Source organism: Psittacula echo, assembly GCF_963264785.1.
Source record: "Psittacula echo genome assembly, chromosome: 1".
In the NCBI taxonomy this organism is placed as follows: Eukaryota; Metazoa; Chordata; class Aves; order Psittaciformes; family Psittacidae; genus Psittacula; species Psittacula echo.
The window spans coordinates 73,306,834-73,378,922 of record NC_137735.1 but is presented as its reverse complement, the minus strand read 5'-3'; the positions used below and the strand labels follow the sequence as shown (position 1 = coordinate 73,378,922).

General features: G+C 38.5%; 1 protein-coding gene across 1 annotated transcript; it reads left to right on the top strand.

Annotated features, from left to right (window-relative positions):
• Positions 1-16,484: 16,484 nt before the first annotated feature.
• On the top strand, positions 16,485-68,655 carry LOC308218587 (bifunctional heparan sulfate N-deacetylase/N-sulfotransferase 3; the record flags this gene model as incomplete). Its single annotated transcript, XM_080612838.1, has 13 exons — positions 16,485-17,465; positions 34,738-34,825; positions 36,039-36,193; positions 39,771-39,956; positions 42,568-42,696; positions 53,237-53,419; positions 55,470-55,566; positions 56,340-56,463; positions 59,695-59,869; positions 60,306-60,476; positions 66,549-66,658; positions 67,252-67,354; positions 68,536-68,655. The coding sequence occupies 13 exons, from the start codon at positions 16,485-16,487 to the stop codon at positions 68,653-68,655; spliced, it is 2,622 nt and encodes an 873-aa protein (XP_080468964.1).
• Positions 68,656-72,089: the final 3,434 nt, after the last annotated feature.

The following is a 72,089-nucleotide window of genomic DNA, read 5'->3' as shown; positions in this document are numbered from 1 at the left end:
AGGAAGAATGAGAAAAGTGAAAAAAAAAACAGGAAAAGGAAGAAAAAGGAAAGAAATGGGGAAAAGGGAATCCTCCCCCAGCTTTTTCAGATGGTTACCTATTTGCAGCCCCTTTGATCAGGAAACTTAGCTTCAAACTATGGGGACAGTTTGGAGCTGGTAGCAGAATAAAAGGGAGAAGGAATGATTCCACAAAGAGACAGAGAGATTCTGGGAGATGAGGATGTAGCTGCTTTGCTGATGGCCCCTTCACTGGTAGGAGCACATGGTGGCTGTCTTGCACACGGTTCATATCTGAGCACTGCTCTATTCACACAGTTAGCAAATGGCTCTGCCTAGCACACTGAGCAATGTGGGTGCCCCCTGTACTCACATTGCAGCAGCACTGGCCTGTCTTTGGCAATCTAGCCCTCCTCAGGTGCCCCTTGAATAGAAGAGGCTCTGAGAACTAATCAGGGCTTCCACTGCAGTGGGAGAGTAATACTTTAGAAACTAGAAGATTCTTAAGTAGTTTGCTGGTTTTGTTTGGTTTTTTCTTTATTCAGTAGTGATTGTTTTCTGGAAACGACAGACTATCTCCTGTGCAGTCACAGCCCTTTCTGTTCCCTGTGCTGATGAGTCATGCAGAGCAACCCAGCCACACAGCAGCACTTCATTGCAACACATCATCACAGCCCAGCCTGCACTCAGGCACAGAAGCAGGGGATGCTTCAGCCTGCTGGAGCCGTGGAAAGAGACATTTGCCTTCTGACTCAACCCACGATTAATTCCCTTACTACTGTGCTAGAATTATTTGTATTTTCACTGAGGTATTGCAAACTGTGTTGATTCCTTGCCCAAGATCATAAAGCTGAGATGATGCAGGAGAGGAGGGAAGCAGGTGAACACTGTAACTGAGTCCAGCCCTCTGAATCTGAAGTCACAGAAATTACTAAGCCCCACTGCTAGAGTCTACTCCTATGTGTGTTGTCAATTGTATACTTGATTTGTTTACTTACAGATCATGCTGGAAGATACAACATAGTTATACAGAATCACAGTAGTAGTGTCATGCAACAAAGGTATCAGTTGTGCTCCCCCTGCTGAATTGAAGGATGATAGGCGCATTGTTTTCTGTTAATGTATCTATATAATCACCAATGCACATGACACTTCACAGGTAATAATGGGCAGAGAGCTGTATGCGGATTTGGTGTAAGTCAGCTTAGTTCTCTAGCTCCTTTTGTGCCCTGTCCTGAGGAGTTCATGAGCTAGGAGAAGGATTGATGCACAAAGAATGTAGCACATATGGGGTAAATAAAATGAGATGATAAGTCTGACATTTGGGGCTATGCTGAAGCATCATTTTCTAGGCACAGCTCCTAGTAAATTTCACAGGGAATTACATACAAAATGCCTGGCATTATAAAGCATAGCATTATAATAGGTTTATAAATAACTGCTATTATATGACCACCAGCTAGTAGTTTAAACATAGAGCAATTTCTTCTCTAGAACAACACAAGCTGGAAGGCAGAATTAATCTCCTTGTGATGGAAGCCATCTTTTTTTGCATATTTTCACAATATCTAGTGCAGTGGGACACTAATAACAATCGGAAATTTCACCTTTTAATTTTAATCTTCAGTCTTTCTGGGTTAGCATTTACCTTTCAGGAGACTTAACTTTTTGCATGCAATTACAGTCTCTGGATCTTTGAAAAAAACTGCTTCTCTTGAGTGTCCTGAGTGGAATAAAATACTCTTATTAGCCTTTAACCTTTCCTAAATCCCTCTTCCATGCCATTCATGTGGCATCACATATTACAATATAATACCCTGGATAATATGTGCTATTATGAATATCTTTACTTGATGAACAGGGTAATTAAGATCTCTGTGCATGGCGCATGATTACATATAGCATAATTCATTATGATTAAACTAATAATTCAACTATTGGCGTAATTCATTATTATTAAATAAAAATAATATATGACAGAAATAAGAGTTCTACCAGCATGTCTGATATTTTAATCTGTTTCATGTTTGGAGAGAAATGAAAAATTAATAAGTCGAAAAATAAAATATTCAACTTAATTCTAGCAGGAAAAAAAAAAAAAAAAAAAAACAGAGCAAACAAAACCTCTTTTTTTTTCTTCACCTGTTGACTTCTTGGACAGATCATTACCTGAGACATTTCCCTGGAAGCTCACATCTCATGTCCCAGAATGCAAGCTTTCATTAAAAAATTATTACTTGGAGGGTGATGTTCATATATATGTGAACAGAATGCAGTTGCTCTTCTTTGCTAGTGCCTCCAACCAGCCTGAAACAATCAATGTGACAAACAAAACCCCATAGCTGTATCAGCTGATAGCAACTTTAAGTGTCAATGATGAGGATTTATTGTCAGTGTTCTCATTGTTGTTGATCCCAGAACAACAAAAAAATACAGGGTTACTGATTTATAAGATCTTCTTAAGTCATCAACTCCAATCTCACACTCTGAAGAATAATGTCTTGTGGTTGCTCAGCCTCCATCTTAAAAGTTAGTTATACTTTTTGCCCTCACTGTTCACAGAATGAGTCTGCTTTACTCCAATGATTTAAGTTTCCTCTGATTTCCAGCGTAACTATGTGCACAGTTTTTTTCCCAGGCATTTTTATGACAAAAATCTTTTATCTTAAATACTTGTTAGTTACCATTGTATATTTATCTCTCTCCCTGTCACATGCAGCAGCTACATCACCTTTGAACCTTCACCTTGCTTGTCATATGACATGCTGTGTGTTCCCCTGATCATGTTATCAGCTCTTCTCTTCACCTCTTCCACTTTGAATCACTTTTGCTGAACACTGTTCCAGATGAGGACTTCCCTCAGCCTTATACAACAGCATCAACACTTTAAATATTCCAGCCTCTTCTTTTCCTCTGCATGCACTACTTGTGGTATTTTCTAGACACATCACTTTGGCAGCTGACAGACATTCTCTTTGACTAGTACCCACGTCCTTTCTCACCTCAGTGATTTCCAACTGACGACCTCCCAGTTTATAGCAGACATTCATGTCATTGGTCCTGCAGTACCTTGCCTTGCATTCTGAAAACTTCCCATTCCTGTGCAATCTCCTCTTTTTATTGCTGTTTGTGGCCTCCAAGGGCACAGGGAACCTGCCTCCAAGGGCTGAGCTTCAGGTGTTGCATGGTCAAGGAGCAAAGAAGGCAGGAGGAAATTGTATAGAAAAAAGAGAAGGGCATGAGGAAGCTGAAGGCTGTGCTGAAGGATGCTTGTTTTCTTTAAAAATTAGCTATATTGCCTTGTTCTTCAGAGTTGCTGAGAAAGGGGACAGATGAAATTATGACGATTTTTCCTGGTGACTAAATGACATTCTGCTTTGGAAAGAGTCTGGATTTTTGGTCGACTGAAGAGCTGAGCATAGCAATTTAATTTTTTCCCCTTCACAAATTAAAGTATTTTTGAGACTCTTCATTTTTTATTGATGGGAAAAATGAGTAAAGTTCAGGGTAATAATGCAAGTTCTTCTTAGCCCAGAGTATGCCCTATTTTATTACATATCCTAAAATAAATTTTTAACAGAAATTTTAATCACATATCACTTACTTTAAAAGGGAAAAAATGCATTAGAGTGTTGATTGTGCTTATAGCAACTTAGTTACTTCTTCATTTTCTTCTATCCCCATTATCACAGTCCTGTCACCAATTCAAGATTAGTAAGGAGCTTTCACACAAATTGACATACATTCAAAGCAGTTAACTAAAATTAATATATTCTGAATCTGTGCTGCTATTTTTTTTTAGTATTTATTAACCTGAAACCTATGAACCTGGTATAATGGGAAGGAGGAGTCTTTCATCTCTTTTCATAAGAAAATTTCCTGGTAAATTGTGACAGAAAATACTCAGTCCTCCTCATTAATGAATCTGTGTTACATTTCACATGGCACGTGACTTGAGCAGCAAATGATGGGTTTGCAGCTTAGAATAGAAATACCTAATGAGTTTTTGAGCTTCTTGCATTCCAAAGCTGGCCATTTGATTGCTGTGCAAAGATAACAATTGCCTCAATACCCTGATTAAAATGGAACAAAACATATTTATAATAATAGTTTATTCTAAGTCTGGAGATGAAAATGCCTTTCTGCTGTCAAGTAGTCATCACCCACTGCATGTAATTAGCAACTTGCTTTGCACTGGTTGGAAAGATACTACTACGATGTATGCAGATAGTCGGATTTTTTAGGATAAAAGATTGAAAATTGAATAGAAACTACAGAAAAGAAACAATAAATGTATTTTACATCTGAAAGCTAGCGACTTTTTAGAGAAAATGTATAAGCGTGGCTGATTTCCCATATTGATTGCTACAGAATAATCTTGAAACACTTCACAAATGAAGAGTTTTTCATTGCAGTACAATTATATGTAGTACAATTTAGTACAGTTAATACAAAATAGTACAGCTAATGTAGTACAATTATATACCTGAACGGTGTTAGTTTTTTTCTGCTCTCAAATAGTCTCTTAGTTGATTCTTTTTGACCGCATGTGTTTCTTAAGTCCTAGGCCACATTTTCATTTTTCTCTTCATTATATATATGAAACTTATGAAGAAAGCCTTTTCCAGCTTAACTAAGGGGAGAAATCAGGTTTTTGCATTTTAACATGGAACAGCATTCACTGGCTTCAGACCATTTTTGTTCAAACACATTATGATGTGGTCTCATAGTATGAACTCAGCCCCAAGTCAAGAACCTCTGACTTCTAATCATAACATTCACTGAGTCACTGCCAGGATCTTTGCCAGTTTCATGGACTAATATTCTGTACCAAGTGGACAGCAATACTAATATCAATACCCATGACAAAAATACCCTTTGAAGACTCATTAATAGTCATTAATGAAAACTCATTTGCATAGTATTTGAAAGGTAAATATATTAAGCTTTATTAATATTGTGTATTTATTAGATTTCTGATTAATCCAAAGAGTTTATGAATCTACAGTAACTTTGCCTTTCAGCTAAAAGTACTTCCAATACCTTTAAAACAGTAACGATGAAATTACTAATAACAGGCAATTGCCTAGATGTTCCTTGTTTTCAAATACCTGGGTCTCTGTAATGGCTCCTGCAAGAAAATATCAACAGAAATAATACAAATAATTAGTGTTTGGTTAAAAGATTTATCTGATCTTTGAAATGGCAGGACTACATGAAGTATTTATTTATTAGTTGAAAACCATTATTACATGTAACTCTCCAGCCAGTAAACTTTCCCTGGCCTATGGAATGATGCTCATGGTAATCAGTCTGTCTAACAGATGCAAATTGTGGTGTGAGTTGTAGTAATAAGTACTGTAACACAAATGCCTAAAATTTACACATACTTCAGCGTGACTTGGAAGGACCAAGAGTTTATTTGTAGACTTAGAATCATGCAATGATTAGAACTATTTCTTGCAATGGTAGCCTGAAAGACATAAGACCACAAGAGGAGATAAGATTCAGGAAATTTAAAAAAAATAGAAAGATTACTAATTATTCAGAAGGAGGAAGCATTGTGTGAAGAATTGAATTTGAAGGAAAATGAGAGAGCATTCATGTGTAGAGGCCAGCGGCAAGAAAGGCAAAGGCTGAGGTATCACCAGAGAAGCTAGGCTACCTATTTTTTAAGTCTATTTTTTTTGCAAGAAAGCATGTTTAAAGATGCTCCAGATAGGAGATGATTAATAAGCCAAGCTGAACTGGGATGGAGCTGTTGCTGGAAATTCTTATACACATCTTTTTTCACTGTAGTATTTCAAGAGAAAGAGTGTAATCAGAATTACCAGCTTGTGTGTAACCTACATACACATAACTGTGTATGTAGAAAGGCATAAATTGTCAACAGTGCTGTCAGAACACAGTGTAATTTGAAGAGACAGGAATTCATTAAGGTACAATTTTCAAAGTAATTAGCTAAAAAAAAAAAACAATTTATCAGAAACAGATATTCCAAGTAGGTATTCAGTGCCTAAGTTTCATGTTTCAATAGGACAGTAAAGGCTTGTGCATACAAAGCATGTTATTTTTCCCAAGTTTAGCCTATTCCCACTGAAATGACCTGTGTTCATGCAAACTGAAGGCATCCATTAATGGGAAATGAGGGAATTCAAATTTGAATGCATGTGGTATGTCTGCAAAGGGACTTTGACCGGCTGGAGAAATGGCCCAACAGGAACCTCATGCAGTTTGACAAGGGGAAGGGCAGAGTCCTGCACCTTGGGAGGAACAGCCCCAGGCACCAGCATGTGCTGGGGGTGACTGGCTGGGAAGCAGCTTTGCAGGAAAGGATCTCGAGGTCCTGGTGGTCACCAAGTTGAACACAAGTCAACAATGTGCCCTTGCTGGGAGGTTTAACAGCATCCTGGGCTGCATTAGGAGTGTTGCCAGAAGGTCAAGGAAAGTGATCCTTGTCCTCTGCTCAGCACTGGGGAGGCCACACCTGGAGCACAGGGTCCAGTTCTGGGCCTTCTAGCACAAGAGAGATATGGAGATATGGGGGAAGAGTCCAGTGAAGGACCACTAAGATAATTAAGGGACTGGAACATCTCTCGTATGAGGAATGTCTGGGAGAGCTGGGACTGGTTAGACTGGAGAAAGGAAGGCTCAGGGGAGGTCCCATAAATGTTTACAAATACCTGCAGGGAGGGTGCAGAGGAGATGGAGCCAGGCTCTTTCAGTGATGCCCGGTGCCAGGACCAGAGGCAGGGGACACAAACTGAAACACAGCAGTGTCCTACTGAAAATCAGGAAACACTTTTACATTGTAAGGGTGACCAAATACTGGCAGAGGTTGCCCAGAGGTTGTAGAGTCTCTGTCCTTGGAGATGTTCAAAAGCAGAATGGACATGGTCCTGGGCAGCCTGCTGTGGGTGATCCTGCTTGAGCAGGGAGAATGGACAAGAAGACTTCCAGAGGGACCTTCCAACCTCAGCCATTCTGTGATCTGGTGTGTTGGTATACACCAAAAAGTCTTGAATCCTATGTGTTTAAATCGATGCGTTCATCTGGGAACTAGGGTGCAGTCCCTGCCTTGCATAACAACAGCAGCAGTACAGATGTTGCCTTAGTACAGGGTACAGACTGGCAGTTGTCTGAATATGCCTCTGTTTTGCATACAACTCAGTAGCCCACCAGTTTCCCTCTCACCTCATTTTTTGTCTGGATTAATTACTCATTTATCTATTCAGTTCTGGGGTGGTACACATTCGATGTGACATCAGATGCTGCAAACAGCCACAATTATGCCATATGTACCACTCAATGATAATGTAACACCACATTACTACAGTTTGTTTTGTGAGGTACTGGGTGCCAGGCAGAAATCTTGGGCAGAAGCACACTCAGCAGTATCTTAATATGTATTGCTAAAAGAATGGCTAAGACCTCCTGATCAGTTCATGCTTCAATGACAGCTCAAGTCTGAAAAGTAGCACCAGGAAAGATTAAAGCTGTTAAAATTCCTGCCAGAACCACTCAGTGCTACAGATGCTGACTTGCAGTGCTGAAGCCTTCAGCTGTGCAATGTCTAGCACATCTCTGTGAACATCCAAGTGCTTACAAGGACAAGTGGTATGTAGCACTCTTCTGTCCGTGTTGGACAGTGACAACTTAAAACCAGCACTAGCTACTCAGAAAGCCTGGTAGGAGGGAAACCATGCCCATTGGTGAGTTTGAACTCATGTTCAAGAATTTCCGTCCTTTTTGGCTGGCTTCCAACCCATACCTGATAGCACACTGTAGGAAAAATCCTTCCTAGAAGTGAGGTTCCAAATCAAGACTCTGTCAGGACATAACATGCATTTGAGAAGTTTGATATGGGAGAGAATCCCTTTGTGTCGAACAGGATTGCAGATGGACTCTATTCGGTGGATTTACAGACTCACACAGCATGAGCCCTCATGTCAGTAAGTCCTCTGTCCTACAGGAAGTCTAGCTCATAGGGCCTGAGACCTATAGTTTAGAAGATGTTAAAATTCTGGTGTTCCTTCAGGGTGTGTCATGAGAATAAAAGGGAGAATAAAGAGCAGAAAGCAGTAAATAACAATATTCCTGAATCTAGAGCAGTAAATTCTGCTGATGTTTAGAAAAGGAATATTCAGATTACTTTAGCCTTTTTCTTTCAAGCTTCTGTCTTGAGTGAGTCACAGAAAGGAAGATTTGGACAGCCAACTGCTACAGATGGAGGTAATTGGTATATTGAACTGTCAGCCATTAGGTGGGCTAACAATCACCATGCAATTGTGAAGTAAATTATCTAGATCAAGAGAGCACTTGTAAAATTTATTAATTTTATTTCTCATTTGCGAAGGTTAGAAGTGAGGTAATGTGGTTCAGGCAGGGAACTGTAACTCCTTAACCCGCAGTAGTAAAATAGTCCCGTCTCTAGAGTGAAGGATGCAGAGTACCAGAGAAAAACAATTCAGAGGGACTAACTCTGTTTAACATAGGGTTAGAAAATTCAATAAAGAAAAGCAGTGAGGCTGCAAACACATTACTTGGCATTCTTTCAATATTTTAACCCCGAACTGTCTTAAGAAAATATAGTTGACCTTGCAGAATTTCCACTTTGCGCTGCCACATTTGAAACGACTCAGAGACTGGTCATATCCTAAACCTGTACTGGCGGTTCGGGGCAAACCCACCAAAACATACTTTATTTAAAACAGGCGGTAAAAAAGGCCACAGCAAAGGGAGCCTGCAGTTTGCAGGAGGTTGTGGGAAAGTTACCTCAAGCAGGAACCCCGGTCCTCTAAAAGGATCACCGTTCCTCTTTGAGGCAGGAGGGGCCCGAGAGAGGGGTCAACCCCCGCCCAGTTCCGCCTCCCCACCTCCCGGGCTGGCCGAGTCTCCCGAAAAGGAGGCGAAGGAGGAGGAGGAAAGGAAGGTGGTGACTGACGAGCGGCAGGGCCGCTGCTGGCAAATGGCGGGAGGTGGCGCGGCGGAGCCTCGCCTGCCCCTGCCCCTCGCCGGTGAGTGCGGGCGCGGCGCCCTTCCTGCAGGCTAGTGGTACTCGCGTCCCCCGGTGTGGGGGCGACCGGCCGGCCCCGCTGCGGGCGGGCTGTGGCTGGGGCGGTGCCGCGCCACACCACACCACTCTCCCCGCGCCCGCTGGGTGCAGGCACCTCCCCTTGGAGGACCCTCTACAGCTCCCTGCGCCCGTCGCCGGTGAACGAGAGCGGGAGCTGCGGCGGGCAGGCGGGCCCCGCGGTGGTAGCATGTCGGCGGAGCGCGTATGGAGGTAACGGCTGGGGCGGGTGGCTCCTCCGCGCGATGCCCCCGGGCCCTGCGGGGCACAGTGTCCAGACTCAGCGGGCTGGCTGACGGTGTGCTGTCGGCTTCCCCGGCCGCCTCTCCTCAAAGTTGTGTCCGAGCCGCTCCAAAGGCTCCTGAGCAGCCGCCGGCACAGGTCGGCCGGCCTAGCCCGGGAGCGCGGCTGGACCTGGCAGCTGCCCGGTGCCGGGCGGGTGCGGCAAAGCTGCCTGGGCGCGTCCGCCAGCACACAAGCGCGTCCCGATCCTCTCGCCGCGAGGGGGTCCGTCTCCGGGTTTGTTGTGTGGTGTTTCTTTGGGTTTTGCGTTGTTTTTCTTCTTTACTGGCTCACCTAGCATCTGCCTGCCTCAGATGGTGCGGTGCCTACCTCGACCCTTCAGCTGCTTGGGGTTTTTCCCCATTTCCCCTCCCGGAGTTTTTCGGTGCGACATTGTTGCCCTCTAGTGTTTGCGGACATACTGTAATGGGGAGCAAAATTTGTCATCGCAGTGCAGTAATTATAACTTCAAGTGTTCATAGCTACGTGGATTTCCAAAATCCTGTGCAGAAATTGGTATGTTTTACTTCTAGATTCAGCTGTCATATGTAGCCTTTGGAAGATGCCAGAAAACTTTCGTATTAGTTAATTCATCACTTGATGTTCTAGGCTTCAGGTTTTGGTGTGGTGTTTTTAGTTCTTTTTTAACAAAACGGCAAGTGAGATTAATCTGTCAGTATCACCGCGCACCGTCTGAGAGACCACTCGGGGCTCTGGGAAGGGATGGTGACAAACGCCACCTTATTAACTCTTTACGCTTGGCTTGTGCTTGGGAGCTGTAGGAGGAAGAAGAGGTGAAAGTACTGGTTTGGCCATGGACAACAGAATGTTTTGTATATTTATCTTGAAGGTCTTGAGCAAATCATTTAGTCTTTAGATGATGATGTTTCTGTGAATGATGAAAAATAATTGGAGGGGCAATGAATGAGAAATTGTATAAGATGCAAAATTGTATGATATGCAGTGTATTTTAATATCTTTCAATAGAAAGTATTGTATGAAAGTAAAATAGTAATTTGAAGACCAAACCCAACCTCTGTACTCTGTTAAAGTCTTACAGGTCATCTTTTAAAATATTTTAAAATATCATAAATTTAATCTTTATATATATCTTTTCATGACAAATTCTCATGCATTCATTTCTGTCCCATAAGGTTCTGTAGTAATGTGTGAAGTAATACAATATGGATCTAAGGATATCATAGGTACAATGGAAACAGAAATCCACTTGCACCAAGGACTTGAAAGACCAAATCTATCTAGAGCATATCTATCATATCTCATATCTAGAATTCTTGTTCTGCCTAAACTATTCTTTAAAAAACAAACCCAAACAAAACAAACCCAAATAAACCCAAACATATGCCACAGAATGTAAGCACTTCAGTATTCACGCATTACAAAGTTTGTTATGTGATGTTAAACAGTCTCAACAACTTCCCTGGACAGTTCATGTCTCATATCGCCATCTTTCCAAGTTGAAATTGTCATCTTCATATGCAGTCATAAGTTCTCATTCTCAGCCTGGATTTGCCTCTGAGCTATCCCTGCTTAAATACATCAGTCAGTAAAATAACATTGTAAGAATGTGTACTCAGTATTTAGAGACCAGTTTCATGTTTTCATAACTGATTTCAAAATCTGACCACTACTATCCATCCCAGGTTTGGTTGTTTCCAAATGCACTTTATTGCTTCCTACCAAGTCATCCGTATATCCAAAGATTTTCATTTTAGTAGCGCTAATATAATGACTTCAGAATACTTCCTTTAAGGTCATATTTCATAGTGGCTGCCCAAAGCAGGCTTTTATGTTTAAAGCAATTAAATAGCATTCTAATCAGTGGAGAGTTATTGGTATGCCAACATGTCTGGATTTTGTCTCTTCTTAATTTAAAACTCATCCTTCATTTATTATATCAGGAGAATGTAAATAGCACTGTAGTAGAGGCCAGTTTAGTGAAGAGCAGAACCAGAATATAATGATGGGGATTATTAGAAGAGGAGAAAGATATTAAAAATACGTTCAGGTATATGTAACCAGACAAATATAATATAGCTGAGGAATACTGATGACTAATCGATCCTGAGCTAGCTCTGGGTTTTGGCAGTTCTTCATGTAAAGGATTTTTGTTATGCCACATGTAACAAAAACACATTTTTTTATGTCTGTGTGTTAAGTATGGTACAACTTTGTTTCTAGTCAAGGATCATGGTAAAGTTACCCTGCACAGTTACCCTTGCACAGGCTTGAGGTAAGACTAAACCAGATATTTTTTACTGGGCTTTGAAAATGTGATTTGAGAGCAATTTCTCATTTGTGTGTGGATATTTGAGCTTATCCCATTGTTTTAATCTTGATAATTTTTAACAACTGAATTAAAGAGGAATGTTTCTTGTAGTTTTAAGAATCTTTTTGATACTCATAATACAGCTTTAGTAATTTTTTTAATTGGATGCAGTTTTCTGTGCTTGTTTTTATGTGAGTACCTGGCTTCCTATTTAAGTATTCGTTACTGTATGAAGATGTGAACTTGGAAGTGACTTAATTTGAGGGTGTTTTTTTAGCTGCAGTACCTTGAATCCCGATTATAAAATTGAATGGTCAGAACCACGTTTCTTTTCAACTACTGAGTACAGAAAACAGTATGTTTCTGCTGCATGGAAAAGCCAGTCTCACAAAGCCTGTGCCAAGGAGCTGTGTGCATCGTGGAGGTCTCAGTGCAAGCAAATGTACCAAGGAGGGCACAGTATTTGCTCTGCGAGTGCCATGGCAACCCCGCAGACACTGTATGTGGCTGCCCATGAGTCTGAGTCCAGGAACTGGCTTCCAGGCTGGCTGCTTTGGTGTTTATCATATAAACTTTACTGCCAGAAAATACAAAAATCAAGAATTACAGTTCTACATTCTTTATGTTCACTTTCATAGGCTATATCCCCAGCCAGTGTTACCTCATGTAAGTATTGCCATTAGGGTTATTGGGCTGAAGTGATTTATAGAAGCCAAGAGTTTGGTCATTTATGTGTAGCAATGAAACAAAAAACTAAAGAAAGCTGTAAGTCGTAGGAACTCAGCAAACTCCACTGTCAAGTTTGGTGCATGATGACTTATTGTAGCACAGTGCTGTAAGGTACCAGTGGAATACCTAGCAAGTACTGTTGCTCAGAGTAAAGTGTTGCTTTCCTGGGGGAACAGCAGCTACTTCATCAAGGCTTTGAAACCATTCTGATATTTTTAAATGCATGTTCTCTTTGTGTTTTGGTTTTGGTTTTTTTTTTATGTTCTTTTGAACTCTTGCCATGCAAAACAGTCCTTAAATAAGTGAAAATTACATAAGCATCAAGAGGCATGCATTTAAAATGTGTGCCTTACTCTGTTCCATTCCCCTTCCTTCCTGTCTTCAATGGTGAGGACTCCAAGTCTAGCTGTGTCCTGCTGGGTCTTGGAGAATTCCTCACTTCTCAAACTCTTATTTGTCTTGGCATTTCCAGCTGTTTCTCCTTACAGCTGCCCTCTGTCGACCCAGGAGGTACTGGCAACTAGGAGGTAGGAATAAAATGACAGAGGTTTTCTAGCAGAAAATACAGGTTTCAGGGCTGGCTCCAGATTTTCTGCTCCATGGAACGGCATTAGGAGCTGTGTCCTTGCTGCGAATGTTTTAAGTGTTCCTGATGCTTACTTTAGTAGCCCTGGGGTTGCACCCCTTCAGTCATAACTCATTCAAACAATTCTGTCTAATCAGCCCTTCCTTGTCATGAGCTTAGGTCACTGTAAATTTTTCCTACTGGAGGCAGGATTCTCAAGTTCAAGTGACTGTCAGAAGCGTAGGCTGGTAAAGGAAGAAACATCTAGATCATGCTGCTGAGAACTCCCTCTCAATATGACAGAAACCACCAAAGTCCTAAGAATAGGGGTATTTTAGGGCTGTATTAGAGGAGCTTAAGGCTAAAAGAAGCAGATGAGTGTTGTGCTTGTTGGTCATGTGATGGTTGACTTTGTGTCTTTCAAAGAAGTAATACTTTTGTCAGCAGGAATTCTGCTTTGCAGACTCGCATCTTTTGGGTGAACCAGCCCAGAGCACTGTGAGGTAAGCAAGCCAGGTCTGTTGTTACTGAAGATAAGTAGGCATATGTATGGCTTGTCTACAGAATGCAGTAAGTATTTATTTTAGCCACTAAAATTGGGAGTTTCTTGGCATTCAGACAGCTGAATTGGAAATACAAAATGAAGAGAAGCCTTTGTATGTGTAATGTAAAATCATTTGTCTGGAAACATCTCTTTGGTGTTACTCATTCAGGATGGTGCTCCTTTTTCAGCTGGCTTCTTACCATATTAGGTATCTCTTTTCTGCTATCTAAACTGGTATTCTTGAAGGTAGTGTAACCAAGACCGGACACCTCCATACTTAAAAAGGTTTTTTGAGTTCTTCTAAAGGTGTTTTCAGATTGTTGTTCAGTCTTTGTGTGTTCTTTTCAGATCCATGCCTCTAGGAAACTGAGAAACTGTTATTATATGTTGTGTGTTTGTTTTTTGGAGGATTTTTGTTGTTGTTGTTGGGTTTTGTGGTTTTTTTGTTTTGTTTTTTGCTTGGTTGTCTTTTTTGAGTTGTTTGTTTGGTTTTTTGTTTGTGGATTTTTGGTTTGGGTTTTGGTTTTTGTTTGTTTGTTTTTGTCTAACATTGATTAATGACCCTCTCTGCTTGGGTGCAAGGCAAAACTCCTGAAACTCCTGTCTAAAACCTATGTGCAGCTGCAAGAAAGGTTCAAGGCTGGGTGTAAGTCTACCCAGAACAGAAAGGGTTAATACACTGGTATCTGAGAGTAGAGGTGAAGAGAGTAGAACATTTAGATTGGATATAAGGAAGAAGTTCTTTAAGGGTGGTGAGGCACTGAAATGGGTTTCCCAGAGAAGTTGTGAATGCTCCATCCCCAGGTTGAAAAGAGCCTTGAGTGGCATGGTTTAGTGTGAGGTGTCCATGCCTGTGGGCCCAGGGGGGGTGGAACTACATCTAGTTCCATCTTAAGGTCCTTTCCAACCCTAACTATTCTCTGATTCTATTCTAACATATCCAGAAAGCAGGGTTGTCTGGTGAGATGCAGTTTTGAAGGGAATCTTAATTATGAATGTGACAGCTTATGAATACTTACTCTTGGTGCTTAAATTTGCTGTTTTGATAACTAGGGTGCCATGTAGTTTCTCTTTTTTCCCCTTATCTATTTTTCCTACTCATTTATTTTTACTTTGTGCTCATTATGGTACTGGGAGGATCAGTGTTTGGGATTTAATTAAAGATGTGGAAGTTACATAGTGCTGTTACGTGCATAACATTTTTAACTTTAAAACCTTGATTGAAAGACCACCTTCCTTATATTGTAGGATGAGGAGCTTTTGTCAAGTGGTTAAATGGGCCAGGTACCTGACATGTTTGATTTTGTCCTCTGCCTTTCCCCTCTCCCCCCCTTTTATTACTATGTAATTAATCTTTTTATATACTGTAGTTTCTTTTGGATCAGAAACTGACTTTATTTCTTCTATTATCATCTGCTCCCTGATTCAGTACTGAAGGTTGTCAGCCATTTTATGAATCAACTTTTCTAACATCCCCCAGTAAACCTTAGAAAGTACAAAACATGGGATAGAGCTTGAGTAGATACCATTTGTTAACCATGATCTCTCAAGAAAATTTAATATTGTGTCAATCAATACAGAATATTTGATACTGGTTACTGGATACTGGAGCTTTTTGGTATTGACCTTTTAAGTCCTACTTCATTACTGAAAAAAAAAAAACCAACAAAAACCAAAAAAACACCAAAAAATAACCCTAAACAAACCAAAACAACAACAACAAAAAACAGCCTACCAAACCAGACAGTTGAGCATGTAAGGATTAAGTGCTCAGCTGGGAAATGGCCCTGTTAACATTACATAAAGAGTTTATCTTTGTCCAATTAACAAATAGTTGTGTACTACATTTGAAGTTACTTTAGCATGTTCTAGATCTTTATACACTCAAGTATTTTTCATACTCTTAAGTAATTTTCAAAATGTATTTTTAATCTTCCTTTCTAACTTACAGTACTTAATTATTTTGATATTTGTCACATCGTTTAGTTGTTTTACTAGAAACTTCTGACAGCAGTTGTACTGTTTGCTTGAAAAAAGGCTGCTTTCCTTAAGTACAAGTTAAAGCCTAAGTATATCCTTAGATGATCTGCATCTTAATTTAACTTTTGATTTATTGCTCTCTTTTCTTAAATTGAAGAGCTGGATTATTTTATTGCTTTTTTTTAATACAAAGTAATTCACACTATCTGCAAAACAGTACACAGTCCAGTGAAATGTTATTTGTTTACTTTTAATGTTGAGGGGGAAAACAGTGTAGTTTTTGTTTTAAAAATACTCCTATAATACACATAATATAGAGTCTACCAGTATGTAGCTATACATACTGATAGGTATACAACAGGTGAAACTTACGTGTTTTGAGTACTTCTTGGTTCTTCAAAAATTAATGTAAGAAAATTTGTTTAATCATGTAGACTCATGTTCCCCCAGCTTGTTTGGGGTGGAAGGAGGAAACTTAAATTTTCTTCAATGTTTAGGTTGTCACGACTTGTCTATTAGGAGTTTACTTTTATCTTTGGGAAAAATAAAAAAAAAAAAAATCAAAAAGCAGGGAGTTCTTTGCTGCCATATCTTGTTTTTCAGTTCCTCCTATGCCTAACCTCTTTTACTTGATCTTCTGGGGGAAGGAGCCTGTGAGATTTAGAGACATTCAAGCAAACGTGGCAGCTAATGGGAGCAGGAAGAAATAATGCTACTAATGCAAAATTTAAAAAAGAAACTATCGAAGTCTTGAACTGTTTGTTTCTAAACCTCTGCCTTTCAGTGATTTCTTTGCTCACGATTACTCTTAAGTGTGATGATACATCCAACGGGTGGGATGCCTCAATTAAATCTCTGATTTTCTTTTTTTCTAGACTATCCCTTCTGTAAAGCTTTGTGGAAGATAGAGGTGTGTGCTGCAATGGTTACATAAATACCTCAGAGGACTGGAACAAGTTGTCAAGAATCTGTGTTTGTTTTTAATGCTGCTGTCAAGAACAATCTAAGGCAAGTAAACAACATGAGTTTTATCCTGAAACTTCACAGACATTTTCAAAGGACAGTTATTTTGCTGGCCACTTTTTGTATGGTGAGCATAGTTATTTCTGCGTATTACTTGTATAATGGCTACAAACAGGAAAATGAACTTCCTGAAATCTCTTCAGAAGTGGAATGTGGTGATCCTCAACTGTTGCCGTACAAGCTGATGGAGATGAAGACCATGAAGTCCATTGACCCCCTGAGGACAGATCTTGTAGTGCTGGTGTTTGTGGAAAGTCAGTACTCAGCACTAGGCCAAGATATAATAACCATTTTAGAATCTAGCAGATTTCAGTTTCACATTGAGATTGCACCTGGGAAAGGTGACCTCCCAGTGCTTATAGACAAAAATAAAGGCAAATATGCGCTCATAGTATATGAAAATATACTAAAGTATGTGAACATGGACTCCTGGAACAGAGGCCTTCTAGATAAGTACTGTATAGAGTATGGTGTAGGTGTTATTGGATTTCACAAAGGTAATGAGAACAGCTTGCAGAGCTCTCAGTTGAAAGGCTTTCCTTTCCATGTCCACAGCAATCTGGGTATTAAGGACTGTTGCATTAACCCTCATTCCCCACTGCTTCATGTGACTAAATCTTCTAAGCTTGAGAAAGGTCCCTTGCTTGGAAACGACTGGGCTGTTTTCCACGTTAATCATACGACTTATCAACCAGTGATATTTGCAAAAGTAAAGACAGCAGAAAACCTTTCACCACCTGCTGCTATAAGTGCTCTCTATGCCACAGTAATTCATGACCTGGGGCTCCACGATGGGATTCAGCGAGTCCTTTTTGGCAATAACTTGAATTTTTGGCTGCACAGGCTGATTTTCATAGATGCTGTCTCTTTCCTGTCTGGCAAGAGGCTCAGACTGTCCTTGGATAGGTACATTCTGGTTGACATCGATGACATCTTTGTTGGGAAGGAGGGAACAAGAATGAACACCAATGATGTACAGGTAAAGTATGCACACAAACTAATGGTCACTACAGCAAAGTGCCATTTTTTTTAATCTTAAAGTGAATAGTTATTAGTAATTGGAACTCACACAGGATGCAGATCAGTAAGTACTAATGCAGACTGTTTGGGCCTTGAAAGAGAAGGCTGGCTGGGTGGCTTTGAGTGGTCACCGATTCCAGGTGTAGTAGCTCTGACTGCAGGAGAGTTCACGCAGTGTTGCTTGTACCTGTGTAAGAAAAGAATTGTAAGGTAAAATGACTCACTGGTTACTACCACTTGTTTTCTTTCAAGTGACATATGAAAGTCCCTGCTGATCTAAGTTCTATAAACAGGTTGGTGGGCACCTCTGAATTCCATTCTCCTTACTATGAATGGAAAATGGTTTCCCAAAAAGGAAACTGAAGACGACTAGTTTCTAAGTAACTGATAAAGAAAAAGGGTAAGAGTGGTAGTGTTTTCACACACTATAACCCACCCAACATGCACAATTCTAAACATAATGGCACGTGTTTAATTTTCTGGTCTGATCATAGCTTCTGTCTAATCACAGGCTTCAGTGGCAGTTAAAAACAGCACAGGACTTCAGAGCTGGACCCAAGAGCTATTTGTATGTAATGTACATGTTGCTAGTCTTACAAGCAGGAGGTAAATGTGGTGAGCAAAAGTAAATGTCAATGTAAATTTTGAAGAATAGACTGTATTATTAGCAGTTTGAAATAGGTTTCAGATGTCAGGAGTTGGCTGCAGCATTTCACCTTTCTTATCTGTTTTATGGCTCTTACTTGCAAGCAAGGTTTATGTTAATATTCTAAGAGTTTGTTCTGTTGCTAAATGACATGTCAGTTTCCATTTTAACGTTTTAAGTTGTACATTCCTGAAGGTCATTTTTCTCTTTATTCTGCTGTTCAAGTCTGGGGGTAGTTATGGGTCAGCAAGGGTAACATCTTAAGGATATTTTGCGGTGTATACCTTGCTTTTCTTTTGTGAAGGGCACTGCTACAAAGCAGATAGTTAGAGGTCACCTTGCACAACTGTACTTGGTGTTGAAGCTAAAAATGGGTAAGTTGCTGTTTGTTGCCCTGTTTGTGCTGAAAAAAGGGAGAATGTTTTGTTAGAACTTTCGAACTGGAAAGAGGAAAGGCAACGACAGCACTGCATGCAGTTGATGGTCAGGTTTTTGTTTCATTTTCAGTGTTAATATATTAGTCAAGCTGAAGTAACCCTTCATATATATTGCTTCCTGAAACAAAAGGTTTGGACTTCTAGTTACAGTTTAATTTGCTTTAACATTGCAGCATACGCTTTTCCAAAACATTCTCTGCACATGCAATCATAAATAAGATATACCTTCTAGATAATTAGGTGTTCTCCTTATGCAAACAAATTGCACAGGAGAGAGCCGGAATAAAGGTGAAACTCAATAAATGAAGTTTCAGTGTGGAACGTGATGGCAGCATTTGAGTTAGGAGGGTGAGCATGTTTTGAGAATTTCTTAAATGAAACTCAAATTATAGGAAAGAAATAATGACCCATACCACTGGCAAAACTCCTGTTGTTCTGTGGTTTCTGGTAGCAAAATACGTAAAATACAAATATGAATAAATCTCTCGCTGTGTTATGCAGTAGCAGTTTGAAAGAGTATTTTTAGTATTGTTTCTGTTTGTGAGTGACACCTTAGGATTGTCCTTTTAGGATAAGTTAGGATAATTAATTGCCAGAATTACCTACTGGAAACAGGAGACTATTATTTTGATTAAAGTAGATACAAAAGGATAAGCTCTATTGTTTGGGGCAATAATTTGCAGTATGTCAGAATGTTAGCTTCCCAAAATAAAGCTATCAAATAGTAACAATAGCAAAATGGAAATAACTTTTAAGTAGGATAATTTCATTTATAGAGAACTGTGTGCTGAAACAGTGAAATCTGAAAAAGTGTTCTCTTCTAATTCTGCGTCTATTTAAAGGTAGAATGTTCTATTAAACATGTTGTTAGGGCTGTCAGATGCAATGCATCTTCATTATTATTAATTTCAAAGGAGTTATTCTCTGTGGCACAATGACATCTGGAAAGAAAGAAAATCAATTTGCAGTAGTTGAAAATCCGTTATTGTGAAGTATATTTGCAGGTAAATGACATCCTGTTGAACAGGAGTGGTTTACTGAGTTCTGCTGCATTGACTGTGACTGAGATTTGTGCGCTGCGAGTGTGAAAATAGGTTGCTAAATGTAGGCTTTGTATAATTTCGGTACTCAAGATTAACTCATTTCTACTCTGCTTACATTTTAAATACTAGCAATATAGAATGGGGTAAAATGCTTATTTGTGTTTTAATTTTGTTTGATATGATTCCTGTTTAATATTTCCTGAATATACTCCCATCTGGTAGGACTGTGAGCTTGCTGAAAGTAAGGCAAATGTTCCTACGTGTGCTGTATTAATGCAAAGAAACCTGAAACATTTCAGAAAGCTCCCAGCATCCAGAGAACCTCAAAGATTGCTTCTGCCTATTCATCTAGATAGGAAAGAATTCAGAAACTGAAGGGTTAATGCAGAACTGATAGCAAAAATAAGCATTCATGATTGACTGTCTAACTCAAGAAGGCAGCATTTGTCTTGGGTCTTCTGAGACAAGAGCTATGATGACATGCACTATGTTGAGTGCATAGAGAACCTAGATTTGCTTTAGAAGGACTGATTGATTGAGTCCCTAAAGTTCAGACACAAGTTAGGTGAGCAAGTTGAAAGCTATGCCTTGTTCTTTCTTTGTAAAAGTTAAAAACAGAGGTTCACTGTAACAAAAGATAACCTGTAGAATCCTGCAAGTACAGGGTAGTTGTTACGTTGCAATTCACAGGATCCCAAAATGGCAGAGGTTGGAAACCACCTCTGGAGATTCATCTGGTCCAGCCTCCCTGCTCAAGCAGGGCCATGTCCAATTGCCTTTTGACCATCTCCAAGTAGAGAGATCCTGATTTCATGTAAATCATCAGGTTTTCAAGGGAATTTCTTCTGCAGACACTGAAACGATTTTTGCAGAGTGGCCAGAGTAGTTAATATTTGGACATTAGGCTAAACTGAACTTTCTTTAAAGTTTGTGAATTGGAGTTAAGCACTGAGGAAAATCGCTAGCCTATGGTTAAGTAGTAATTTTTTTATTGGTATTGTATATTAACCTCAGAAGAGGTCAAGCCAAAAGCAAACCCTCTAAAATGAGTGTCTTCTGTACCACTGAAGAGGGTGCGAAGTCATAGTAAGTCAGCTTGAGTAGCTATAGTGTTAGAAACACATTTGTAAAGAGCCCTTCCAAAAACCTTTTGACATAGTTTTATCAACCTCAAGCCTGTAAAACTAGTGTTTTGTTTTATTAAACAGCAGACAAAGATTATTCTAGTTTGACCACAACTTCTTCAATTAAAAGAAACAAACCAACCAACCAAAAAAAAAAAAAAAAAAAAAAATCCAGACTTGAAGCAGTACTTCAGATTTGTAGATTACCTGATTGTTACATATTTCCCTGCTACTGTATAAAATCTGGACTGATGGAACATTGTTCCTCACTGTAAAATACTGAGTTGCTGTCACTGTGCATTAACAATAACCATCCATCTTCATAATTATTTACTTTATCTTCCTCTGGTAAGATAGAAATAATACTAGAGAACATTTTCATAGTCTAATTGCCGCCGACTTTGAAAATAAACTTGTTAAACGAATCTCAGTGTTTATTTTTTCAGTAACTTTTTTTCCCATCTAATGTCTATCAAACAGGAGGGACTATTATGCTGTGCCAATGCTATGCTTTATTTTTCTTGTCTCTTTTAGAAGACTACAAACCTGCAGAGTGCAAATAATTTTTAAATTAATTTTAAAATAGACATACAGAAAAAAATCTATCTAGATATCAACAGCATAAGTTTATATTAATAGACCGTGGTAGTCCTGGCTGATGGTGTATTTAGTATTAATTAATTTTTTTTTTTTACACAGTTGCTCTTTGTTAAATTTTTATGACCATAAAATATTAAGGCCTTTCCAAGGGAAAGGTAGCTGCTAATAGAGGGGAAGTTAAATAAGATTATTTTTTTTTTCCTGATGACAGTTTGTGTACTGCTAGTGGCCTAAGCAGTAAGCTGGTCTACCTTTGCCTTCACTTCCCCCATACGTGTATTTCCCTAGGAGTTGATCAAATTTTCAAAAATAAAAATTAGAATACTGTGAAATTATTTTTCCAAAGAATTAGCTGTGTGATCTCATCTTGACTGTCTTGTCCTTCGTGTGTGCTTTTCAAAAGAAACATTTTGAATTGAAGTCAGGATGGGATCTCTTCACCTTCTCATGTAAGCCTGATCTTTTTATACACTTGTAATTATTATTTTATAACCGCCAAGCAGAAAAGCTTCATATTAATCATATCCATTATTGGGAGGGGGTGAAATACCTTTATTTTCTCCTTCTGTTTCGTGAGCACTTAGCTAATGCACCTGTTAGTATAGGAGCATTGAAATTGGGCAATACAAGCTTGAATCTGCAGTCTTTTGGCATTAGAGTCATTGAATTGGAGAACAAGACCTATCCTCTTTGTGTATCATCTGTGCCAAACAATCTTCTGGTAATGGAGAGGATTTAGCCAGAAAGCATTTTGGTTAGAAATTACCTAAATATTTGCCTCGGAAGAGAGGCTTAGATGTATTTTGTGTTAAGGCAGAATGGCAAACAGGTTCAGAAAGCCCCAGCTGTCAAGGCAAGGGGTGATTCCTGTCACAGAAGGAAGTCTGAATCTGTAAGTTAATTGCTTCTTTATCTATAGGATCATGTAGAAGGTTATCAACAAAATGACAGATGTGTCATCAAATGTGTCAGTTGCAGAAGCATCAAAGATACTCATGTCTATTTGCGTGCACTGAGCCATAAATTTTTCCTCCTTTTGGGAGGTTCAAAAAAATCTTTTTAATCACCTCTTCAAATGATAAAAAAAATTAACTATTAGGAACTTCTGCTAAATCATTTTACTTTCCCAGTCCATTAGCCATAGTACCTTTATGCCATTATTCACTGTGCTTACTATTATTGCATGTAATAGTATGTGCATATATTTTTTTTCTTAATCTGACCTGAGGTATTTTATATTGACTTGGCTGAAATACAAACTAAAAAGTACATTCTGTCCCTAAAAATAGTAAAAAATAACAAAAAACAAAAACAAAAAAACTGGTGTGTTTCTGTAGCTGTCTGATGCGCTAGGAAGACTGATTTAACATCCTGAGTGTCTTGTTTCATATACAGTAGTGTGGAATATTATGCACTGTGAGGCAATAGAGAATTAGGATTAGATCTCAGAATGAAAATACTAGTTTAAAACAAGTTAGTAAAATTGTTTAATATTTTTCATGGGCTGCTACCAGCATATAGACTGCTTTACCAGTCATCTTTCCACTGATGTTGGAAACAGAAAACTGGATATAAGTCCTTGACCAGAGGAGGGTGGCTGTGGGTGGGGAGCTGGCTTTGCTTTGGCTGCTTGAGAGAAGGCATGTGCTGGACATAGATGTTACAGTTAATGCACCAGACCTGGACCAGCATTCTAGCTCTGTCAGCCTGGAGGCAAAATTAAGAAGTTATGTGCTGAAACCACTTTCTGGCCTCCTGGGCGTGTATCCTTCAGCTGTCCTGTCAGTCCCTCTCTTTCCTTGGATTGCAAGTTCTCTTTGTCAGAGTCTCTCTTCATTTTGTGCTTTTTGCTCAAAAAGCACTTTGTTAATTCAAATAATAATAATGCAACTATAGCTTACCACAGAGCTGTACAGATTGATCACTGTGCTAGTGGCTGCTGCAAGATTTATTCTGGGCTTTTTCAGATGACAAGTCAGCCATCCAATTCCTGGTGCTGTCAGGATTGGATAAAATTTTCATAAGCAGCTAATAAAAACACACTGCAAAACACATCTTGAAATCAAAGCAATTAACTGTAAAACATGATACCAGAATTGGGCCTACCTCCTTCCCACTCTTCAGTAGCATCAAGAAGGCACAGTCTGGCAAGAAGAAAAAAATGGGGGTAGAAGTGGGACTGTATTTCACTAGTTTCTTCTTCAGTACATCTGCATGGGAAATGTCCTTTTTTCTTACCTGTTCAGTCTGGAAGAAGTCAGTGCAACTCCGTGACTGATTCTTGGTGATTATGCTAGTAAAAGTGGCTGCTTGCCAGTGTATATCTAATACCTCATGGAGTGACAATGCCCTATGTCCAATTTCAGTTTTCTTTTCTGAAAATTGTAATCCTGAAAATATCCTAAAAACAAGACAAATACTAAAATATACCTGAGTCTATAACGTAAGCTGGTTTGAAATTCAAGATGACTATGGAAAAAATAGCATTTTACATCAGGAAAGTACTTCATCTTACTGATGAGGTTTCTAGAATATTGTGCTCAACTCTGCACAACTTAGAAATATTTTGAGAGTGCTTAGAGACACCAGAGGAGTCAGAAAATGTCAGAGAGAAAAAAAAGAAGGCTAAAGAATTTGGTAAGTAATGATGACCCAAGCAGAAAGCAATAGGCTGCAGATGTCTGCAGGGTATAAACAGTGAGGATGGATAAAAATATGTAATGTAAGGCACAGAGATATTCAAGTGTAGGCTGAATGGCCAATAAAGTAGCAGAATAAAGGCTAATATACTGAAGGAAGCAAAAGGGTTATGTAAGCATTTAAAAATTAGATTTGGCAAAATGGTATGAAATATGCTGTTGGAAGAAATATAATATTGGCAGGGAATTTGTGCTAAGATCTAGTCTCAATCTCTTAAAGTATAGTCAAATGCAGAGCTCGGTTTTGGATTCCTACGTGTTGGTTTGAGTCTGCAAGTGTGGAATTTGGCCAGCTGGGGTATTGATCTATGTAGGTCTAGTTTTTGTAATCTTGTCTTTTAGAAATACAAACACTTGTGCAAAAACAGGGAAAGTGTGCGTTAACACATAACAAAATCACTCCCCTGTGTTTCTGCTATTACTGTCCCATGTTTCACTGAAGTCTTGGGTATTTTTGTGCAGAATTATATCCGTTAGACTAGGTATTATGTAGGAGTCAATGAACTGTCCAAGTTTTTATTAACTTGGCATAAGTTCTTATGTCTTTTCTGTGTTGACTGCATACAATCATTAAAAACATGGCTTGAGAAAAGAGTTTTATCTATTATTTTATGCAAGCTTGCCTTGTTTGCTTTCTCTTTTTCTGTCATTTCTTTGATACTGGTGTGGACGTAGCAGGGGAATTTCATTCAGCAACTTTAGAGTTACTTATAAAGAAGAGAAAAAAAGATAAATATTTGTGACCCTTAGCTGGGAGAAAGCTGAAGACTGAATTCCCAGCTGTTTCTGACATGGAGCTTCAGGGCAGAAAGAGAAAATGAAAATCTTTGGTCAGAGATCTTTTTTTCTGTCAGTAAACGTGGAAAATTAGAAAGAAAAAGAGCTTTTTGTATGCCTCAGCTCACCCCAAATATAGGGACAAAGGTAAATATTTTTAATTAGATACAGTATTAAAAGACACAGGAATATTCTTGGCTCTATTAGGGGACAAAAAAAACCAATAACAAACTAAGGAACGTTTGTGGATGGATTGTGTCATTGATATGTTATCCAGCCTGTGGAGGAGTCAGTTTGTTTAACATGCCAGTGAGAGCATTGAGGTCCAGTGAATACTGACATGGAGGAAAAATATAAGACTGAAGTTTTTTTGGAAGACCATATTCACAGACTGTTGGACTTTGCTGTAAACAACACTGACAACCACGTTTTTACTTCAATTTCCTAAAGAACTTGGGTACTTTTAATGTCCCTGTTTGTCACTTCAGTAATTAAACTGCATTCCTGTGCATTCAGGTAGGGCTGTGTGGTCTCTGCTGCTGAGAGATTACGCCTAGAAATTCTTCCAGCATTGAACCTTCTAGATTTTTTTCAGCATTTGGTGGTTCTACCGAGCTTCATGTTGCTAACAGAAGTGTAAAGGGCCCTTAGCAGCACAGCCAAGCAGTGAGGGATGAAGGGGCGTAAGGGAGCATAGGGTTTGCTGCAGTGGAAACTCGTGGCCAGCCTGTGCGGCAAAGGACTGTCTTGCCTGGAGAGTAGCCATTGTCCTCCAGGCAAACTCTGTTTGCAGTGCATGTTGGCTGTAGTGAAAGCTAAAGGTGAAGTTGGCTTATGAAGAAACATTAAATAAGAAACAGGTGTTGTTGGTAATAAATGTAAGATCTTGGGTAATAACCTCTGTTCTTTGAGCTGTATGGCTATAAAGCATGAGACATCGTTAGACTGAATAGCCATGCCAGTGTTCTATGACAAAATAATTGTGCATCCTACCAAACAAGATCTGAAGCTGTAAAAGTGTGGGTTGTCTAATGAGGGAGCACAGACATACAAATGCTTTGCATCTTGAGTTATTGTTCGAACCTGAGTTTTTGAGGCCTGACATGTAGCTAGGCCAGTGCCTACATGAATCAATGAACAGGTCTTACAATTTTTCTGCTGCTGATGGGATGCAATGCAGACAAGTCAGACACAGCAGGGTGGCCCAGAAGTGAACTGGAACTGGGTCTGAACTACTCTGTCACCCTTGAAAGATGGCCTGTCATACTCAGAGCTGAGGCAGCTGTGGTGGGGCTGTGTATGTGACTTTGCCGTACAGCTTCCTGAATGCTTGTGTTGTGGCTAACAAAGTTTCCCACTGTACTGGATATCAGTAGCCATCAGATCGCAGAAACTTAACTGGATAAATAAGAAGAGACTTTAAAATTGTCGTGGTTTAAGCCCAGGCCATAAATCAGAACCATGCAGTCCACTTCCCCCCCCACACACACCTTTCTTCCCTCCGCTTCTGGAGGGATGGGAAAGAGAATCAAAAGAATGCAACTCCCATGGGTTGAGATAAGAACAGCCCAGTAACTAAGGTATAACACAAATTACTACTGCTACCACCAATAATAATAATGATAAAGGAAATAACAAGGAAGAGAATACAACCGCTCACCAACCGGTACCTCACCCCCCACCCTGCAGTGATCCAGCCCTTCCAGGGACTCTCAATTCTACATCCTGGGCAAGATGTGCTGTGGTATGGAATACCTCTTTGGCTAGTTTGAGTCAGGTGTCCTGTCTCTGCTTCTTCCCGGCTTCTCCTCCCTGGCAGAGCATGAGACTCACAAAGTCCTTGGTCAGTCTAAACATCGGTGTTATCAGCTCCGTTCCCAGGCCAAAAGTCAAAAACACAGTGCTGCAACAGCTACTAAGAAGGAGAAAAACTGACTGCTACTGCTGAACCCAGGACAAAAATACATCTTGGAGTCACTTTGTTTTGACTTTTAGCTCTATTCTATTCTGAGAGCTTACCTCTTTGTACTTGGTGTTTCATAGCAGATAAAGTGTTAGGCAAAAATGCAGGAACCAGCAAGTTCTCTGTTGAAGCCTGTCTGACCAAAATGCAGGGGAAAATATCATATGCAGCAGGAGGGTGTTTATTAGTTCTATTTCAATTGGCCTAGGTTTTGGGGATATTTTGACCTTTAAAAGAAATGCAGGATTTTATTTCTGTTAAACGCAGAACAGAGATATCATTTAGCTGTATTAATAGTAACTTCTTTCATCAAAGTACAGTTTAATTAAGAGCTAATAATGCAGAATTTCAGTTAATGGTGCTTATTGAATTTAGTAAAAGACTCACAGTGACTTCAACTGGTGAGTATGGGCCTTAATATTATGGGAAGTCAGGTAAGATACTTGGGTAAAGGGATCTGCCAAAGTGTCCAAATTCATCCAAGCAATCAGTGGGAGCTTTGCTTGTCATAGAATCATAGAATAGTTAGGGTTGGAAAGGACCTTAAGATCATCTAGTTCCAACCCCTCCACCATGTGCAGGGACAACTCCCACTAAACCATGTCACCCAAGGCTCTGTCCAACCTGGCCTTGAACACTGCCAAGGATGGGGCATTCACAGCTTCCCTGGGCAACCCATTCCAGTGCCTCATCACCCTCACAGTAAAGAACTTCTTCCTTATATCCAGTCTAAACTTCCCCTGTTTAAGTTTTAACCCATTACCCCTTGTCCTTTCACTACAGTCCCTAATGAAGAGTCCCTCCCCAGTATCTTTATAGGCCCCCTTCAGATACTGGAAGGCTGCTATGAGGTCTCCACGCAGCCTTCTCTTCTCCAGGCTGAACAGCCCCAACTTTCTCAGCCTCTCTTCATACGGGAGGTGCTCCAGTCACTGATCATCCTCATGGCCTCCTCTGGACTTGTTCCAACAGTTCCATGTCCTTTTTATGTTGAGGACATCAGAACTGCACACAATGCTCCAAGTGAGGTCTCACACAAGAGCAGAGGGGCAGGATCACCTCCTTTGACCTGCTGGTCATGCTCCTTTTGATGCAGCCCAGGATGCGGCTGGGTTTCTGGGCTGTGAGCGCACACTGAAGGCGGCTCACATTCAGTTTCTCATCGACCAACACCCCCAAGTCCTTCTCTGCAGGGCTGCTCTGAATCTCTTCTCTGGCCAACCTGTAGCTGTGCCTGGGATTGCTCCGACTCAGGTATAGGATGTCCTGCACATTAAAGGGAATTGGGCTCCAAGGCATCCCTGTTTGATAATTTAAAACCACAAGTGCTACAGGTAGAATCTACCTGTCAGTAAACTACAAAAATTTTTAAGTAACTGAAGCCAGGTATTTTGTTTTGTCTCCAAGGAATTTTTGCATGCATTTTCTGGTTTAAAGTCTACCCTTTGTAAATAGGCATCCTGCTGGCATGTGGTACTTTTCAACTGTTACATCCTTTGAAGGATGTAGTAGGAAGTGTCAAAAACCATGTTTTTAATGGAAAGAATAATTTGTTTCTTGAAGCTGCTAAATCTTAATAAACAGATTGGTCCACACCAAATGGTCCAACCCCTCCCCATTTTAATTTTGTCGTACAAAGTAGCAGGAATGGTTGCCTTGAACTCGCATGGAATCTGACATTATATAAACTTGAACATATATACGGTCAGTAGTTTAGCTTTTCCATCCCTGTTTCATCAATTGTCCTCTTAGACACCTTGCTTCCACCAAACTGTAGAGCAGTGTCCTTTCCCCACGTATGCAGTTTAGGGTCTATTTATAATTTATGGTTTCTGCTCACTAAATGCTTTCCAGAAAAAGCTGAAAATTTTCTTCTTTTTCTCTTGCCCACTCTGTAGTGTCAGCTCTGATAAAAAAGTTTAGAGTCAAAGAAAATGTAAGCATTCTATTCCTTTTGTCTGAAGGATATTAAAAATATATTTTCAGATACACCTAGTATACCCAAACCAATTATTCCTTCTCCTCCACAGATTAAATGTTTATGGTAACAGATGTCAAAATACTAATCTTAGAAATCCAGAAAGAAAGTACACTAAATTTTAATGATGTTCCAAAATACATAATTTATGATGAGGGAACCATTTTTTGCTCAGAGGTAAAATAGTCTATGTAATAAAGCAATGATTCCCAGCCACTTGGGATGAACTTTTACTGAAGCTGTCTTCTGATTCTTCTTGCCATGCTGCCTCCAAACACCCCAAATTCTTGCCTGATGCCTTCCCATGCCTGATGACTGCCTTGAACGTCTCTTGAACATTTCTTGAACATCTGCCATCAGAATCTCACTGCTTCTCACTTTCGGGCCCCTACCACACTGCTGTTACAAGATTTCTTGTGGATGCCCACTTCTTCCTCATCTCTCCCCTGCCGAGGCAGTGTGTCCCCACCACTCCCTTTTCTGCTGTCAATCTCAGCAGTGCTAGGGCAAACCTGGGACTGATAATTAGGCACAGCTTGTTGAAGGACTTGGAGCATGGACGTGGTCGGGAAAGGCAAAATGATATCATCAAAAGTTCAAAGCAAAAGGACATCACATCAGTTCCAGCTCATTAAACCCCTGTATTAGGAACTCCAGTCAGAAGTTTAAGTGGCTTTATTTCTGTTTCTTCGCTGTCTTGCAGGGGTTAAATTCAAGCGGAAACGTGGTACAGGAAATTGAAGCTATGTCTGCGTAAGACCTTCTCTAAAGGGACTTCGTGTGCTTAACTTTTTGCTTTTACGTTACACTTTCTATTCATTTGCTTTACCTTTTCAGAGGGTCCTTGCCTATATTAAAGAGAAATTTTCCTCAAAGGCAAAGTAATTCCTATTTTAATGGCTCCTTTCATAAGTATTGTTAGACATGAAATAGTAAAGCAAGCATTGAGAGGTAAGATCTGCTTCCGTGAAAAAAGGCGGAGAGAAGATAGGCTTTTTGGGAAATTACAAAGCTGACCTTGCTTTTGTTTCTGATATGAAAGCATGTACTGATTTGAAGTTTAAGATATTAATGATGCAGTATTGTGAGGCTATGTCACAATTTAGTTAATCCATGTGATTGCAAGTGGAATCAACAGTGTTTTAAACTATTTTGCTTTTCAGTTGCCTAAGTTCTTTAGCAGCTTTTGAGTAGGAAAATAGTCATAAATATATTGTGACTACAGAAAGAAGTCATAGTTCATCTTAGAATTCAACAAAGCATTCTAGATTTATTTGTTTGATCATCCAAGATATTTGGGTCTGAATATTTTTATTGATGATGAAGAAATTACTACCATCTGTTTACCAGAGACAAGTGGACATGTGTGACTTCTCTGTAACAGACTATGAAATGAAATAATGTAAAGAGATGCTTGAGGACAGGAGGCAGGACAGTTTCCTGGCTAAGGAAATGGAAAGCAAGTTTGCTGATGTGAGTTTTACCCTTGGCTTTACTGCTGATTTACTTGAACAGAAGCTCTTGACAGCCCATGTCATTGATCTGTGCCTCTGTTTGTCCCATCTGTAAGGTAAGAAAAATCAAAAAGACCTGTTTTCTTTGTAAACAGAGTTTATATTTCTGAATGAAAAGTGATAAAGAGAGCTAAACATTATGATTATCAAGAAAGGAAGATGCCACCTTTACAAAGGCAGGAATTTTCAGACGTTTCCATTGCATGGCTATTCCAATGAAGGAATAATTCTCACAGTTCTTTCTGTTATATTTGTGATTTCAGAGTCCACTTTCTCCTAAATTATCAGTCAGTTGAGATCCCACTGCCAATTACAGCAGCTTACATTTGCTGAGATGTTTATTGAGAAGTGAAATAGAAATAACTTAAATGGCATGGTGCTGACTAATTGTCTGAGAATTGGGCTTATTTACAACATACGTGATTTCTTACATTCATTATAGTATGAACTTGTCAGATGGAAAGATTGAAAGAACTCTTGTTTTGCTGTCAGAATAACTTTTGTCTATTGCCTGGATTGTAACAGGGCCTTTTTCTGAGATTATTTTGGACTATTGTTGAAGAAAGGGGCTTTTCATCATATATTGAATTCTCACATTTGATTTCTGTCACAAGGAATTTGCTAAACCTAGTATGTGAGCTTAAGAAGAGTTAAAAAGTGTGTACTCCTCTGTAGCTGTAATTAGGCAGCCAGCAATTTATTTTCTTTATAGTATCAGTGGAAGGATGACATGTACTAAATAATTATCTATAAGCATATGAAGGCTTTAGTAAAGTTTTTAAAATATAATCTTCAGTATTAATGTATTTACATAACATTTCATACAGATATCCAGAGGGGCTTGTTCATAAACCAATCATAAAATACGCAGAAAATATCACCAGCTTACCTTCAGTGTATCAAGCAACATTTAGAAATGAAATTTCAGGCTTTTTGTCCCCCTACTTTTCTCTGCTTCTGTCTTTATGATAGAAACTCACAGTAATAGGCCCTGCCATCTGCTTCTGTATATTTTGCATGAGTTTTAACATTTTGTTTTTAGAACCTGAATGATGAGTAAAATGTCAAGTCACCCAGAGAATAATCATAGGCATGACAACTCAAATGTTATCTCAGCTTGTCTGTACAAAAACTGGTTCACAGCAGGCCTGTCCTCTCGCTCTGTGCAGATTGAGCAGGTACACTGTTGATATTAGCCGATAGGTTTTCACATACCAGCCACCACACACTTTACCAGAAGATCTCCTGTTGATTTTAATGAAAGTAATGTGCCCAAAAAAACCAGTGGCATCACTTTCAAAATTTGTTCTATAGAAGGTGAACTTCAGATTTCATTTAGAGTTTTGTGTTATTTAGGTGTAATTTGGAGTGTTGTCTTGTGACTGCTGGTTTAAATAAAATGCAGCCACCAGGCATGCCATTGAGGCAATAAGGAGGTAACTATACTAGCTTACTAAAATCCCAGCAAAGAAATAAACTCTCATTTTGCATTATGGACTTTTTGCAACCCTTTCCCCACCTTCCATTTGAAAGCCTGGGTTGGCAACTCTCTGGTCAGCCCTGTAGCTGCCGTGTGCTGGGGAGGTGCAGTGATGATAGTCTTCCAGGTTGTGTTTCTCTTGATTTTCCATCATGCTGAAACTAGACTGGAGCTGACAAGCTGAGAATGTGTTAGGTACAGGAGAAGGCCTTCAGCTCAAAAAATGCTCACACTTCTTAACTTAATTAGGAGGGCAAGAACCATGCAGCCCATTCATGCCACGTTGCTGTCAAGCTGCTCTCATGATCCCTTCCAATTGACAATATCTACGGTTAACATAAGTGTATAGGCATATTATTTGCTTCCTACATTTTTAATTGTGCAAAGATAAAATATTACTTAATCAAATAGGTTCCCAGCAGCTCAAGGATGGTTTTCATAATCTTCTGTGGATTTCATACCTTTCATTAGAATAAGAAGTCTCCTGAGTGATCTTTGCACTCTCAGCCTGTACAAAAGCCCACATTACAGTGTTGCAAGATTTTTCTCTTAATATTTCCTTCAGAAGTCTCAGGCTTGTTTTCAATTATCTCCATTCTGTGCTTCATTTCAGTCATTCCTTTAGAAAGTCCCTTGTTCATAGGACATTTTTCAGGCTTTCCAGTGAAAGATGATCTTTATGTTACCAGTACTGTGCTTTGAACTGCTTGTACTCTTGTTGCTGGAGCTACAGTGAAGAAGATGACAGTGGGAAAGACAAGTTACTTCCAGATCTGAGATGACTTTAAGAAATAGGAGGCAGAAAAATGATGGTTCTTTCACAGATTTAGTTTTGTGATTAATATATATTTAATGAATATGCTTAGGCATAGCATTCTGGTTCACTGAAATAGTGAACAAGTCAAGTACTACTGATGGCTCAGAATTGAAACCACTCATGTTTTATCAGCAAAACTCAAATTTGCAGTCCCCCAGGATAGGGACAAATGACTGTCCCATTGCTTCAGATCAGCTCCCTCAAGCACCAGCTTCCCCAAGCCAGCCCAAGCTACAAGCTTAGTGAGCTCGCTGAGGCCTCAGATACGTGTTAGCAAAGGGACAAAGAGCAGCTGTATTCCTGTGTTGGTCAGTGCTGCAGTCTCCCATTGGGGCCAGGTGAAAATGCTCAGCTCTGGAAAAGGAGTGGTGGGAAAGGCAAGCACGGAACTGGGACGTATGCACCAGCTGTGGTGTGTGGCCACCTCTTACTGGGAATGGAAGCACTGCTGGGCCTGCTGCCTTGGGCTTTTCTTGAGTTTCGTGCACAGGGGATCCCCTGGTATGGTCACCCTTTGCCTCATTTGGTCACCATCATGTTGTAGGTATGAGGAAACAGGCAGATGGAGATTGTACTTTTATTACATCTGATACAGATGAGCCCTGGTAAAGACCTCAAGAAGAGCTCATGTGCCCAGAAGTTTCGCTGATAAGGTGGATATTGCCTCTATCTGTAAAATGGGTTATTTTAAAGAACTGTAACTTGACTATACTATGCCTCAATCTAAAGCTGGGCTTGACTTCCACGCTAACATTTTGTTTTCATTGGCATTCCAGTTAAAAAAAAAAAAAAAAAAAAATTGTTGACAAATTACTCATATAATGAAATATCCAAAGAAACTCTTAATTAAATTGCTGTCTCATATTTTTCAGAACACCAAATTGTCATTGAATTTCAGGGTTGGGGAGCCTTCTAGACCTTTAAACCTCTGAAAATCTCCAGTGACTTTTTGTGCTTTTAAATACATTCCACTTTCTTAACATGCTTAGTTAATCATTTCTGACAATAATAATACTTTTAATCACTTCTTGTACAGTGATCACTGTACTATAATGTATGTTGACTTTGAAAACTTTGGTGTATAATTATTTCCTTTTCTTTCAAAGGTACTGCATAAGTATCTGCACAAGTGTGTCTTTTTGCTGTAGCTGGCCATGCACTTCTGATGTGCTGTGTTCAGTGTCACAAATCTCCAGAGTCCAATGTGCTCATAAATTACCAACCGTCAAGTGCTCAGCTGAAGGCAGGTTGTCTGGAGGAAGGTGCGCTCCAAGTCTCATTTTAGAGGATGCTTTTTGCGCCTCCATTTTGTTTCTGCTTTGCAAAGTTTATTTTGCATTGGAGAGCTAGGTTTCTTTGTTACACCTGGAAAACTGAACAGCATAAGGGTTTAAGAGTTTAGGAGGTAACTCTTGGAAGCAATATGTAAATCTTGGGAGTAACAAATCAAGAAGAGTGTATTGAGATCAGAGTTTTCTGACTCTTGAGTTTGATGAATAATAGCTTTCCCCTTTCTTCCTGCATGCATGTTTGTAGTAATCTGGTGCAAGTATATGTATGCTGACAGGCAGTGTGCAAATGTGTGAGAAATGACTCAGAATTTGGGGAAATTTAGGATTAAGTTCTTTGATATGGAATAGGCTTCATCTAGCTTTCTGGATATTTTAAATTTTTTTTTTTGAAACATAACTAAAATGTTATGTATGTACTTGACCTGAAATAAAAAAATAAAATTGTAGGTCATCCTAGCTGTTCATCCTAGTGAATGGAGCAGCAGCTGGGGGCACAAGAGATCTGAATTTCATTCCTGGCTGTAACCCAGGTTTACTGAGTCATCAGTGGAAGATCTTTTATCTGGAGTGTGCTTTTGTTTTCCCATTTCATGATTGAGAGAGTAAAACAATATTTAATAGCTGGTCACCTTTATGAGGAAAACAATGGAGTTTGCATGTGGTTTTTAATCTTTAAACGGCAATGAAAGTATCTGTTACTACTTTATCATATATGATGAACTGTTTCAAAATAGATAAAGCAATTGAAAAGACATTTACCTGTAAAAGTATCTATATTGTTACATTAAATTTGTGCCAGGTGTGTTTCCTACACGTGTGTTTATATGGTGGGTTGTTGTTTTTTGGTTTGGTTTTTTTCAGGCCCTGCTTGACACTCAGAATCTTTTGAGAGCTCAGATTACAAATTTTACTTTCAACCTGGGATTTTCAGGGAAATTTTATCACACAGGTAAGACTGAAATACTAAAATAGCTTTTGTTTTGATGGTGTTTTTTGTAGTATGAGGAAAGTAGAGTTTAAGGGTCTGAGTAGAGAAGCGTTTCCTTAAATAGATGTATGTGTATATATGAGACAAAAAGTGATGGTGTATTGGGAAAAAAAAAAAAAAGGGCATCTGGGCATGACGTGTGGTATGGAATAAGGGGTGGATACTGTCCTCTGTTCAGCTGTAACAGTTAACAACAGATCTGACCAGAGTGTGTCTGATCGTATTTGTGATAAGCATTCATTGTTTTGGATTAATACTCGTCACATTTGATTTCTTTGCTCTCAGAGTTGTTGCGCTTGGTCTCAGACCTTCAGCGTGTCATACCTTGCTTGCAGCCAGTATTTGCTGGTTTAGTGTTTACTGGCTTTGGGGCCTGAGATAAAGTTTTTGTTTTGCTGTACTTTATGACTTGTAATACAATAGAATCGCTGATCATGAAACTGGTCTGGCATGCTTTCTCAGTGTGGTCGTCACCTCTATATTTTGGGAGGCATATAATGGGAATTTTTAGCAACTGCATATCTTTTTTTTTTTTCCTCCTTGAGGGGTCAACCTATGGAGGAGACATTCCCTCACACCCTCTGCTCCCCTACCAGGCTATTTACAGCAGCATTTGAGAATTCTAAAGGTTTTGGATATCCTGTGGATACCCTTGAAACCTGCCTGCTGCTTTTGCTGGGAATCAGCATGTTGTCACAAATATAGCATGTGTTTTACCCACGGCCGTACCACCTTGAGAACGCTCTGTTTCATCTGATCTCAAAAGTTAAGCAGGGTCGGGCTTGGGTTTTGTCTAAGATTAGAAGACTATATGAGAGGACCACTGAGAGATTTTTCCAAAGACTGGACAGTCATGAGTGGCAGGGTGTGTGGGATCGTATGGGCAAGTATCTAGGCCATTGGGCCCCTCCAGTGCTTTGGAATTTCATCCCTGAACAGTGTGAAATCCAGAAAAATTAGCAGAATGGTTAGACAAGGTGTGCTGTTTTCCTGGCAATACCAGAGATGGACAACTTACAGCAATGTGCTGGGGCTTGGCCTGCTCCTACAGAGCATCTCTGGAAAAGAGGGGGAAGAAGAGGGAGGAGTGAGCGAGCAGCTATGTGGTTCTGAGTTTCCAGCTGGGTTTAAACCACTTCAGAGATATTATCTTTTTTTTCTTTTTCTTTTGCAGGGACTGAGGAGGAAGATGAAGGTGATGACCTGCTGTTGAGATCTGCGGATGAGTTTTGGTGGTTTCCTCATATGTGGAGTCACATGCAGCCTCACCTCTTCCACAATGAGTCGTCACTGGTGGAGCAGATGATCCTCAACAAAAAATTTGCCTTAGTGAGTTGTGGTTTTACATTTTATATTGAATTCAGGTATTCAGAAAACATTCCTGTTTTGTTAGAAAAATTAATCTTTCTAGAATTTGTTTTAATCTCAGTGAATCAAAAAATATTATGATAGAATGCTTTTTTTAGTCTGTTTTGTGCTATGAAAATTCTGTTTCTCTACAGTCTGGATTTCTTTCTCAAGTAAAGTTTAGAGGGTTTTGTTATTACTTTATGAAAAATTTTGAATGGAAACATTCTTTCAGAATGAAGAATTAATATGGTCGCATCTTGGAAAGTCAGTATAGACAAAAATTTAATTTTATTATTTTTCTAAAATAAGCCATTGTTTAGATTAGAAAATAACCACTTTTCTGAAAGAATAAACACTCCATCAAAACATGTCAAATGACTTTATGGAAACACTGCATGTTAGGATTAACATGCCATGTTATGACACATGTGCTGTATTTTCAAAGATGCTCTTCTGTGGTGATACAGGATAAGATCTTATATATTCCCTTTGGATCAGCTTTATAAAAACCTGTTTTGAAAAGCATTGCCTTTACTAATAATTTATTCACAGAAAAAAAAAGTATCAGTGAGAATATAAGAATAAGTAAAACCATACCTTTGGGTCTGAGGATACTAGAGAAACAGACTTACCTTTTCTTTACAGTTAATTTAAATAAATTACATGTGGGTAAAACACATGCTGTATTCGTGACAATATGCTGATTCCCAGGAAAAGCAGCAGGCAGGTTTCAAGGGTATCCAAAGGGTATCCAAAGGGTATCCAAAAAAACAAAAAAAATGTTTTTTCATGCATTAAAACCAAACCAGACTGCCATACACAATACTGCATATTATTTGCCTGAGGAAATTGTCATATGTAAAGACATTAAGAAGTAGTGTATCATAATATCTCAGCAGACATAACTTGTTTGCTGAAATACATCTACTATTCCATCTCGCTAATTTGGCTTTTCACTTTTCAAAATGCACTGGTTGCTCTTCAGATGACAGGTCATGACTTTGTTCCTTGAAAGAGCAAGGGGATTTGAAATACCAGAACAAAATAAAGTGTGCTTATAGTCACGTGTCAGTTAGTGTAGGGTGAAGGCATAGACATAGAAAATCAAGCACTTAAAATTTGTATTTAAAAACTTTGCTTTAAGTAAGATGTATGTTTTCTTTCAACCGAAGAGTACTGTAAACTGTAGTTGTACTGAGTACAGGCCAGCTCAATTTTAATGTTATCTTTAAAGAGAGTATTTCAGTAGAAGTTATAAAAATTTAATAATTCTGTGTCCAAAATTCCCTTTTGTCTATGATTCTGTGTACCGTTGCAAGCTCCACTGGAAATTCAGTTATTTCTTGTAGTTCTAGTGTGACCTAAGACATCTTCTGGCATTAGTCTACAGTATGTAAGCATTAAAGTATATGATTAGGATAATTCATATTCAGCCGTGTTGTAGGTAATGTCATAATTTTTTTTTCTTCACCACTCTCAATGTTCTTAATACTTACAGATACATTAAATGCTTTTCATGCCTGAAGCTATGTATAGACATATAGACATGAAGCTATTCATTATGTTTTATTTGCTTAAAGCATTTAAATTAATAACAAAGATAAGTATTATGCTTTTTGAAAGAGGCTAAAACTGTGCATGCCTCATGCATTATCAGACTGAATGTGTATGAAATGCTTAACTTGGGAATAACAGTCACTAAGGAATAACAGAGACACTAATACATTCAAGATGATAGGCTCATAATTAATGGAAGATTTTAATTGCATATTTATTACTGCATATTGTAAAATGTGAGGGAAAACCCCTTAAAAAACAGATTTGTTCCTAGCTAAATGAAGAAGATTAAATGGGACATTAGAAAACACGATTTCTTACATGTTCTATAAAGATTTTTCTTTCTAATGTTTATGCATGCTTAAGGGAAGTAGAAAAGATAAGAGAAAGAACTGAGACAAACTGTGGTGGAATAAAGTAGTGTAAAGCTGTGTAACTGATGGCGTATCCATTCTTTATCTCCACATGCAGTAAAACCAGTAGGCCAGATCTTACTCCTTCCTACTTTGACAGATTACACATAGTGTGCCCCAGCTGTAAACCAGCAGATGATGCATTCCTTGGGTGCAGCAGGGTCACTGGTGGGTGTTGAGATACAGAAAAGTTAGTGTTCTCAACTGTGATTAAACCATATCTGTCTGTTGGACACACCATTACACTAGGTTCCAAGTAGCCCTTTAATGAGGAAAAAGTAGCCTTCTTCCCTTGCAGGTTTCACATCTTTAAAGTCTGACTTCCCGTGTTACTCCAGAGCAGAAGCAAATGTTGCTTTGTGAGTTTGTTTTGTTTTGAGCTGTTAGTAAAGTTGTCATATTTAAATTATAACAGATATGACTGATATTGTATCCTGACTATCTAAGCTTTTTAAGTCCTGTGCATTAGGTTCCCTGCAGTAGTCCTTCTCCAGAAAAAGTGAAGAAAGGTGATTTTACTAAAGGTCACACACCCATTTTTCTTTGAGATAAGGCTTAGAGTTTTTCATATTCCTTAGTGACTAGTTTATACAAAGGAATAGACCCGAGTATCAACCAACTCTTACCTTTGTGCACAAAGAAAGTATGATTAGAAAACATGGTGAAGATGACCATACAAATACAATCAATATAAAAAACTCTTAAACAGAATTCGGAGATCGTGCAAAGGCAGTTTTCCTAAATCATTGCAACGGAACATCTTATGGGCAGTGTATTCTGCAAATCACACTATCAAAGAAATATCTTCTATATACTGTTCTTTTGAAAAGCAACCTGAAAGAAAGGAGAAAAGGTGTCGAAATTCATTAGAGTATATTGGAAACCAGAGACTGGAAAGAAAATATACTGAATGTCAAGAAAATGCAATACTAGCAAGGTCAGTATGTAAACAAGATAGATGCAGGAGTCTGAAAAATAGTGTACTACGAAAGGGATTGCCTGCCTACACCATTTGCCTGTTATCCTCAGAATTTTACAAGTGGTTATCTTTTCTCCTTTTTAAAAATGGCATTAACATGGATAAGCTGGTTTTGAATATGGTTTTATGTTTTGAGTGGACTAGAGAGGAAATGCAGTGACTTTCTATGAAATTAAGCTAACAATCCAAGTAACTGCATAATGGAAATCCCACTTTTGTAAGTGTAACTGCCAAATGCCACCTGTTGAGTTGAATATGTGCCAGTAATTTTCTCTCTGAATTCTTCTTAGTTTGTGAGTAAATTCCGTGCAAGAACTTGAAGGAGTGATGCTTTCTGTTTAATATAGATTGAGGAAATCAACATAAAATACATCTATATCACTTTTCTCTACATACTCAAAAATATTTGTTAAAAAGGCTTTTGTATTAAAATCCTGTGTTTCATCTTACCATGCTGCCTTCCATCTCCCTTACATAGCAGCATATTTTGATATCACCGTTATTTGCATTTCAGACCTTGACCTCTCACAAACAAAGGATTCAAGAAATGCTATAACATGAAGTTCCTTAATTTTTTTAAATCAGTGATTGTTCTGCTATGTTTTAGGAACATGGTATTCCAACTGATTTGGGCTATGCAGTGGCTCCACACCATTCTGGAGTCTACCCAGTACATGTTCAACTCTATGATGCCTGGAAAAAGGTCTGGAATATCAGAGTTACCAGCACAGAAGAATACCCACACCTGAAGCCTGCACGGTATAGGCGAGGCTTCATCCACAGAAATATCATGGTGAGTTGTATTTATGATGTTCATATTACCACCACTCTACCATTTTATGAAGAGCTTGTTTCTAAGTGGACAAGCACAGTATCCTGAAAGATCATATCATTAGAGGCGCATATTGCTATGCATAAGTACCAAGATATATTTGACAGTATCTTGTTGATTAAAATCAGTCTGTTGCTGATGATGTTACTACTGATGAGGTGGCCTCCAGGCATCCTGCTGTTAACAGTAAACAGGCTGCTAACTGTTTTAGTCTTACTGTTAATACATGTTCAGACATCTCGAGGAAATAGTCAACTTTCCATCTTTTAACAAAATACTATGGGTTGGATTTCTAGCAGGTTTTAAGTTTTCATAGTACCATTAACTGCAAAAGAGTTTTACAAGTTTGTGTCTTCTGAGAACCTTGATTTTGGTGCAGAAATATTTTTTTCTTGCATTGAACATTGCGCAGTTGTCCTTGTTTTGCTTCCTGCCATGCTGAAATATGGACTGTGCTTTGCAATGCGGCTTAACCTCACAGCTGTCCTTTCGGCCCAGATGTTCAGTCTGGATGCGGGACAAACACTAACAGGGCTGAAGGAAAGCAGGCACACATGCACCACACCCTGCTCCAGGCTATGGAACTGCTTTGCTGAGGTAGCCACAAGTCGTCCTTCATTGACAGCAACATTTGCCAAAAGGGGTTGTGCACAAGTGGAAGGTGTTACACCATACCATCTGGTCACCGGGGCATAGGCTATTTCTGATTCACATATTGTCATTCTTGTCTGAGAAGTGTTTCAAAACAGCTTTCCAAAATACTGGATGGCATGTTCTTGAGTAACTTTCTTTTGGAGTCTGCAGGAAAGCGGTGAATAGGAAAGATCCTAGCGTGTGTACTGTGTTACACCTCTGCCTGCACCAAGCAGTTTTGGAGGGTCAAGTATCTTAGCGCAAGACTGCCACTTGAATTATAACAGAATTGTGGTCTTGTTCTCAAGTTACCAGGGATACCTCTTTTCTAAGCAAAACAATAATATTTAATTTTTGGATGAAGCAAACTAACATGACCTCCAGACAGCCAGGAAAAGAATCGACACCATACAGATTTGAGCTACAGCAATAGCTGCATATAAAACAGTGGGTTTGTAGATATGCTCAGAGTTGTGAAGCATTTGAAGACAACTGATGGACTCAGAATGCCCCAAAATATCTTTCATAAATTTTTGTAAAAACATGTAATTTGAAGACTCATAATGAGATTTAACACAGGGACACTAGGGCAAAAAAATCAATTTCTAAGCACAGCCGTATAAAACCACCTGGTTTGGGAGTCTGAAGCTTCCAGTTCTCCAGGGCAAATACATTAATATTTTACATCTTCAGGCTTATAGTGATGAATATATTCAGTATAAATTCAGTAAAATTGTTGTGTAAGATTTCCCAGAGCATTTCACATTCAGTACAGCTTCATTCTCTGCCTCTGTGAAGAATTGTTCTCATCCTTCATCTGTGAAATCCAAGGGTTTTAAAGTATTTGCAAGTTTATAGCAAACATACAAATTCCATCCATTTTGTAACAATGCAGAATTCATGATCTATGGTCACAGTATACTGTACATCACAAAAAAGATGTTGAGAAGTTAAACTACAAGAAATAAAAGAGTATCTACAAACCACAGTCTATGTCAAGTAAGGGATTTTTATACTTTAAAAAATTAAGCTATAATATAATGAATGTCTTAAATTGGACTAGAATGTTTGAGACCAATCCCAGTTTGATAATTGTACATGAACAGCAATACTTAGCTGTTGATTTTCTATGAAAAATAGACATAATTGAAATAGTTTTCAGCAAATTATTTTCTGAAGTTGATAGAAAATATTTTTAAGTTCTGCTAGAAAACCTAACTGCATTTATCAGCTCTTCCTATTGAAAAGACTTGTTCTTTGCATGCTTTTAAAAATATTTTAGTTTATGCTACTTTATATTGCAACTGTCCATACAAAACTTAGCACAGCTGAATGAGAAGCACATTTATTATGTGAGCATTACCTGCAAAATTTATCATGTGTCACTGTAGAATTATTATTGGTGGTGATGCCAAAGCAAAAAAAAATAAAAAAAACAAACCAAAAAAAGCCCACCAAACCCCAACAACAAAACGCCAATACAATATGGACTGATAATAGTTCAGATTATGTTTCAAATTATTTTAAGATTTTTGAAATCTTTGATGACCAGACTTCAAATACTTGGGTTTAGGAGCAAGTGTTACAGACAAAATAGCTTTAGGAGGTTGCTGAATTGCGACTTACTAATTGATCTCCAGTTTCAAACAAAATGTGATGAATTTTTGGACATTATGATTTCACTGATAATAAAAATATTTTTTCTTTCAGTAGGTGCTATTTATTGATCTGCCAGTGTATTCAACTAGATCATGATCAACTTCTGGCAAAGCTGTGATGACAAATCTACCCAACAGTTATCACAAAGGAACAATTTCAGTTATGTGTTGCTTACATGGCATTTATTATCTTATTAAAAGTATAAATATTTTTGTTTTATGACTTCACCTTGACTCCCCACCCCTCCATCCTCACCCTCCTCCCCACTCCCTAAATTCAGGTGCTTCCTAGGCAAACCTGTGGCTTATTCACCCACACAATTTTCTATAAAGAGTATCCTGGAGGCCCAAAGGAACTAGACAAAAGTATTCAAGGAGGAGAGTTGTTCTTCACAGTGGTTCTCAATCCAGTAAGTACAGTGTAATTTTTGAAATGTTTTTAAAAAAATAATGAAAGGAGAAATTACTGAATGCTTCAAGGCTAATCTGCTGGGTCTCCCAAATAGTAATGATTTGTTGCAGGGACCTCTTCTGCTTTTTCAGTTAATTAACTTCAGGTCTAATTTTATATGTAATCTATCAGTTATACAAGGATGATTTCTACTTTTCTTTACTTTTTTTGTCAGTAATGCAGTAGTAGCAGCAGCCTTTCATGTTGCTCTCTACTTTTGAATAAAATAAGAACCCTGAGATAAGAATTCAGGTGTTAAGGACTGACATTGCTATGAGATGAGAACCTCAGGTGAAGTCTGTTTTCCTTTTCTGCCAAATTGATATTCAGAAATGTTGGGAACACTCATTTGCGAAAGTTGCAAGCAAGTAGTGCCTGTTGTTAATTGTTTTGAGAATTTCAAGTGCTGATTCAGAATAGTTTCAAAAAAAGGATGCAAATAAATGGACCACACAATTAATATATCTGATTAACCTTTCATTTGTCTTTAATAGAAGAATAAACAACAAACAAAGCTATGAAACTACAGAATTACTGATAGAAGAGAACAGAATAGTACTCCAAAATGGCACAGGATTAGGTCCGTGGCATCAAAACTGTCCTTTAAGACAGGCTTTTAGGGGATGTTTTCATCTGAAGTCCAAATGAAACACATAAATAAATTTACCCATTTTATACAAATGTAATCACTAGGATTCCAAATCACTAGGAATACAAAAGGCAACAAAAAATATTTCCACTGAAATCCTTTGGAATAATATCTTAAATATTTTTGTGCCCTTTTTTAATCTTTCATAATTTAATGGAAGTCCAAAGGAAAAAAGCTTCTGTCAGCTACTTCAGCATTTTATGTGCAGGTCTATTTTTCCAGCATCAGCTTCTTTCAGACTATAGTTTTGGTTTTTTGAGAGCAGTTACTGTGGTTTGTTTGCCTTTTTCATGTTCACATAGCAAAATTAGGAAATAAAACTTCCCTTCCTCAGCAAACGTTGTCTCCCTTCTAGAGGATGTCAGTAGTCCCCATCCGAAGTTCAGTGATAGATACCAATTCAGGCACAGAATGTTAACAGAGGGGAGACCTGGAAAATTCCTTGAATGGAGGGTATTGGTACCATAACAGTTTTGGCAATATATGGATTTTAACTAACAGCTTAACAAATGACACTTTAGAGGAAAACATAGAGTAACGTTTTGAGTCAATACCAACTGTATTCTGTACTGAAACACGGCCGCAACTTAGCCAAAAACTATTTTACCATTTTACAACAGTAGGGAGAAAGCAAAATCTAATATGGTTGGTCAAGGCATAAGCCTTTCATATTGAAAGAATTTGGGGGGGAGGGAAAGACAAGATAAGCAGTGAAACAATCATAGTTATTGGTTAATAAGTTTGATCGTGCCTGCCTAACATCTTTGAATGTGAGTGCAGTAATGTATTTTTATATATTACAATTAGGTCTTTGATTTGTGCGTTGCAGTGTAGATTGTATGATCACCTAATTCTGAGAACTGTGATATCCCAAAAACACTGCAGGCTAAATGAATAGAAGTTAAATGCACTGTTTTCTAAAAACAACTGTAAATGAATATGAGGCAAATATTTCCGAAGACAAATTGTTGTAATCCTTTTAAGGAATGCCTTTGAAAAGATGATGTATCTGGTTTTAATATCCGCTTATAAACAGGTTCTAAAGTTCTAAGCATCAGCCTGGCATGTAACCAATTTCAAGATTAGGGTTTGCATCTTTGTGGGGTGTTTTTAAGTGTTACATACGTATTTATACCATTATATGAAAATCAGGATTGGGCAAAGATTTATGCATTAAAATGAAAAATGAAGTAGCTTTAGGAATTTATCTAATTATAAAGTAGCATTTTTGGATTTGATAAGCTTTTCTGTGTTTTCCTTAAAATAGCTGGGATATCTTAATATGAAACATACAGCTTTTCAGAGGATGCAAAAATTACGTTATGAGGCAATTCCTAAACATTATTTTTCATTGATCCAAAACTAAGAAGAAGAAACATTACCTAGGAATGATTACAATGTCAGCTAAGTAATATTCTCAACTATAAGTTTATAGATATTTAGTTTCCCAAAATGGATAATACATAGGTATATCGATGTCCCTTGTTCTTTAAGGCATTGACACACTGTGGAAAGAATAGAGTTGAAAATAATGCAAAGAGTTGTATAATAAAGTTGTGGAAATCCATGGTACAGTTTCATCTAGAATGCTCCCTAGACTCAATCTTACATGCAAAACTGAAAGCAGTTGACTGAAGAGGACTATGAAGGACTTGGAAAGACTCCAATTTGAAGAGAAATCAAAATGATCAAGATTGATTATATTTGAAAAGAGATGAAAAATGGAAACAGCTTTGAAATTGCATTAAGAACCTAGACAGTAAATTCTGGTTAGCTGTCTCAAAACAGAAAACCAGAGGATAGCCAGTTAAATGAGGATGAGCATTTTACTTTCAAGGTAATGTTTTTGACACCAAAAACTTATGAAAATTTGAAATATAGAATTGAATTTGGTTGGATTTTCTTGCCTGTGGTAGTTGATAAGACATGGATTCCGTATAAACTTATGCTTTATTTGACCCTTGAAAGCAGGGAAGACTTTCATAGGGGATTTTTTCACACCTCTCCCAGCAGTAGAGTATCCTGTACTATTTTCTTACGTATCTCTGATGCCATCTGCTTCTGTATGCAGCGTGCTGCGCTAGATAAACAGGCTAAACACAGGACAGGTCTACTACTTTTCTTTTAATGTGGAAAACTTACTATTTTTCTAAGTGTAAAGTTTCAATAATAAAATTAGTGAAGCAGATCAACAATATGAAATGGAATATCTCTCATCTGCTGTCTACCAGTTCTTTAGATTTTATTCCTAAAGTTTATTCAAATTTGTTAATCGGTGTGATTTAGTTTTCAAATGATGAAATCGAAGGTATATTTTGATTCTAAAATCCAAGTAATCTAGTATACCAAATTTTTCTTCATACAAGACTGTAATTTGAGAGATGTGGTCTAAAACAATGTTGTATGTTGCTTCTTTTCCAGTAGCATCAGTTAAGGTGTCTCAGTTTAACTTTGTAGAAGACACACATAACCCAGTCCTAAAATATGCTTTGAACTATTGAAGATACAGATCGGGAGCTTTGCTATCTTACAAGGTCAATGTATAAAGGAAAGCGACAGTTCATGAAAACATTCTATAGTTTTTCTGCCCCCAAAAAAACCAAATAGAACAGAATACAGTAATTGCATTTCACACACTTCTTTACAAAGAACTATGTGCCTACAGATCTAAAGAAAAGGGAAAATGCCCTGTGAAGAGGAGTTTGGTGAAAGCCTTTAAATGGTTGACAGCCCAACAATGACAGCCCAACAGCTGTGTGTTCTCCATATGATTACAGCAGTACTGATTGAGAGGGAAGACTGTTAACATTTCAGGCCCTGTGTCTGATTGATCTTAAAATAATTGTAATCCTTGTATGCATTTAGTCATAAGTAGTATTTTCCTCTAATTTTTACCTCTCCCAAGTTACAATGAGTAGAGCTGCTATTAAGCTAATTGATTTGCAGCAAGGGGGGGCAATTATCTTCTGTAGCACTAAAAATTAGAGGATTTACATGAGCATCAGCAGGACTTAACTGTATCTTTATGTGACCCTGAATAAGATGAATAGTCAGTGCTAGTACAAATCAGCAAGCTTGGTCCACCTCATGGGTGAGTGAGAAAGGCAACAATTTTATAGAATCATAGAATGGTTAGGGTTGGAAAGGACTCTAAGATCATCAAGTTCCACCCCCTCTGCCATGGGCAGGGACACCTTCCACTAGACCGTGTTGCCCAAGGTTCTGTCCAGCGTGGCCTTGCACACTTGCCAGGGATGGAGTAACCTGTTCCAGTACCTTACCACCCTCACAGTAAAGAACTTCTTCCATATATCCAACTTGAACTTCCCCTGTTTAAGTTTGAACCCGTTACCCCTTGTCCTATCGCTACAGTCCCTGATGAAGAGTCCCTCTCGGGCATCCTTGTAGGCCCCCTTCAGATACTGGAAGGCTGCTATGAGGTCTCCACGCAGCCTTCTCTTCTCCAGGCTGAACAGCCCCAACTTTCTCAGCTTGTCTTGATACGGGAGATGCTTCAGCCCTCTGTCATCTCGTCCTTGTCCACTCATGCCCATTTTGGGAACTCTTGAGAATTCCAGCAATAGTTTAGGGAATTACTGTGAATTGGGGCAGGGGAGGAATTCTGTTTTGCCTAGCATTTTTGTTGACTGCAAAATACAAGTATTCCTTGCCTTCCTAGCTGTTCAACAAAAATCACTCAGACAGAGTCTGCTATTTTGTGGGTGGAATTGACAAAATACAAAAAAAACCCTAAATAAGCAGGCAGCAGGGAAAGGCTGTGGAACAGACAGGATTACCTGTCTCATTAGAGCTGATTCCTTGTTAAAGTGTACAATAAATGCATTGGAACTCTGGACAATAAGAAAACTTTACCTTTCTAAGATACCCTGATTATTCTTCTCCCCTGGAAATTCTTGTACAAGTGATTTACAGCTGTTAGTGAAGCAAGTGTCTTGCACAATACTGCCAAAACGGGTAATGCATAATTTACATAGAAAGGCAAAAAAGTTTTTGCAACAGCTGCAAATAAACTGAGGTTTCTTGTCAGATTAAAAATTCAGAACTACACTGAAAAGGCAATTTTGTTTCTTCTTCTACGTCTTCCCTGGCTATATATATAGTGGAATTATATTTATAGTGGAAACACTGCTATATAAATCAAATCCATCTAGTTGGCTTGCTGTCTTGCAAGTGGGCAGATCCGTGTCAGCTGTGAAGCCAGCAGGACAGCCTGGAGAGTTGCAAGCTGGGGTTGCAAGCTGGAATCACACTGATGGAATTGAACACAGCTTCTCTGGAAACATACAGGTCTAAAAGGAATATCTTTCAACTATAGATAGACTTTCAACTGTAGATAGAGCATAGACTGCAATCTGATTCATTATTCTATCAGTTTGTTAGTGTAATGGAGCAAAACCAGCTGTTATCGAGTCTCTGTATACCTGAAACAACACCGTTCAGAGTAACACAGAGACAGTATCAGAACTGCAGAGTGTACACAATGCCAAATTAATTGGAATATAGGCATTCTGAGAGTTAGATGTACTCTTGTGGCCTGTAAACATTTGTTCAGTAACTCAAATATCAGCAATATAGTAAATTGGTAATGCATCTGGTTCTAGTGCCTAGCAGAGATCATCCTAATTATTTGTCAACCATAATTTAACTTCATTTTAAAGTGTTGAGCTTAACTTTGTTGAGTTGAGAGGGCTCAATATTGCTTTTTTAATGTTGTTGCACAGATTGGAGGGTGACACGGTGCTCATGACAAAAGTGCTTTGATGACTGGTTTAATAACATAAATTTATTTGATTTCAGTTGCCTGCAACAGATTCATATGTAGTTAAAAAAAGATGTGCCCAGTACACATGAAGTGTTTATTACCGTTTTTTCTTATATCAATTTTTCTAGTTCCAGATTTAACATGCCAAAATGATACTAAATCTGTTTAACAGCATCAGTGTCATTTCAAGTCTCAGTCTTCCCTTGCCTTTCCTGATACTTGCCACAGAAAGTAGAGCTGCCTTCTGAAAAGGGAGTCCTCTCTGCTCTCGGGTCACAGTCCAAACCCGACAGTTTAATGCAGTGGTCTCCAAAGTGGGAGAATAATACATGTTGGAGCTTCAGTGTTACAAGTATATAACTTATAAATAAATATACATACCTTGGGCATGCATGCTCAAATAATTTTTACAGATAAGTGTGTGCCCTCAAAAAATTTTGGAGACCACTGGCTTAGTGGGCTACTGTTCTACAGGTTTGTCACTGTTTGAGAGGCTTTTGTGCTTAATTTGTTTCACTCTTCTGTAGACATCACCACTTCTTTCCTGCATTATTACTGTAACTGAAACCAAATTAGAAAGTCCTCTTGATGCAGTACGCCATTCAGGAGGTATAAACAGAAAAGGAGTATGAAGAATAATAATAGTGGGGTATCAGTGCAATCTCTTCATCTGCAAAATGTTTGTGTAAAATGGAATTTAAATATGGAGCAAGGTACATTTTGCTTATCAGGACATATGGAATGGAGTGGGAATACTTGCAGGTTGCCCAGCATAAAGATATCCACTCCATTATTTTCCATCAGAGCAGTTAGTCTTACTTACCATAAATCACTCCTGTCCCAACATAGAGAAGCTTCATAATTTGACCTTCTAGACCATCACAGGGAACTTGGTAAGAAGAAGTGGGGGGGAGGGGGAAGTATTTACCACTATCCTTGAATGGTTTCTTTCATCCCTGTTTTTCCAAAAAATAGAGACCACTTGACTTGAGGGGGAAGAAACCAGAAACGCAAACCTTGCACAAACCTGGTAAGAGGGGCTTCTCACACTTGGGTATTAAGGGTAATGTCATTACTTTGGGAGGCAGGCTGTTTTTGTCAGGAAACCAACAACAAGTTACCAAGACTGTAGATGATTAGTAGCGTCCTTACTGTATAATTTTAATAGGTGCAGCATCATAGTAGTTCTGATTTTGTAGTGGTCAATATATTTTAAGATATCCAGCCTGTAAAAATAACATCCCTCACTAAAAGCTGGGCAACTTGCTGCATTTTTTTCTTTTTGCTTAAGTTGTTTGGCAATCATCTATTGTTTTCTCTGTTCCTGATATGTAAGTTAGATCATGCTAGTTAATCTTTTCTTGATACATGATTGAATAGCAGTTACTCTGCCTCAACTCTAATTTCTTGACCTAGAAGCATTTACCTCTAATTGACAAAAGTTGTTGTAGTAAGGAGATACGCAGCATAGAATGAGCATTCAGAAAGATAAAGGCTGTTTCTCCTGAGTTCTTGTATTCATTTCCCTGTACCTCTGCAGTACTAGTCAGAATTGCAAAAAAAAAAATCAGGGCTTGGGAAAGAGAGCAAACAGAAATAGCTCTCTGCCCTTTCATTCTGGGGAAGGAAATGCTGAGGGGAAGCTGAAAGGAGTAGGTCATACAGCTGCCTATAAAATTCCATGAGAAGGCAGAATACAGGAAAACACTTTTGCTCTTCTGATCTGAAAATATGTGGGAGCAAGAAAGGGGCTGCTGCCCAGAGGCCAGATTTAGTCCCAAACCATCATTTTAAAAGTTGCATGCATTCTTTTCAGTCCTCTCATGAAAGATACTAAATCCTGTGGAGAATGTGCATTGAAGTGCAACCAAGATGATAGTTTGTTTATGAGGAACCACTAAAAAGGGTGATCCTTTTCTCACTGAGATAAAGAAAAGGCTCCGATGCCCTGAAGGAAGTTATTTCGGAAGAGGGCTGGAAATAATGAAGTCAAATAAGCTCTTTTTAACTGAAAGGGAGGCTAAAATGCTTGTTAGAGTAAATATAAATCCATTCACAGCTGCTTCCCTTTTGAAGAAGGAATGAAGAAATATGTGAAGCTCTATTTGTATTTTACGGCATTTCCCAGAGGTGCAAGGTTATTGAACAAATTAGTGTTATTTACTAGATCTGGTCTTCTGAGATGCTCACATAGCATTATTTTTATATCTCATCAAGAGTGGTTTTAAGTGAATATTTAATAGCAGAGCGTGCTAACTGTTCGTTGACACAGAAAGAGTAATCATGCTCATTAGTTAGAACTTGTTTGAAAGAAGCAGAATGTGATATGATTGAGCTACACTAAGTATCATAACTCAGTACAGAAGACAAAAAGTAGTAATTATGTTTTGTCTTGATGTGAAACTGCCCACCTGCAAATGGAGGGGTAATGATATGCATTTCCATCCTTCCGCAAGCTTGGTGGGAAAGCAGGGAAGTGGCTGGGCCAGCGCCAAGGTGAAGTCCTTCAAAATGGCACTTGGATATCATTTTCTCTTCGTAGCCAGGGAAACCAGAGGATCAGCTTACGCATCTCCCAGTGCCATGGCTGCATAGCTGTTGTCGACAAACTCACAGGAATGCTGCTAGAGTATGAGAGAGTGGCTGGTAGGTTGGCCTTGTGTACTGTAAGCCACCTCTCACAGGGATCCCTGGTGTGCAGAGTGGTTCATGATCCTTCTCAAACTAATGGGAATGAGACCATTGCAGCATCAGGCTCCTGTTAGTTACACAGGCTGCTAGCTTAGCCTGTAAAGACATTTTGCAGCCGGAGGAAAAACTTAGTACTTCTCAGGTAAGCTCAGGTGAATTGGGCCCTGGATCAGCAATATTTCATTGTTCTGTAAAGCACAGGATTGTAGTTGACTAATTTTACGCAGATGCTGATAGTGATTTTACTAGGAATTTGTACAGTATCAACAGGGGAGGAAACCTTTTGTTCAGATTTTTCTGGAAGGTAGTTTCAGCTGATCTGTAATATTTTTGATGCCATATAGTTACGCTAAGTATGGACTTCTTTACAAGATTTACCAGCATTTGGTAAATAATTAACAATTTTACATTAAAAAACCAACCAAAGAAACCAACAACAACTTTAAAATGGGAACAAAGGTTTATGATATATTTTCCCACTTCACTGACGCAGTTTCATATGCTGGAAATTATTCATGATACTATATCCAATCAATTTTTCCGTCTCCACTCTGACATTCTTAAAATTATGGTCATATTTTCCTCAGGGAAAAAATAATGCATATGTTCCCCGCACTAAAAATCTTTCCAAGTTCCCTTGCTTTTTCTGCCACAGCAGTGCTGTAAATGTTGGCAGGTAGAGTTGCCAGGATGTGAACTGACATTATAAATGTCAGAGGTCAGCCCATGTGAAGGAAAGAAAGAGGCTGTCAAGAAAACAAGTTAACCTTTTTTGTGGAAACCCTCCAATTGTATCTTTATTGAAAACAGTGTAGATCTATAGCTGGTCTGTTACTGCTTTGAGAACTGAAATGACAAAGGAAACTTGAAATAGTTATATACATTTGGCAAAATATTTATTATTGGTTACTTAATGGGGAGGGTTTGGGTTATTTTTAACTCAGTCCTATTTGAAAAGAACAATAGCATCCTAATAATTTAGCAGTGTATATCTTCCAATTTTACTTGAGTTGGACAAACTGAAGCCCTCAGCTTACTTCATAAGCCAAGAGGAGTCACCAAATGACACTATTAATAAAACACATTTTCTGTATCCATTCACAAAATGTGAATTCTTGTTTTAAATATTCTGAAACAAAATAATACAGCTGTAGATTCCATGTTTTAATTATTTTCTTTTTTGCTTTTTGAAATTGAAGGCTGGAATTCCTTTACAAAAGATTAACTTCAGTTCTTGAACAAATTTCACAATTATGGTTATGATAAGCCTTTTTCTTTTTAAAGTGGCTTACATCAAGTTTTACTTTAAATAGAAATTGCCTATTCATGGCATTAGCAAATTTACTTATAAAAGAGTCACATTTCGAATGTTTTGATGAAAATTAGTCTAGAAAATTTATCTTGGAGAGTTCTATTAAAAAAAAAATCACTGCTAAAGACAAGCATTTGCAGATTTCAGTGTAAGAACAGACTTTCATCATTGAGGTACTACGTTGAAAATGGATCACTTTGCAAAACAGAGGTGTCAGTCTTCAGCCCTTCCTTGGTCCCTAAGAGATCATCCTTGCAGTCTATGTATTCCTGCTCCACTCATTGGCATGATTAGGTGTAGCCAAACATGCCCTTCCTGTGAGAAACCTTCACAGCAGGTATTGCTTTTGTTAGGAGCCTGAGAGTGCAGTTGGAGCAAAGGATGTAGTGGGAAGGATTTATCCAAGTAGCACTTTCACAGTAAGGTGTCAAAAGAGCAGATACAAGTAGCCTTACAACTGATAACCCTTTATTTTATGCACTAGTAACTGAAAGTACTCAGGTTTCAGATTTTATTCATTTGTTTCTGCATATAATATATGACTATATGCCCAGTGCTTGTAGAATAGTTTTGTAGAAGAGATGCAGTACTTGTCCTGCAAAACTTTGGAGCAATGATATTTAAATTACAGCAATAGAGGTCAGCTGTCCTCTTGGTCTCGTGACTCTTTACTCCTCCACAAAACCAAAATTCACATTTTTAATATCACATTTATATTCCACTTGAAGTAGTCATGTGGGTATTGTTTTTGCTGTATTCTCCATTAAGTAAATTTACATAAACATTATGTAAATATTGTACAACTGCAGGGTAGGATTGTATATCCTAGTTCACACAGAGCTCATAGTACCTGTTCCCCAGTTTTCTTCATTGATTGCATGGACTTGACTTGAGAAGGAGGATGTAATTCAAAGAAAAACAAGGACAGCAAGATCTATGTAAATGTGATCAAAGTCTTGCAGCGCTAAGAGCAAAAGGCAATTTAAATTAATGTTATCTGTGGTTACACTGCCATCTAGTGATACAAAGAATCATTGTCTGCTCTCTTTATTTTGTTTCTACAGATTAGCATCTTCATGACACATTTGTCCAATTACGGAAACGACCGCCTGGGATTATACACCTTTGTGAACCTGGCCAATTTTGTTCATACCTGGACAAACCTGAAACTGCAAACTCTTCCTCCGGTTCAGCTGGCTCACAAGTATTTTGAACTGTTCCCTGAGCAGAAGGACCCTCTCTGGCAGGTAGGCAGGTTTGATGATGAAGAGATCGGAAAAAAAATCATCTTGATGGTGGTTTTTGTGAAGTTCTTTGCTTCTGTTTCTTGTAGAGTAAAGTAGTAATATTTATAGATTTGTTAGTTGGTTCCATAAAGCAGCTCACTGATGCTTCAGTGTACTTGATTGTTTCCCATCATTTAAATCGCCATAAAAGGTTGTGAAATTAATATGTATTAAGCTGTGTAATTAAAGCTATCTTTCATTTTATTTGTTACTTTTAGAAATGCAGGAGGTGCAGGAAAGACATATTGTGTTATTTCTCTTCTCCTTTTGGAGCTAACAGGCATGAAGCATTTGACAGAAAAATGTATATGCGTACTTTAGCAATTGGCCATTAAAGAAATTAACTTTTCTCCAAGGGTGTGAGGAGAAGAAGGCATCCAAAAAGAGAGAAGAGCATTAAGACCGTGGCTACCTTAATATTAAAACTGACTAGCCAAGTAAAAATAGATTAGATAAATAATAAAGTTATTCACAAAAGGCTGAGAACTGCCCAAACAGGTTTACCAGCACATCATACGTTGATGTTATCAACTCTGCTGCTTGATTATCCTGCACTCAAAAGTGAGAAAATTGAAAATATCACGAATATGAAGACCCACTAAGACTGAAGCCTGCACTGACCATGCAGTTGGTACATCTTCAGTCCATCATCCAGCACTAAGAGCATAGGCCCTAAAGGGAAACGACTGCAGCAAGTAGTGAACCCTGTTGTCTTCTTTTTTGCATATGCTCAGTGACGGTTCAACCAGGTTAGTGAAATGTCCAAGTGCTGTAGGTGCATGTGTCCTTACAGTGACAATATGTATGCCAAATGCCATTGTGTTGAGGGTGTTTGATAGAAATATTCTAAGGAGCAAACTTTACTAAATCAAACATAAAATGTATTTAAGCTTGCTTACTCAAATGTTTTCTAGTGCTGGATACTGAATTACCAACTTAGAATCTGAGTGTGAGATTGCAAATTTGGATTTACATCTGCATCTTGAAATTCATGCAGTTATTGAATGAAACATTGAACTAGGAGGAAAAAAGTCAAGAATTTTGCATAATGTTAAGAGAGAATTAATTTTAAAAATGGAATTCAGCCTGTATCCAGGTGACTTGAAAAATTAGTATTACTTAGAAAAGGCATTTTGTAAGTAACTGACCATTACATACTGAATGTGGTGGGGTTTGTCTATAATGCACATGGATCTGAATGCAGTTACATTTTTTTTAAACTTTATCTTAGTGCAGTACTGACAAACAACAGTATCAAAAACTGTTAGCAAGTAGCATTTCTAAAACAAATTTAAAGTGCTTCAGTTGTAAAGCAGCAAATGAAAAAAAAACAAGATTCCATTAAGTAAATTTACATAAACATTATGTAAATAATGTAAATTATGTAATGTTACATAACACCAAGTGTTACGGACTGATTTGAATTGGAAGATCAGAATACATATTTGTGAATGGAAAGACAAATTATAATTCATTTATTCCTTCAGTTTAAAAACTACAGCATGGATAGGATGGTAGCTGTTACAGTAATGTAAAGGAAAACATCAGTAACTAGATAACTGTTCAAGCCAATAACTAGATAACTGTTCAAGGCAATTTTAAGCCTTCCTATCTTGTATGTAATTGAACTTGAACAATTGATTTTGAATTATTCCCACAACTTAAGATGTGGGATCAGATTGTCACAATCCCACTGAACATGCTGACATTTCATAGGATAAATTATCTTGTCCCAGGGTCTATTGGATAGCCAGGACAACTATATACATGTAGAATGAAAACTACATTTCTTCAATTTACTTGTTTCATTAAAAAAACCCAAGCAAACACTTAAGAGATACAGTTTCTGGCTCAGTTACACTGCAGATACATTTCTGAATCACTGAAGTAGTTTAATACATAGCATGGGTTTTTGTCATAAGGGAAAATAATATTTTGAGGTAAGAGTATTTGTACATTAGTAAAAAATCTGATTACCGATGAAATTCTTAGTTGTTGTTCTCCATTTTAGAATCCCTGTGATGACAAACGGCACAAAGATATCTGGTCGAAAGAAAAAACCTGTGATCGATTACCAAAATTCTTGGTTGTAGGACCCCAGAAAACTGGTGAGATTTTATTGTATTTCAACAAGGTAGACTGTGTGTAAGTTCAAATAATTATACCAAGTAATCACTTTTTACTGAGGCTACTGTGCAGAGATCTAGATCATCTAATAGCATATTTTAGTTTTCAGATATCACTCAAATACAGCATAATAATGTAAGTTACAATAACAGACATTACATATATTGAAAATGCAGGGTTCAGGTGTGTGTCAGATTTTTTTTGCTTTATGTCAAAATGAGTAACACTGATAAAGATACCAACAAGATAGACAAGATCTTGTTGATGCGGAAGGAGTGTTAAAAGGACAGCCATTTTTCAAATTGTAGATTCTTTACTGCAAGTTCTCATCTGTCCCGCAAGTGTCTTGTTTCTAGAAACTTGTTATTTCATAGCATTTTTTTCAAGTCAGGAAGTTCCCAATGGACAGTTTGATTTGTAATCCCCAGTAGCTACTGACTGCAAAATTTTTAAATTATTTTTGTGACAGTCTCATAAAAAATAATAATTGTTTTTAAAACACAGTTATTAAAAATGTGAAAAGCAGATTTCTGCATTGGCACTCCAGTTTCTGTGTTAACTATCTACAGTTATTTATATGTCTTCAGTTTAAAAGCACAGAAAGCACAGATTCTTAGGTGACATCGATCAGCATCCTCTCACTGAAATGAAATAGAATAAAACTGGTACTCCCATCTAGGAGTACAACCCCTCCAAAAAAATGTATGTGTTAATTTATTTTTTCTTTAATCTTGGATTTGTATCCTGTTTGCAGGTACCACAGCCTTGTATTTGTTCCTGATCATGCATCCTTCCATCATTAGTAACTCCCCCAGCCCAAAAACCTTTGAGGAGGTACAGTTCTTTAATAGAAATAACTACCACAGGGGGATTGATTGGTAAGATGGGTTATTAGTATAAATATAAAAGTTTATATATTGTGAACAATACGGAAGTGACGTTAGTGTTAGTAATGGTTTACATAGAGAGTGAGAGAAAAGAAGACTATCAGTGTTCTAAAATGATAAATGCAAGTGAATAACAATTTTATTACTGAATATCACAAATGCAGTAATTTTTGTCAGGCTTTTTTGTAAATATCCATTTATTAATATATGCAGAACAGTAACATGTAATATATGTTACTCATTACATGTGCTGTTGAACTTGGGAAAGTAATGGTTGTGACTTGGATAGATATAGGCAAAATTATGTTCCTGTTGGAAATCTTATTTCTTAAGATAATACCAGGGAGAGGCTTTTTTTTTCCCTCAAATCAGGCAAAAGGGAGACAGGGAAAGCCTCTCAAAATGTTTTTCAAGGATCAGGTAATAAGGAGAATGTTAGTGTCTCTGCAGGTTTAGTAAGTGGTGCTCAAAAAGAGTTATGTATCACTCCTGCCATGTTCTATGACTACCAGGGTATCACCAGACACAGCTACACCCAAAAGGTCATTCTTGATTTCTCTTGCTTTCAGAAAGCGCTGCGGTCTAAAGCAGTACAAGATGAAAAGCGGTAGCATGCTGTAATGGTTGGGGAGCACCACTGAAAGATTACTGATGTTTCGTCTTCTTTCTTTCCCCCCCCCTCCCCACTTTAAGAGAAGATAGTTTTATTGCCTTTGGCTTTGTATTCATCCATGAAATTAACAGGGTGAACACTGTTATATGGTCTTAGTGTAGATACATCAGATCCAATATATTTTTAAGTCACTTAGTTTTTACAGAGTTATAATTGTTGCAGCAGATTCTTACTGCAAAGAGTGGTGAGTCAGCCAGTTACTATCAATAGAGAGATGCCGTCTAAATGACTGGAAATTAGAAAGCTGACTTCCTCCTGTTGAGATTTTCAAGTCAGTGAAGATGACATGCAAGCAACGCATAGCAGGTACACACTGAAGGAGACAGCCTAAGTACAGTGAGCCAGTTCTTCCACAAAATGCATGTTTTCATGTTGCTAGAAGACCACTTTGCTGCTTCTCTCATTCCTCCTGCCATATCCACTTTCCTGACAAGTAGATACAATTTAGCTGCTAGACTTGTGCCAAATTACCTTAATCTTAACACAGCATTGGTGCATAAAGCTCCCAGTGGTCAACCTATATGGTCCAGGTTCGCAGTCTATAGCACCCATTTGGCTATCTGTACCTCTGCACTACGTGTCCCTCTCACCTCTGCCAGCAGAGTTAAGTCTTGGATACTCAGAACTATCCGTTGGTGCAGTTACTTAATGCTTAGATTTGTATTCTGGCTGCCAGACAAATCTCTCAGACATTCAGTCTGATAGCATATTTTAATGCTGTCATGAAATGAGCTTACCAAATGATAATTAGATACGAGATATCTCCTCATTAGTCCATTAATTGCCTGGGACTTTTTCAAGGCAAGAGGATTCATAGGTAACAAGTCCAGAGGAGGGCCGCAAGGATAATCAGGGGCTGGAGCACCTCTCATGTGAAGAGAGGCTGAGAAAGTTGGGGCTGTTCAGCCTGGAGAAGAGAAGGCTGCATGGAGACCTCATAGCAGCCTTCCAGTATCTGAAGGGGGCCTATAGGGGTGCTGGGGAAGACTCTTCATCAGAGACTGTAGTGATAGAACAAGGGGTTTAAACTTAAATGGAGGAAGTTCAGGTAAGATACAAGAAAGAAGTTCTTTACTGTGAGTTCTTTACTGGCACAGGCTGCCCAAAGAACTGATAAATGCTCCATCCCTGGCAGTGTTCAAGGCCAGGCTGGATAGAGCTTTGGGCGACATGGTTAAATGTGAGTTGTCGCTGCCCATGGCAGGGGGGTTGGAACTAGGTGATCTTAAGGTCCTTTTCAACCCAAGCCATTCTATGACTCTGTAACAGTCAGCTCAATTTCTTCTACAATTGTGGAGATACAGCTTTTTCCCAGAGTTGAGGCTGACTTGGTCATTGTCCAAGCTTACATTTAGACCAAGGCTAACTACTGAAGCAGAAGAGGGTTCTTTCAGACCTTGGCAACCTCAGTACTGCCATCTTGAAAGAGGTATGGATGTACATTGTAGTCTCCCAGTAGAGATGAGAGATGAGTAAGATGAGAACTGATCTTTCTGTTCTTGAAGTGGAGAAGTCTAAATAGACCAGTCATGCATTTCTTCATGGAAGTACTGTTACAAATTTCTTAGACAAGTTTCTCTAAAGCCTTCTCAGCTTTGCCTTTGTCGAGTTTAATAATTATCTCATGAATGAGGTACTGAGCAAGAGTTCTGCAGTATGTGTTCAGCAGAAATGCTGAGCCTTAACTTCATAACCTCTTGATATCCCAGTGGTCCAATCTCTTTACCATTTTTCAGTGACACCACATCAATGTTTACTTCTTGTTTCCAAATTTGCCATGATATCTAAAGAATCAATTAACTTTTTTCCAAAATTTGCTGTAGTACCATATTTAATATGAAGTGTTTCCTTACAAGGTTGTAGTCCTCATTGTTTTGTATTTGCTCAGTTTACTACCAGGACTTCGGTACAACAGTGTAATGACAGCATACATGATCTAGAGCAGATTTGCCTGTAGTGCTTATTGCCTCTTTCAAAGCTATCTGCCTTCTTTGCTGTCAGTTTCTGGTAAAACATTCTGAGGTCACAAGCTGAGTCATTAGTTTCTGATAATTGTATTTGTGAGCAGAAATTAGTATAACTTCATCACTTTCATCAAATCAGCTGTAATATTTTTGGGAAATAGAGTCCATTGTTTGTTCAGTGAAACAGTATCACATTCTCAAATATTTGCATTAGGCAGATATAAACGTTTAATAAACTAACAGGGCAGCAGCATCCTTTCATTCTGTTTTGTTTGGTCATCCTCTAATTTCAGCTTTTTTACATACAGTCTGCATGTGAGATGCAATAGCTATGCAGCTTTGTAGCAGAGTTTTTGGATGCAACTTTGAGCATATTACCCAATTAACTGTAATGTTTATGTAATGAGAAGAAAGCAAGTACCAAATACAATATGATAAAAAATAAAATATAAAATTCTGTTTGCTTTTATTCGGCAATGAGGCTTATTATTTTAATTGATTATTCTAGAATAAAATATAAAATAACAGATTTTTCAACCTTTGTGTGACTTGAAAGTAATTCTGAGAATGATGTTGCTTTCCTAGGTACATGGATTTCTTCCCCACTCCTTCTAATGTCACCACTGACTTCCTCTTTGAGAAAAGTGCCAACTATTTCCATTCTGAGGAAGCTCCTAAACGAGCTGCTTCCCTCATCCCCAAGGCCAAGATCATCACCATCCTCATTGACCCGTCCGATCGGGCGTATTCCTGGTATCAGGTATGCAATTTGAAGTACACAGGCAGGTACAAATGAAGGTCTCCACCTTGACTCCTCCTTGTATATCCTTTCAGGATATATGTATATAAAGGGTTTGCATAATACCAGCTTTTATTCATCAAGTCAGTGTACCATATATGATCACCCATGGGCTGAGGTATCTGTCAGTGTAAACCTGAAAATCTTTCGGGGGTTAAAATGCCAGAAGCCACCTTTTCAACATGGTAATACAAGCATGCAAAAATGCCTATTTACTCAATTAATTTATGTAATCAGCCTGTACAAATTTAGTTTATAGACACAGTTACCTAGTTCATGCTGAAAGTACAAGATAGATTACGCAGGTTTTTTTCAGTAAAGCCAGGCCTACCAGTTTTGTCTTACTTGCCCAATTTTTGTGGTCTGTAAAGTTCCAGCAATGTAACTTCTTTTACAGCATCAGCGATCACATGAAGATCCTGCAGCTCTAAAATTCAGCTTCTATCAAGTGATCACAGCTGGACCTCGAGCACCAGCTGAGCTTAAAGCTCTCCAGAAGAGATGCCTAGCACCAGGATGGTATGCTACACATATTGAAAGATGGCTAACCTACTTCCCACCTTATCAGGTGAATAAAACTGTAACTTGACATCCTAATCTCAAATATATACTATCATAAAATATTACCTTTGTAAAAGTCTTGCCTACAGAATACTGATCCACAGTGATATCCTAGATATACTAGAGCATTTTTTAAGACATTGTGATTCTTCATAGCTATGTGTGAACTTTAACTTACAGCTGGCTTTCATTTGCTCATGCTTTTATCACTCTATGTCTGGCTCTTTGTCAGGAATATTCAGGAAAAGAGAATCAGACAGACTTTGTAGTCTCTTTAATATCAGATGTTCATCAGAATTCCCAAAAGAAAAATTAAAGGGAAGTTACTCAATTACATTTCTGTCTACTCTGAGTGGTAGCAAGTATCAGTGAGCATCAAGGGATGTCAGCTGGGACATTGCCCACCCTGTATGGGTTGAGAAGAGTTTTGATGCCTGAACACTTTGGGGTATAAAAAAAATACCTTTTCCATCTGAAATGGGGATTGCCATGTGGAAATGGATGTCATCTAGTGGGTTTGTAACACCATAATATTTAAATGCCTCAGTGTCTTCATCCACTTCTTGGCCCTTTCAGGCAGAAATCTCCCTCAGGCTATGATTGTAAATAAACGTGTACCTGTGCAAGAGTTCACACACTGTCCCACTGCTGGCCATACTGCTTGAATTTTAACACACTTATTGCACAATTTGGACTCATAGCAAAAAGCATATTGCCACGCAGTTTCAGAGCACAGTTAGAAGGATAACAAGAACCATTACCATTGGTGAGTGTGGACACAACCAATTTGGTTTTGCAGGCGAGATCAGGTCATGCTGTGCCATTTGACCTGGAGAACAGAAAGTCATCTCTGATTTGTTTTAATTAGCAATAGGGACAAAGCCTTTTTGCACATCAGTGTGTTTGCCATCTCAGGCATCATCAGGTTTTTAGATGAATTTATGTTCTACCAAACATAACTTTTTTGACTTTTTTGGAACTTCTGTGGCTTAACCTCAGCTGGCAACTAAGCCACACACGACCCTTCACTCATTCCCTCTTGGTAGAGTGGGAGAATTAGAAGAGTAAAAATGAGAAAACTCAGGTGTTGAGATAAAGATAGTTTAATAGGAAAGCAAAAGCCATGCACACAAGCAAAACAAAATATGGAATTAATTCACGAGTTCCCGTTGGCAGGCAGGTGTTCAGCCATCACCAGAAAAGCAGGGCTCCATCATGTGTAACTGTTACTTGAGAAGATGAAAGACCATAAATCCAAACATCCCCACCCTTCTTCCCCCTGCTTTTTTTTTGCCAAGCATGACGCCATATGGTATGGAATATCCTGTGAGTCAGTTGGGGTCAGCTGTTCTGGCTGTGTCCCCTCCCAACCTCTTGTGCACTCCCAGCCTACTTGCTGGAGGTGTGAGGAGCAGAAATGGTCTTGACTCTGTAGGCACTCTTCAGCAATAACAAAAACATCCCTGAACTATCAACACTGTTTCCAGCACAAATGCAAAACATAGCCCCATACCAGCAACTGTGAAGAAAATTAACTCTACTCCAGCCGGACCAGCACACTGTCAAAGTACTGGGTCTCTTTTGCACACTTTTTTGGGGGAAATTCTTACCCATTGCTGCCCATAACAGCGCATCCATGTTATCAGAGCCTTTGCTGGGACTTATTTATGCACTGAAACAATTTGGCATTCCTGATCATCTGCATTTGGTATCTTTCACTGATCCTTAATCCTCAGCATATTCTTTGTGTTAAGACCAGTTTATTGTGTGTCTTTGAGCCTCAAAGTGTGTGTGTTTATGGACCTGTAGGTTTCTGTATAGATAGCACATAAACAACCTGGAAATTGGATCTCCCTATAAGCTTCTTTGGCCTATAACATACAAATCATTAGCTTCCTTCTGGCTCTGTGTAAGGTCAAGCCTCAAAAGATGCACATCCTAAGCCCTGAAGATCATGTGTGATACACAAGACCAGGCAGCCAATATCACATGATCAGTATCTCCTCAGTAGATTTATTTCTGGAATGGTTTTTTTTACATTAGCAGTGTTTCTGGCACTACTCCCCACCCAGCATTTAAAGATTACTTCAGCTGAGGGAGTTTGGCTGCAATCTGAAACTTCTGTTTATCTGGGACTCGCTTAGCTGAAACAAGTTGGCTGGAGTCTGCACCTTCTGTTTTCCTAGTGTGCCAAGGAAGCTCTGGTGCATCTAGTTGGTGTTGTTCTCCACATATCCTCTTTTGGGCTAGCCTTTGCAGACTTCATGAGATACGCAACACTGTAATATCGTGATACTCATATGAAATTCTCTACATTATGTTTTCATTAGGTTTTCTTCAAAAGTCCATTAATATTGAAAAATGCATATTGTCATACAGATTTTTGCCAGATTCTGCATCCCAGAATGATAACCCTGGTAGCATTATTTTTCCTCTGTAAAAGTACCAGGTATTAACTTGCATTGCAAAAGCAATGATATACAGTAGGCCATATCCAAACTAGTTATCAAGTTCAAAGAAGCATAAAACAATTATGGAAGCCAGACCTAAGATCAGCTCATCATAAAAGTACAGCCTAATCCAAAACTATGAGAGCCTTTCTTCAGCAAAAGAGCTCTCACCCAGACCATCTAAGGCCGTCTGTAATTTTTAATGCTGTATAAATCTGGGAGGTCTCTACACATGACTGAGTTGAAGTCTTAATGTCCATTGTGAAGTTGGTAGGTATAAAGTAAGTGTTCAAGTAGCAACAGAAATTGGTAAGGGTCCCCTTTGCATTAGAAAAGTAGTAATAGCACACTTGTTTTGCATGGTAAGAAATCGCAAATCTCAGAGGACTTTGCAAATTTGAGGTTCAGATGTTTAGAAGGCTGACTTAATTTATTATCTCATAAGTAATACAAAAATCCTGTTTTGTCTGGCCACCTAGCAGATCTCTAGAAGTTCAGGAAGCTCATGTCTCAAGTTCATTTCCCACCTACAACTCATTGGTTCAATGTGGAAGAAAAGAGGACCTGGTGTGACTAACTCCCTCATGAGCCAAAAGATTTGCTCATGTGCCAGCCTTACAGGAAATGAAGCTAATTTTTGCAACAGCCATCATTTAATGGCCATTCTAAAGCTGACGGATTCAGGCTGTGTCTGAGCTAGTCTGTTCTCCAAAATGTCTCTCTTGCTCCTCTCCCACCAAGGTGACTTTCAAACACAAGATAACTCATGTATAGTTGGGAGAGCAGGGACTTAAACAACCTCTGTGAGGGTGGTGGAGCACTGGAACAGGTTGCCCAAAAAAGTGGAAAATACTCCATACCTGGCAGTGTTCAAGGCCAGGCTGTGGACGGAGTCTTGGCTGACATGGTCTAAAGTGTGGTGTCCCTGCCCATGGCAAGCGTGGTGGAACTGGATGATCTTAAGTTCCTTTCCAACCCAAACTATTCTGTGATTCTATGATTCTTCAGCTGCCAGCAATTTTACAGTAAAATGATCAATATGATGTAAAGTGACTCAAAATACTTGATCTGTAGTATTTTCATTATATATAAAGCTATCCACTTTGTCAGAACTACGTTAAGTTTTCTGTCTTTCTAATACATGAAATGCTTAGATTTTAAGGAATTTAATGAAGTTAACATCTTCCTGAGATCAGGATATGAATGAATCAGTACAAGTAATGAAAAATTTTGCTTCAGTTCCTTACAGCCTCTCTGGTGGTTGAGAGGGAGCATTTTTTGTTACCTGCTTATTGGGAATGTCAGGAATTGGAATGAATTTCCATTGGTGAAACTTTTTCTTACATGTCAGTTTTAGGGCAGCAGAAGTAGGAACAGCCCAGATATTTATCTGTATGTGATTTTAAATAGTGAAGAAAAAACCCTCACTCCTTTTCTTTCAGATGGAAATATCAACCATTTGGGATGGGGTTTTTTTACCTCTGTTCTTTTGAAGCACTTAAAGCCTTGTTTTCAAAGCTTATGTCTTAGGAAAACAATGAGTTCTTTCATGCATCTGACTGCAAAGACCTCTGGAATGGGCTACTGCTTTCTGAACAGCCTGATACTTCCACTAGCCCACATCTATATGACTAATTCCAAAGACCAATCTTCTAAAAGAAAAGACATTTTTTCCCTTTTGATTGTGCTCTGAAACCTCATAGTCTTGAAAACTTTTAAGTTTCATTCAGTCCTGGAGGAAATTTATGTGATTTTAGCCTCTCTGCTTGCATGGAAATATGAAAACAAGCTTCAGTGCTGCTTGCAAAAGGGGACTGTTGAACCCCCTTACGAACCTATTTCCCCTCTTCTTTTCATCATCATAACAGAAAAAATAGAGGTGTTTCCGTGACAGGAAATGAAGGCTTGACTAATCCATTTGCGACTTTGCTTGTCTTCCAAGAGTCACAAAGACCCGAACTTGCAGCACCATCAGTGTGGCATTTGGCCATGATGCCACATCTGAGAAAATTCTCAGGTAGTGTCTGTTTCCCTGAAGATTCGCTTTCAGGTAAAAGAGTGTCTGTGTCTGAAGTAGCCTTCTGTGAGGGTGTGTATGGTCAAGCACTTGAAGAGAAAGAAATGACCTACCAGTACCTGCCTTTCTTAGAGATGTGTTGCACGTCCTGTATCTATCTACATCCCTGCCTTGAGGTCTTCATAATATCTGCCTTTAATAGTCTCAAAGGAGGTTTTTTTTTTCAACATGTTGAATATATTCAATATATTTCAACAAATATGTATGGTTGTATGGATTTCACCTAACATCATCCTACCTACTGTTTTCTGGTTTTCTGGTCATTTCCAGTGACAAGCTTTTCACCATTACTGTAATAATTAGAAGCATAGAATAGTTTGGATTGGAAGGAACCTTAGAGGTCATCTAGTCCAACTCCCCTGCAATAAGCAGTGACATCTTCAACTAGATCAGGTTGCCCAGAACCACATCCAGCCTGGCCTTCAGTGTCTCCAGGGATGGTGCATCCACCACCTCTCTGGGCAACCTGGGCCAGTATTTTACCACCCTCAGTGGAAAGAATTTTCTTCCTCACATCCAGCCTGAATCCTCCCTTTTTTAGTTCAAAACCATCACTCCCTCGTCCTGTCGTAACAGCCCCTGATAAAAAGTCTCTTGCCATCTTTCTTATAGGCCCCTTTTGGGTACTGAAAGGTCCCAATAAGGTTTCCATGATTGTGTCTGTGAGAATTAGAGGTTAGATCTCTAGATATTACTCTTTTTCTTGTCAGATCTCACTCAGTTTTCTTCCAATATTTCTTATCTTTCTAGGTACTTCACTGCTATTTCTCTGTTGTCACAACCACTTCTGGCCTGGGTTCAGCAGTAGCAGTCATTTTTCTCCTTCTTAGTAGCTGGTGCAGTGCTGTGTTTTTGACTTTCAGCCTGGGAACAGCACTGATAACACCGATGTTTTTAGTTGTTGCTAAGTAATGTTTACTCTGACCAAGGACTTTCTGAGTCTCATGCTCTGCCAGGGAGGAGGGGAAGCCAGGAGGAAGTAGAGGCAGGACACCTGACCCAAACCAGCCAAAGGGGTATTTCATACCACAGCACGTCATGCCCAGTATATAAACTGAGGGCAGTTACCCATAAGGTCCAGATCACTTCTTGGGTCGGGCTGGGTATCGGTCAGCAGGTATTGAGCAGTTGTATTCTCTTCCCTTATTATTTCCCTTATCATTATTATTATTGGTGGTAGCAGTAGTGGGATTGTGTTATACCTTAGTTATTAAACTGTTCTTATCTCAACCCGTGGGAGTTACATTCTTTTGATTCTCCTCATCCCTCTGGGAGGAGGAGGGAAGAAGAAGAGGAATGTGAGAAGAGGGCTGCCTGTTTCTGAGTTACTGGCTGGGCTTAAACCATGACAGCTTCCAATTTAATTTCAGATTTAATTAACGTGCCATTTACCCTGCTCCCAAGTCATTAATGATGATGACAATTAAAACTGGACCAATTATCATTCTCTAGGGCAGTACTCTCCATAGAATGAATGAGTGGACAGGTGGAAGTTTCAGTGTAAAGCTTGAAATAATGGCTTTTAAATAGACATATATTTTTTTCATTGTAGTTGCTAATTATTGATGGACAGCAGCTGAGAACTGACCCATCTACTGTAATGGATGAAGTACAGAAGTTTCTGGGAGTCTCTCCTCATTATAATTACTCTGAAGCCCTAACGTGAGTTAATTTAATTATCATTTGCACGTATTTCAACAATCCTAAAATACCAGTTAGCAAGTTATAAGTAAGCTTACTGCAAAACAAAGGCTCTCATACTTCTCCTTTGAGCTTGCAGTAAGATTTATTCTTCAGCATCTGCAAAAAAAACAGTTCAGGGTTAGATTTTCTGTGACTCATCTACTGAGCTACTGTATGTGGAACTTGACTGTTACAGAAGTAGACCTCTAACAAATAGACAAAGTACTGTTTTGAGGAAATTGCATATGAATTTTGGATGAATCAAAAGGAATTTTATTTCCAGAAGTGGAACATGGAACGCTGACTTGGATAAACAGAAAAAAATTTGGTTTTGACATTAGCTGCAAGACAGATTCAGCAGGATCAGACAAATGTAACATCCACATCCTAAATACCCTTCTTTTGGATGTGTAAATACACAAATCCTGGATTCTGACATTTATATTTGGTTGCCCTTAAAATAAGACTGATAACCTTAGGTTTACTCTTTTGATTCTTCAGTCTGAACTTGGGAGATGCATCCTCCTTGCAGTATACCACGGCCTTCACATGCTGCAAAATACTTGTTTCAGGTTTGATTCACATAAAGGTTTCTGGTGTCAGCTCCTGGAAGAAGGAAAAACAAAGTGTCTTGGAAAGAGCAAAGGTAGAAAATACCCTCCTATGGATTCTGAGGTAAACCATTATGCTCATTGGCATTGTAAAGGGATTCAGTTGCCACATGTGGGACACCACACAGACAAAATCATAAGAAGGGAGAGAAGGCAAAATTAAGTAGACATTAATTATGTGACTAGCTTTCCATACAAATGAAGATAGCTATGGAGTGCATAGACTTTTTCAGTTCTTGATTTTAAATGTGAAGTATATAAATAATTAAAAAAAAACCCAACCCAGCTCTTAAAATTTGGCACCTCTTAGTAAAATAAACTTGGAACCCCTGAAATTCACTTGGAAACCTCTTCCTTTTACCTAAGTGACTTAAGTAGCAGAGACACCACAGTGCTTGTTTTTTTCTCAGTCATGATCAGATATGTATATTTGTGTCTGGTCCGTTGTCTTTGAGAGTAGTTAGACCATGACAAGTAACACAGACTCTCACATAATCCAATTTTAAGAAAGGTTTCTGTTTACGAGTTTTATAAATGCCTCCTCCAGACAAATGCTCAAATGAAGACATTTCCGTCAGATCAAACGCTACGGCCTCTACCCAAAGGCAGTTTAGTCTCCTATTCTAGCTGTAACTTTTATATTTATTCTCTCCGGTATTCCCATTTCATTTAGCGTGACTTACAGTTTGAACAGCAGTAAGTATTAATGCGGCAAGTAAGCCAGGACTTCTTTTTCATAGAACTTAAAAGTAACTTTACATCAGTAGAATGATACTGATATGCAATCCCTGGGTGAGAAGGCTTTTGGCCAGAGATGAGACAAGACTCTATTTGGTTGTACTTTTCAACTCTAAATACTTCTGAAAAATGGGTTACTAATTGATACATGCCTACATATGAAGCTTTGGTTTCAGTCATTACTTTACATTAAATTCAAAGTGACTGCATCAGAATGTGAATCTTAATTTACGTGTTTGTCTGAGAGTAGAATCAGATCCTTTGCTTTGACTTCAGTGCTCATTTTTGACAACCTTTGTTTCTCTTGAAATTACCTTTTATAGTACAACTCCTAACTGAAAAGCTTAAACTTACATGCAGTAGATAGCATAAAGCAATATAAATTGCTTTAAAGAAAGTAAAGTTTTGACATGGGTAAAATGAACTTCTAGAATGAAACCTAGAATTCACAGTAACTGCAGTATGGCATTTTCTTAAATAAAAGTATTTATTTTTGTATCCCATCAGTGTAGGGCTTTTCTGTCAAGCTACTACAGAGATCACAATGTGGAACTGTCAAAACTCCTACACAAACTGGGACAACCCCTCCCATCATGGCTGAGACAGGAGCTACAGAAAGTAAGATAGCATTGAAACACAGCTTTTTGAAATCTCTCTTCCATACTTCGGTCATCTTATCTGAAGTCTCCAGGAGCTACTAGAAGGTCTTGTAAAATATATCTTTTCAAAAAAGGGTAAAAGATAGAAATTATTTCCATGTGCTGGCATGTGGATTGTGAAAATACCTGTGTTTCTTAGAGCTCTGGTGGGCCAGATCTTTCTCACAAACATTTCCGGGCCTGTGGACTTGTGGACCACTGTGCACATATGTAGAAGTTATTTGCAACTGGTATAAGTTTGAGATATGTGACCTGTCCAGTTTAATGGTAAATATATATATACACACACATTTTTATATATCAGTTTGAAAGTATTGTGTCTCATGTAGGTTTTATAGCCCATTGTTAGACCACTGACAGTTTTTCTTACTATTTGATTATTACCTTGCACAAAATAAGAAAACGTAGCACAAAAAATGCCAAGTGTACTTCAGGGTTAGAAGTACAGTTATCCTATGCGATTTAGCTGTGCACAACAGCAAAAGACACAGAGCAAAATATGGAAACCACAGGCAAATGCAGTGTAGAAACATCCCCCACTTCCACCCCCCCCAACCCCCATGAAAACATTACCTATAATTATAGCCTGTAACAACAAACTCTTACAATATAGTAAGGGCCTTCGACTGCAATTACTATGTATGGTTTTGGACTGATTGAAATGGCAAAATACAGAATATAGTCATTATCTGAGCAGAAATTGAATTGGACATGTGAAGTACAAAAGCTGCAGTATAATTCTTATGAGCAGTATTATACAATTGTGAATGAAACTGAAGCAGTGCAATGAACAGGGTTTTACTCCTGGCTTCCAAAAGCAGCCAGACACTGCCCTCTGGGCTTAGGTTGGTGTGAATCAGGAGCAACTCTGCTGAAATTAATGGAAAACTCATAAAAAGCAGAAACGCATCCATACTCAGATTGTGTTAATTTGCACAACTATTTTTTCCTTAATTTATTTGCCTTCAGTCTCTACGCTTTGTATATTCTAAGATTCCTCAACCTAATCAAAATCATAGCATCTTTCAGTAACCTTCAGTTTACGTCAGCTGCAAAAATCTGTCACATTTCCAGATGAAAATACTGGTTCTGGTTCCAGATGCTTTCAACATGTTTTGTATTAAACATTAGGAATAATCTGTAGGGGAAAAAAAAATAAACACAGTATGTAGTCATGGTAGAAAATTACACTCTAATCATGGGAGACACAAATATCCAGCCTTACGTTTACGTGACACATTTCAATGATAAATCTCATAGTGTATCAGTTGAGATGTAAGATAAAGTCTAATTAATAGTAACAAAAAATTGGAAAAGAGGATGAAAGAAAACTTCAGCTGAGTACAGCCTTGCTGCTTCTCCATTGAACTTAAAGGCATGAAGAGATAATGAAAATGAAACAGAACTGCAGTACTAAATGCAGTGCCTTTTACAGTAGCTCTATAACATGATTTGGTTTAGGGTGAATAGTTAAAAATACGCATCAAATGGTGGGAAAACTTCATGTGTCTCAGTGCTGCTTTCCAACATTTATGTAATCATATAATTTAACTTTCAAGGTAATAGAATGGAAACCAGTCTGTTATTCCCTAAGCAGAAAAGAGATGTTGAGATCCTTACTGTACCTCTAACTGGTAATCTTTATTATTTATTGATTTTGTTTATGTAATATGTGGTTTGGATAGGTCTGTAAAGAAAAAAGTCTAGGCAAATTTGCTGTATTTAACAATATTCTTTACACAACAAATTTTTGCTAAGGGAAAATGCATGAGTAATGATGAGGACCTTCTAGAGTAGACATTTTTAAGATTAACATCTTTATTATTTATTAGACAGAGTAAGAGCTTTCATTTCACTTTAAATAGTCACTGTCATATGGATTTGTCCCAGAAGCTGACTTGTCGTGAAGTACTTCTTATTTGATAAAAGAAACACTTTGGATTCTGAAGATCTGTAAAAGCAAGTACTCTGCATGTTATGGACAGCTCATGCCTCCTGTAAGCTTATATATGGATTTGCAACAATGAAATTGAATAACTGGAGAAAATACCTGGGGTTTTCATCCTGGTATGATTTGGTTTACCCTTAATATAACCTGATGTAACTTCACTCAAACATTTTTTGAAAAATCCACAGAAGGAATGGGCTGCCACATTGATAGTTTATTCTGTAAGAACTCCCTTTCTGTCTTACTGCTCTGGGAAGCCAAGACACCCACAAAATGAGGATGAGTGGGCAGTCAGGCACAGAGTCGTGATAGGGACATGCACATCAGTTGCATTCTCCCTCCAGAAATTTTACAACAGACACAGTGACATGTCTCAAATCTGTGGAATACCGTGTGAGTACTCACTGAGGTACAGCAAGGAGCCCACTACAATTGTTGGTGATCTGCTACAACAGCCCAACTGGAGTCACCATGTAGCACTGCAGAGATAAGCCCCCAGCATGCATGGCCTTGGCCTTGGGTGGATTGGGTTTGGTTTGGCAGCTAAACACAAAGCTCATTCTCCAGGAAGGAGTGCCACGGTGACTCTCAAGTCCTGATGAGGAACAGCAGGTTGGAGCTCTTGTATTATCCCAGTGCCCTTCCTAAAGGAGGGAACTGGAACCAAAATGAATGAGTTCCTAGGGAAATCTTCGGTGGATTCCTGTGGTAACTTTACCTGACTAGATATTGTGAACAAAGTAGCTTGACCTGGAACTGCATCTGAAAGGGCATAATCTTGACTCTCCGTAAGTCTGAGCTGCTATTGTGATGCACCTGTTAAGCATTAGCATCTTTAGAAAAGATGCTGTGGGATTAGCTTCTTGTACAATGAGAGGCTAGTCTCTGATACAAAAGCAATGGAGAAATAAAGGCAACTGCTGGTGCTCTTTGCAGTTCTGAACTTCTGATGCTTGCTTATTACTTGTTAAGACAAAGATGGTATGAAGCAACTTTTTTTTTTTCTCAAGAACTATTCTATTTAAATATGTTCTTACCTTTAACAGGAGACTTTAAAAAACACTACTTTTAATGTGCAGTCAACTTGGTGAAGAATGAAGAGTCTGAGGAAAGCATGCAGACAACAGCTACATGTGTTATTGCCCAAATCGTAGGATGCACATGAATACAGCTGAGTAAGCAAGTCATACAACATGAATTACCTGACAAAGTTTAACTACTTCTATTCACAGCTTACTTACAATAGGTGTTTGTTTTCCAGAAATAGACTATCAATATTAACACTCTTAAAAAAAATACTGATTCATTACAATGAATTTATATTTGCTAGTCAAAGTCAGATATGTTGTATTGTGGTTGGTAACACAGCCACGGTTTCTGCTGTCCTGGTAGATAACTGCACAATTGCTTGATTATGTGAGCTTCACCTTCATTTTCATAAATATGATTCTGAA